At 40.6% G+C, this 72,089-nt stretch overlaps 3 protein-coding genes across 5 annotated transcripts; 2 read left to right on the forward strand and 1 right to left on the reverse strand.

Moving 5' to 3' along the window:
- Positions 1-2,421: 2,421 nt before the first annotated feature.
- Positions 2,422-43,803, reverse strand: poc1b (POC1 centriolar protein B). 3 transcript variants are annotated; one of them, XM_053505103.1, is made up of 12 exons: positions 43,598-43,797; positions 42,489-42,573; positions 42,226-42,397; positions 41,972-42,151; positions 40,292-40,399; positions 40,104-40,219; positions 39,551-39,684; positions 39,057-39,125; positions 38,781-38,945; positions 37,757-37,834; positions 3,781-4,005; positions 2,422-2,994 (listed from the first exon to the last, which is right to left on the reverse strand). In XM_053505103.1, exons 1-12 carry the CDS (start codon positions 43,649-43,651, stop codon positions 2,881-2,883), a joined length of 1,500 nt encoding a protein of 499 aa, XP_053361078.1. In that variant the 5' UTR covers positions 43,652-43,797; the 3' UTR covers positions 2,422-2,880. The 3 variants fall into 3 exon arrangements, with proteins under 3 accessions (XP_053361078.1, XP_053361079.1, XP_053361080.1); XM_053505104.1 differs by lacking the exon at positions 43,598-43,797 and adding an exon at positions 43,303-43,412; XM_053505105.1 differs by lacking the exons at positions 2,422-2,994; positions 3,781-4,005 and adding an exon at positions 7,241-7,745 and having other exon boundaries at positions 43,598-43,803.
- A 2,053-nt stretch (positions 43,804-45,856) lies between these two features.
- Positions 45,857-56,772, forward strand: LOC128531943 (centrosomal protein of 41 kDa-like). Its single transcript, XM_053506137.1, has 11 exons — positions 45,857-45,925; positions 49,001-49,064; positions 49,163-49,210; positions 50,961-51,022; positions 51,107-51,173; positions 51,622-51,760; positions 52,114-52,283; positions 53,958-54,025; positions 55,055-55,169; positions 55,268-55,483; positions 55,618-56,772. Exons 1-11 carry the CDS (start codon positions 45,893-45,895, stop codon positions 55,731-55,733), a joined length of 1,098 nt encoding a protein of 365 aa, XP_053362112.1. The 5' UTR covers positions 45,857-45,892; the 3' UTR covers positions 55,734-56,772.
- Positions 56,773-63,541: 6,769 nt separating this feature from the next.
- LOC128532204 (centrosomal protein of 41 kDa-like) lies at positions 63,542-67,231 on the forward strand. Its single transcript, XM_053506437.1, has 9 exons — positions 63,542-63,588; positions 64,111-64,172; positions 64,256-64,322; positions 64,821-64,959; positions 65,048-65,217; positions 66,373-66,440; positions 66,560-66,674; positions 66,789-67,007; positions 67,116-67,231. Exons 1-9 carry the CDS (start codon positions 63,561-63,563, stop codon positions 67,229-67,231), a joined length of 984 nt encoding a protein of 327 aa, XP_053362412.1. The 5' UTR covers positions 63,542-63,560.
- Positions 67,232-72,089: the final 4,858 nt, after the last annotated feature.

Genomic DNA, 72,089 nt, shown 5'->3' on the forward strand with positions numbered 1-72,089 from the left:
CTCAGATCAACGACGTTTCGGAAGAAGACGTTGAGTTAAGGAGTCTCCAGCGTCAGAACTTTAACAAAGATTTTCCATCACAATCGTTCCAGATTCTCCGGATCTTTTAACTTTTTTTTTTTTTTTATGTTGTAGCAGTGTGCTCGGGGATGCATTCGCAAATTGTGTAAAAGTTCATAGATGTGATATGTTAAAAATATGATACGTCGTTTGCTAATCCAAGGGAAGGACATTTTATTATAAACTTATGCTTCCATACGATAACAAAAACAAACAAACAAAGTAACAACAACAAAAACGATTTCTTGTTGCTAATGCTTAACTCTGCCTTACGTTTCAGAAGCCACAGAAAAAAAACTACAAAAGCGCTAAATGTAACAGGTTTAAATAACATCAAATAAAATGAACTGCATTATGTTACAAGATGTGAATACGTGTACTTTGTGCATTTTTTGATAAAAGATTTATTTAAAAAAAAAGTAGGTCACTTTACAATGTGTTGCTGTCTACTGTTTATTTTTTTAATAGTTTATTACATATTTCTCTTAATTGTTGCACTCCTCATTTCGTTGTACATTGTATAATCACAACAAATGCTTCTTGTTCTTCTAAGCAAAACAGAAATTCTATGCAAGTTCAGCGTGCACTGGATTTATTACCCACCGCCATTTCATGAACCCGCCGCTCACAGGGCTTCCAGTTGCTTGGAAGCAATGTTTGGTTTCTCCATCCCTGCACCACAAGGAGCAAAAAGGTCATGGGGCACACCTGCTCTGTGTGTGTGTGTGTGTGTGGAAGGAAGTGTTTAAGAAGCTGGTGGTGGGGAGGGTAATTAGAAAAACAAGAGTCACATGTTGAGTGTTTGTTCTTATGTTAAGCCTGCAGAGCAGAACTGCAAAAGATCTTTCATACAAAGAAAGAATGGGACCCATCGAAATGTTCAAGTCGACGGCTGTAAACAAGATTACAAACTTGCACCCCCTTAACTTAACTTTGTTGGTGAAGTTGTTCTTAAAAAATATTAAAGGAAAAATAAGAAAAGGAAAAAACAAGCCACTATTTAATATTTGGGTGTATGTTTTCAGGTCTGTGGGTGAGAGCTAAGAGCGAGAAAAGCGCAAAGTGCAAATAGGATGTGGTACGAAAACAAGCACGAGGTGCAGAATGTTTGTGCGCTTCTGCTCTCCACACTTCCGCTTGACCCCGACACCACAGGAAAGCCACACACGCGGCTGCAGGAGAGAGTAAACACAGCCGATAGGCTTCGACCAAAACAACAACTTGGGCTGTTTAGACCCGACTATGAGCGGGTAATTGCTTTGTAATCGGAACTCTATCCGGTTTTACAGAGAATAAAAGTTACACGAGTGAACCAAAATGAAAGTGTAAATAATAAGCTCACAACATGTCAAAACACCTAAAGGGCGTCTTGCAACCTGCACACTGCGGTTTCAGCGTTTATTTAGCACAATAAATGTGCCTTCCATCTGAACAAGGTCATGTTTTATAACATCGATCATTAATTATTCAGCTTTGGCTAGAAATATGACAATTCTAGCTGGTCGCTTTGTTTCATAGCAGCACCTGAACGAACAGCGCTTCCACTCATGTCTGCACTCAAACGCCGAAATACATCCATTTCATTTTTTATATCTCCTCATTTTCTTCTCACAATCATTTCCCCCAGCTCTCCTCTATCATACAACGACCAACCCCGAAACGTCCTCTGAGACACATCAGGGTATCAATTGCAGTGTTTTTAAACTGCTCCATCACATGTGTAATGCCATAAAAGGAACGCACTATCTGCCCTCTTCTGAAGATAGAGAGAGATAGAGAGAGATATAGAGAGAGAGAGGAAGAGAGAGTGAGGATGCCTCTCGCACTCACAATTTTCTTCACTTGGACTCCAGATTTGAACTCTGATTGATTGAAGCATCATTCTACGTATACTGAATCCAATACAAAGAGAATAAACGCATGCTGCTTTATTAATTTATTTCTAGAAACTCAACTTCTATATATATTTGTTTTTTTCATTTGAACATGCAATGTCCTCCATTTAGAACGGCAAACAAAGTAAAATAACCGACCTCATCTGCATTTCATACTTTCATGGTAAAACAACCATAGCTGTTTTTTTTATAAATGTTAAGAGAAACGGAACAAGCGTTTATAGCCGCTATGACGCGAGTAACGATTTGGGCAGATGTTGCACACTATCAAACGCTAACCACACATGATTCAAATAAAAACTTTGTTCTTGAAAGTTTGTAGATATGGGGTCTAACTTTCTATTTAGCTAAAAAGCATAGTTTTTTTTTTTTTTTTTTTACCTGAAGAAAGTGTTGTGTGTTGGTTAGGTCAAAGACCAGAGAGACTTGGCCTTGCATGTACATGCATAAGAAGGACACACTTGAACAAGATCACACTTATTTATTTTTAATTAAAATAATTAAAATATAAATGTACACAGAAGTTACATCCACACGATGAGGACAAACGAGGAAAAAAGTGAAAGAAAAAGAGAGAAACAAAGACGTCTGTCTTGCAGACGTGTCGTCGCAGTGGCTGTTGTGAAGAATGCCGCCCCGTGCTGCTGTCAAAACAAAGGCCGGGATGTTTTTCCTCGCTGCAGCTGTCTCATCCGCAGGGACTTAATGAATTTCTGGGAGAGACTGCTACAGGATCCTTTAAAACACCCCCACCGTCTCCCCCCCACCTTCCCCCCCACTGCCCCACTCCTTACTGCCCTCCGACCTCTATCTTGCTCTTCCTTCCGTTCCTTTTTGAAGCTGAGGAAAGTTCCCCAGGGTTAAGAGGGAGGAGTGAGTCTCCTATACTCCGACGACGGGACGCGTGTGTCAAACCGCCGGACCCTCAGCGCCTCTCGTCTCTTTGCTGCATCTGCTCCAGAATAACAGCTTGGTTGTCTAGACACTCTCTCAGCTTGTCCTCTGTCAGCGTGAGACGCTCTTCCAGTACAGCCACGGTCTGAAGCACAAGCGGTTGATGATAATTAGTGTCATACGGCAGTGACATCGAGTCAAGCCTTGGTCATTTGATACAGCTGCAGAATTTGAGCAGAAAATTCTAACATTGTGGTTCAACAAGCAATTCAAATAAACGCTCTTAAATTAGTTTTAATGCTAGCCTAGCGTTTATATCAGACAGGCATGTTATTCCTATTGTGTGTTCTTAAACAGTGAGTAAAGGTTAGTTGTGTTAAAGCTTTTAGCAGACGTTATATCAACAAGGTCTTGCATATTGAATATGTGATGTCTTGGTAATATTTCCAGACAGGCGACGGCATGTAGTTGTGCATCGTATTTTTTTAAAATTTCTCTACAAAAATAATAGATCGGCCTGTTGAGAGACAACTGGTTTATAAAAATGAAGTGATTATTAGACGATTTTGATAGCGGGTGATTGATCGGAGCACCCTTAATACTAATCTAAATCCATGTGTTCACACTTTTTATTGCGTTTTATTGTTACTTGTTGTTGTTATTGCGTATTGTATTGTTGTTGTTGTAAGATGATGATAATTTCCAAGATGACTGTTAGCAGTAATTACAAACAGCAGCTATAATAACGGAGAAGCATTAATGTTTATTTGTATTTGGTATCATGTGAAGCAAGAAATAAAAAAAATCATGAAACATCTAAAAATTGGTCACTACATTTCATTTTTGCCCTGTCTGATAGAGCTTTTACATATTCACTGTTGCATACTTTACTGAAAAGAACTTTTTCAGTAAACCGCTCTGCACTGCTCACCTGAGTCAGGATGTCCAGCTGTTGAACGATGTGCTCCAATGTGCTTCTTAACGCTGGAGAAGATTCAGAGTGCTCCTTCTGCAAGTCTGTGACCCTTGGCTGAAAAATCTCCTCTTCGCTGGCTTCCTCCTGGTGTTGCATGTGCGTAAAGGTGGATGGTAATCCTGCGCTGGTACTTGGACGCTCTCTGGGGCCAGTGATCCCACTTGCGTGACGACCTGCAGCCTAAACGACAGCAAAATAGAGAAATACAAGAAGGTAAGGAGATGGGGAACTGGGAAACCACTAAGCTGGTAATGATGTCAGAGTATCTGATCATTTTAACTGAAAAGGTTGATTTGACGGCTCATATTCCCCTCTCTGCCTCTCCCACAGGTTTCTTTGCCCTGTGAGACCTTCATGAAATCATAAATGCCCATGATTGGAGACGGCATGCTATCATCCAGAGATCAAGGGAATTTTACTCTCTTGACTCCCAAAGGGCTGCATCATTATTCAATCTCACAACCTTGAGACCACACAATGAATGCTTTTTCTGTTTGGACATATATTTCATAATATGTTTGTCCATCATTTGAGTGGACAGCTTAATTAACCTGAAACACGCAAACAAAGGACTTTTAGCACTAGCTTCCAGTGTCCCAGCACCTGTTGTCGTGGGAGGTTTTGAGGAAACGCTGCTGGTTTTTTAAGTGCGTGGGGCCTCTGACCCTGTGGGCCAAGCAGCACCAAGACACGGCTCATCAACAATATGGAGGACTCAAACGGACAGGAAAGAGGGGGATGTCCACACATTCCTGCTTTAATGCAGGAAGAAAATCGATTGCAGCTCCTTGCTTCCGGAGTCTCGTCCCGACTTCAAAGGCCAGCGGTGGAAAGACAGAAGGAGGGCCTGGGAGAGGAAGAGAGCTGTTTGAAAAGAGGAGGCGAACAAAGCAGCCAGTGTGTAGCCCAGTCAGCTCGAGGGTCCCTCCTGCAGCCGCAGGCCACATCTGGAAAACATCTGTTCTCCTCGTTTGTGAGCTCCTTGCTTTCCAGGCCTATCTGCCTCTTGTTTTTTTTTTTTTTTGGTTGTTGTTGATTCTTCCGCTCTACCTCATCAACTCAGGAAACTCAAGTGCAATGAGGCAGCTAACGTGGATTGCCTGGCTGCCGATCAAATGTCCATCAAGCAGGAACTCCTGACTAGGTCACTTATGATTGAGGAGTGAAAACTAGGACATGGGAACTTTCCGAATAGCCACGACCTGGAACAGTGGGTGACGACTGAAAAACTCCACTGCTCTGAGGCTCCAAGGAGATGCTTACCTTCAATAAGGAGGATAAAGTGTAACATGTGCTTACTGTGAAACGTGTGCAAATCTACCATCACTTCTTCTCAAGCCTCTGCTCATGCATACAAAGATGAAAACGCTTAAAGATGTTCAAGCTGTACTCTGCATAAATAAGCTCAAAAACTGCAAAGATCGTCGAATATCACTCTGTCTAGATGTGTTTCTCTTCTAGAAAGTTTGCAGAAATCTTTTTATCTTCTAAGGATGGCATTTGATGCCATTCTTTTGGTTATCATCATCACGGCTGAAACATACCTTACATACAGTGATTTGGCAAATTTGTACAAATCCACTCTAGCCTTTCAGTTTTACCTAGAGTCATTCAAGCAGTTCCATAACCAGTAGAGTGTAGTTATATAACAACAATAAAAAAAATAAAAAAAACCCTAAGCGCCATATCTAGTCAAGTGATGATACAATCCTGACAGAGTGTTAGGAGGGAGTGAAGTGGGCACAGGTGGGTCATTCCCTCTTGAATATAATAATTCAGCTCCGAGAACAGACCCATGGCCGTTATGTTGGCCGAGCTATAATTTATGTCAACAGGCTCGCGGGCTGCTAAACAGGTACTTGGTCTGCGCTGAGCCAATAGAAATATTTATGAGCTCCTTGAGCCCTACAGAAAAGCCCAGACAAGCCTTTGAAATATCACACAGCTCCTCCTGCTGTTACCCAGAAATGGAACGTTATGGGAGATCAGAGCGATCACATCTCCTAGCCCTGTTAATAAAACGAACACTCAGTCACATGGCTCTTCACCGCAGTATCCTCTTGTTGACATTACTGTGAAAAATGTGGCTGATTTAAAGCCTGCAAGTGAAACCAAAACCTCATGTTCACACTTTTCCACTAACAGACATGTATTTCACAATTCCAACTGATTCTTCAATGGCAAACTATAGATTTTTGATGCTCTTTTATTAAAAACAGAGCCTTTTTTGGCCAGGCAGTATATTAATACACTCGTTCTAATATAATAATAGCTCACTGAGACAAGGACTTGTCCAGCAAACATACTACAGTAAGTCCCCTATGTATCAACATTCTTGTTATGAACATTTAAAGATACCAACATGGGTTTACGCATGTTCAAACTCGCAAGTTGGATCACATGTCTGGCGTACATTGTCACATGTGTACAGCGTTTTTCCTCTGTACCTGGTTGTGTTGTAGTGTACTATATAGAGTACAGTAATGTGTCCAGAAGCAAGCGTAAAAGAAAGTAGTGGCGATGAAGCTGGAACTGCTAAGAAGCGCCAGGCAATAACGAGGGGGACAAAAGTGAAAATAATTGAGAGACTAGAGCTAGCTAAAGAAAAATGGCAGACATCACTTATTCTTTTAACATGAACTCGTTCAACCATCTGCACGATTCTAAAGAATCAGGACAAGATCATGGAACATGTTAGTTTTTCTACTGTGGAATGCCAGTTGTGTTAGTATCCTAGTATCTAGACAAAGTTTGTTGGACTTATAGACAGACTGGACTTGCGAGCGAGCTCTCGGGACGAAACTTTTTGCATTTAGGGGACGTACTGTAAAAAAAAATATATATTTTTTTTCCCTTAATTAAAAAAAAATCTATTAATTTGGCAATAATTTAAGGGAAAAGAGTCTCCACTGTCAGCCTCAGACTAAACTGTAACTTAAAAAAGGTTTTATTACAAGAGGTCTTGAAATGTCCTTTTCTTCAACTAGGCAACATGACAAGCTGCATTACTTTGTTGCATTAACTTTAAGAGAGGGGGAAAGAGAAGGTAGGCTTTTATTAACTAAGCACCAAAACAACTCTGAGCCAGTGAATAAACGACAGCCAATCACATGGCTGGGATAAGTATCAATTTACTAAGAAAACCTGTGTGGGAATGTACTCAAACGAAATAGATGTGCTGACAAAGTTGCTGATTTGCTGTGCATACAATATCTGATTAGACTTAGACTACAGCCAGCCATGTTTTTTTTTGTCTAGTTCCAAAATTAATAGGTAACTCTAATCTACTGGGATACATAACTCCCTTTTTAGTATTTCAAGATTTTGGATGCCACTTTTTTTTTTTTAGCTTTAAAAAATTGCAAAAAAAAATAAAAAAAGACTTTTTGATTATAAATCAATGTAACGTTTAATCATCATAAACTGAAAGGTCAATAGTTTGCTATTAAACAGCTGTGGAGGCAGAACAGGGAAACAGAGGAAGAGAGAAATACAGGAACCGATTCCCCCTTCAGTTCCATTCACTCCGAGACATTAAGCGATTAGGAGCGTATCGCCTCCCGTCTTGTGATGGAGACGAGAACATTTCCCTTGTCACAGGATGCCCTGTAATGGCATTAAAGTAAGCACTCCCAGTACAAGGAAGCCTTATTGAAATCAAAGGCAGCATTAGCTTTTGACCTGCTGCCCACTCCCTCATCCGCCGCCAAGTTCATTTCAGCCTTCAGCCACTCGCTCGCCGACTCTTTATCAGCTTCGGTGCAGATCAAAGTCCGATTTCCTCTGTGCGGAGTACCTGCTCGAGGGAGCCTAATGGAGTTTAAGCTCCTGTCTGGCTCCACTCACTCATTAGGTTTCATATTGGTGCGCATGAAGCATAAACCTCCTTCCTGTACTTCTCAAAATGGAGCGGGACGCATCTGAAGCCAAAAAAAAAGAAAAGAAAAAAAAAACTATTTTAGAAGGGTCAAATTATTGGCCTGCATCAAGCAAAGAAAACAACTAGGGAGATTTGAAATTGGCTTAAGAATTGCCCAATACATTTTTTAAATCTATAAGGATAGAGCTGAACTGTTAACATCGCTGAAGAAATGTGGGAATAGGGAAACAGAAGATAGGGGATGACTTAAACACTTGAAGTCGTATGGTAAAAAATGAACAGTAAAAATCAGAGCTATGTTTAATAGTGAGAGGAAAAGCATTTCCATATGCACACAATATGATGAGAACTTACAGGATTGTAACTAAACACACGCGTGTGTTCATGAGAAAACCATTAGTTAATGAGACTAAAAAGCTTAATTTTGCCACGAAGTATAAAGGCTGTACTTCGGAGCGATAGAAAAGGTCATGTGGTCTGATGAGTCCAGATGATGGGCATGTCAGGGTAAGAAGGGAAGCACATGAAGTGATGCACCCATCATACCTAGTGTACCTAGGCCTCTAGGGACAGTGTTATGATCTGGTGTTGCTTCAGTTGCTCAGGTCTAGACTCAGCAATGTTATGCGGCATTAAAATGAAGTCAGCTGACCACCTGAATGTACTGAATGACCAGGTTATCACATCCATGGAATTTTTCTTCCCGGATGGCACACGCCATATTCCAGGAGTGTGAAAGAGCGGTCCTGGAAGCATGAGGAATCATTTTCACACATGACTTGGACACATGTTGAGCGCTGTAGTCAAAGGTAAAGGCGATTGAACGAAATATTAGCGTGCTATTCCATCATGACTGCCTTCAAAAGATATGTGAACTGTCTCTGCCTTTGCTGAGTGAAGCAAGCGGAGATGACCGCAGATGCTGGCGGGTACAGCGGAAATGTGAAACCAGCACTTGTCAAGTTGAATGTAGGCCATTTCCTGCCAGGGGAAGTGAGACAGAGCCAGCTGAAGCTTCCTGAGACTGAAAAAAAGAGGCCCATGCCTCCTGGAATTATTTCAAGACCATGGAATTATAAAGTTCCCCTTGGTTTTTTTTCCCCCTAAATCAACACTGTTACATACATGCTGCAGAATTTGTATAAAACATGCTTTGTAAATGGACTTGAAACTCTCAGTTCTGATTGGTCAGGAATATTCACATTCTCTAACAGCAAGTCGGAGAGTAAAACAGCACCAAATCACAGCTTCATATTAATAAAAGCTTGTTCGAACTTATGTAGGTTAAATATGATAATAACTACCTTTTTCTTTTTGCTTCCTCTATCTTTGAACCAGATCCAGAGCAAACAAGGAACAAACAGACGTCTGCACATGCTGTAAAAAACTGCACTGCTTTATAATTAGCTTTATGGCTTACATATGATGTCATTCTACGACTGGGATTACTGTACTGCATGAAAATGTTACATAAATAAAAGTTGTTTTCTCGAGTTCATGCTCCAGTCTCTCTCCCTCTGGCCTGTATGTCAAGCTGCATTATTATCAGTTTCCTGCACCTAGTAAGAGACCAAGTCACAGGATATAACTCTCTTATGCAATCGAGCAAACTGCTTATCTGGGATCAGTCAGGAAACGCATGATAACAGACAGGAAACAGAAAGAGCAAAACAGGGCAGATAATGCACCAATATTAGCCTGGTGATTAGTGCTGAATGCCTTTCTGAATAAATGGGGGAGATTCCTCTAAGGAAATGGGTGAAGTGGGGGAAAAAAAAAAAGAACAGGCAAAGGCTTCATCTTGACAAAATTCCTATGTGAAGTGCAGTCTGTCACCAAGATCCCACTGAGAAGATGAGTCATCGGGCGAGAACGAGCAAGCCGGAGTGTGTGCACGCACGCACGCACACACACACACACACACACATCGCCCCAGATATTCAGTAAGCTGTTTGGGCTGGCTGTGATTATCTCAATCACAAGAAGATAAAGTACTGTACAGAATCAAAGCATCGCTAATGTTCTTCTCACGAACACGCGCTGTGGTTATCCTGATGATTTTATTTCCTCTTTTAACATTTCGCATCGTCTTGCAACCAGATGGACTTGCAAAACCGTGTGCATAAAATCCTGCCTGAATGACTCATAATCGTCGGTTAAGTCGTGATGAGAAGATGCAGCGCTGAATAACCCGCAGCCTAACATGCTTATTGTGTTTGCTGTTGAGACCTGGCTATTGTTTGGGTTCTGTAAGGAAACCCGTTTTGTTAGACAAAGCAAAACAAACCGACATTTCTGGCATTCGTCCGAGAAATTCGGCTCCTTATATAAAGACATTAGCGCAGATGAGTCACATCACGGTGGAGGTTAAGCCTCTCAACTTGCGCCGTATAAACTGGGATAACATGCTAGCCGGAGCACGCAGAGATGTTCATAACTTCGAAGGAAGAAGATACGTGGGAATGACTCATTACTGTGGAGCTGTGAAAAGAGAAGTAAAGTGAGAACGCTTCACACAGAGTGAATCCATAAAACAAACGTCTTCATTTTCGTGTATAAAAACCTTAAGCTCGTCTTTTGTATGATATGAAAGAATGAGAGGTATATGCGATTATGCGTAGACTACACGTGTGTGTTTTACGGACCAGTGGACCAGGTGAGCCCACACGGCAGATACAAATTAGCACTCGCTGTGAAGCTTGAGAACAGGAAGCCATTAGCGTGGCATTACGCGGCGGACGCGGGCCAGGAAATTAAATCCGCCTGTCTTCGAGAAACTAATGTCACTGTTCTGCCTGTGGGTAATGGATCGTTACTGGCTTCCGTTAAGAGCCTGAGAGGTGGACTGAGTATGGGGTTAGACAGACATGGAGAGACTGGAGGAAAGATAGATAAAAGGAGAGAGTCTGTGAGAGAGAAAGAGAGAGAGAGAGAGAGAGAGAGAGTCAGAGATAGAGACACAGCCAGGAGTCGATTCAGAAAACATGAACTGCTCATGTATAATGTTCTAGAGTAAAAAGCACACAGTGTTCCTGCTGAATTGGTTCACTGGTTGAAAATAAAAAAAAAGAGTGAACGTGAAAACTAAAAAAGCATGCTCTGTGGTTTGGAATATTTACAATTATATAAAAAGTCAGTGTTCTATTTTTTTATGTAAAGTGGACTACTTCTTTTAGTGCTGTATTTTAGCTAAAGGTTGAAATTTTCTTTTTCCAACTAGGAAAAACAAAAGGACACAGCCCCTCAATACTTCAATAAGAAACTTAGGATGTTTTTTCCTTTTTTAAGTTTCGATACCTTAACTGGACCCAGTATTCCTGTACCTTTTCTGATATCTCAAGAGTTTTTGCAAACGACATATCCCACACCGTGTAGCCTGAGCCAGATGAAATCTCTAGGCGTGGAAGGTAATCTGATGTCAGTTTACTGTTTAACCCGGTGATCTAATAATTAACGCCAGGGTCAACAGCATGCCGTGACTCAGGCGGCTCTGTTATCTGCTGCAGATAATACAGCCCACGGACACCTCATTCAGCTGTGTTTGAACAGTCCTGTACATCCGGTGTGCTCTTTACGCCACATACGCTCATATCCACCTCCCTTATGCTTTCAGGCAAGCAATAAAAAGTGTGACATAACAAAATGACTTATAACCATTACTGATAAATTATGTCTATATCAAGCATAAGCTTATATGAGGGGATGGTAATGCTCTTATGAAGGTACAACTCGAAAAGTAAAAAGTACTGCACTTTCATTAGGACAGAGAACAGTAAAAGAGCATTGTGTTTAGAGGTGGGAGGTAACTGAGTACAGGTACTGTGTTACTGTACTTAAGTACATATTTCATGTATCAGTATTTTACTTGAACGGTTTATTAGAGGATATGTTTTACTTTTATTCTGCTCAAACTTTTTTTCTCAAGTACACATGAAAATGGAGGTCTTCCATTCAAAAGCACAGGATTTGTGTACTTTGGCCACTTCTGAGTGGGCAATAGATACTTATATGAATTTATAGCATAGAGTTTTAGTAAGTATAAATAGTCATATCATTTGCAGTACTTATTAGTAATACTACATAGTATTAGCAGTAGTACTAGTGGATTAGCATTAGTAGTAGTTAAAGTCAAAGTCAGACTCAACTTTGTCAATTCTGCTACATGTACACTGAATACATATAGAGAATTAAAATTACATAAAAAAAAAACACTTAAATAACAAACTTAAACTACAACAGTGTTAAGACAACTGAGTAACTGTATTGCAAAAAAGGACAGTTAAAATCTCAGAAAACCGATATGGTGCAAAACGGAACAGTGCAATAAGAGTAGTGCAAATGTGCTTATTTTAGTTGTTTAAAGTGACAATTTAAAAACAGTATAAAACAGTGTACAAAACAATATTTTAAAAAAGTTGTTGTAAGTAGCAACAGTAAAATTGGCTTTACTAGAACTAATACTATTAGCGTAAGCAGTGGCAGTATTATTAATAGGAGGAAGAGAAGGAGTAATGCTATTTATGGTAGGGATAGTATTATTAGAAGTGACCGTTGTAGTAGTGGTCGTATTAGCATTAGTAGTCATGGTAGTAGTTGTAGCAATATTAGTAGTAGTGGTAGCATCTAGAATTTTTAATCAACATTAGCGATAAGTACATTTATGGTATTGATAGTATTAACATTAGTAGTGACAGCAGAAGTAGTAGCAGCAATAGGAGTGGTCGGGTAGTTCAATTCAATTTTATTTGTATAGCGCTTTTAACAATTGCCATTGTCGCAAAGCAGCTTTACATAATTAAAAGAATTATTTAAGTTAGTACTGTCATTTGTAGTAGTAGTAGTAGCAGCAGCAGCAATAGAGGTAGGTAGTAATAGCATGAGCAGTGGCATTAGTAAAAAGTAGTGGTAGGGGTAGAATTAGCATAAAGAGTTACAGTCGGAGCAGCAGTAGTATTGGTAGTTGTAGGCAAAGTATCTATTATTATTAGTAGTAGTAGTAGTAGTAGTAGCGTAGTAATAAGATTTGCAGTCAGTAGTAGTAATAATAATAATAATAATGGTATTAGTATTAGTATTATTATTAGGAGTGATACAGGTAGTATTAGCATTAGTAGTGACAGTACCATTATTAGTAGGTGTAGTATTATGAAGAGAAATAATAGTAATTGCAGTAAGATCAGTGGTAGCGGTAGCATTAGTAGCAGTAGTAGTAGCATTAGTAGTGGTAGGGGTAGGATTAGCATTACCAGTGGTAGGGTTAAGCATTACTAGTGGTAAAGTTAGCATTTGTAGTAGTAGTAGGGGTAGGTTTAGCATTAGTAGTAGTAGCACAGAAACTGTTTTTTTTTTAGGTCACACAGCTCAAGAATGAGCTGTAACTATGCTAACTTTGAGATTTATTTAAACCCAGGCTTTTTAGAGAAGTGCAGCTACAGGTGTATGGATGAACAAAACAAATCTGGTGCAATACAGCATCACTGTGAAATAGCTGCAATGTACAGCGCTAATGCTGCGTCTATTTCTATTTCTATCTGAACTGTGATAGAAAGAGAGAAGGAGAGAGAGAGAGAGAAAAGGTATATTCAGGGTAGTCACTACAGAATTCCGGTTCATGTGCGTATTGTTTTAGTTTGGACCATTGGTTGAACGCATCACTGCTCCACTGCCATCACTTTTTTATCTCGCTTTTTTCTGCCATATCCCTTCACCTGTTTGCGCTCATCTATCTCATGACAATTCTCTGTCCTTTCTGTTTCCTCCCTTTTTCTTAGTTTTGTTTTGTGTAACACATCCGGTTCTTTAGCTTTGCGTCTCAGCGTCTCATGTGCAAGTCTTTGTGTTTGAACTTTCTGTTCCTCCTTCTTCAGCACATCTCTTCCACTTATTGTGAGTTCCAGTCAGCCCTTGTGTTTCCATTCTCCACCCGTCTCTCGTCTTCTTCCTCTCCTCACTTCAGCCGCTTCCGTTTGACTTTTTTTTTTTTTTTTCACTTGCTGTCTCTCTGTGACCTAGTCTGAAGCTCATGGAGAAGAAAGTTGAAGTGATGAATGCACGCCATGTGCAAATTTCAGATTTGCTTCAAAAAGGGGCAAAAAGAGCAGGCATCTGCAGGTTTAAAAAAAATACACTTAGATCCTAAGAACTATTTAGTAGAAAGAAAAGTAAATTTTATCAACTTCTTGATGTTGCTTGTTCTTCTGAGTTGCTTGTTCTCTCTCTCTCTCTCTCTCTCTCTGTGTACGGCTAGTGTTAATTTTTTATGTAACTGATCTAATTTGCCTTTTTTCCCCTCCCAAATCAATTCCTTGGTCTATTCAACATGACGCATGGAACAGAAGGTTTACGCACCAAAAGCCGTTATTTCCTCAAACGTTTGAACGTCGCTCACAATTAAAGCCCGAACTGAGAATTGAACCGATACCCAACAGGACGCTCAGTGTCCATGCAAATGTGAGAACGTGCGTCAGCATGTAACCGAAAACAAAATACTGAAACGGTTCCTCACGCACATGCATTTACATATGCTTCCATAAACAGTTTTACGTCTACCGCATGTAGGCTTATTGAATGCGTGGGCGTTCGGCGTGCTGATAAGCCTGCAGCGCTACAGCAGAGTAGGTGAAGGTTCGTGTCTTTGATTGACAGCCGTAGCCGTGGGTGGCTCGGGGCCCAGCTGAGCCCATGCCCTTCAGAAAGACCAGCTGGAGAGAGTCTTGCACAGCGAGTGAGTCTCAGAGGCAGCGGGGGCTCTTTCAAGCCTGCCATTAGCCCCAGAGCCACACGCAGGACCTCCTCAAAACAATACAAGGGCCATAAAACTAAAGGTTTCTTGCATTCAAGTTTAAGGACTCTGTCTGGATTTTCTCTCCTTGATAAATATTTTATCTTTTTATTATTAGGTTAATCGTGATGGGTCAGAGCTTGTTACAGTTTGTTCGTTATCTTCTAAACTTGGTTGGTATTTTTGAGGCCTTTGGGCAGCAGTAGAGTGAGAAATCATCGTCTACTGTTGAGCTTATGTTAGCTCGGGTGTTCTTTGGGTACTGCGTACATAAACACTCAAATCACACCAGTGATCAGTCAAGCTGAAAGTTGAAGCAGCTTTTTGATTTAATGTAAAAAAAATAAAAAAAATCCAAGACAAGCCAACCGGATCACTTCCTCCAAACTCACCAACTCAGGACTGTAAAAAAAAGTGCTTGTTTACAGTACCCCTTTAAACAAGGTTGATTCAAAAGAAAACTGAACTTCTTGCACCGTCTTGTGTAAGTCAGTGATGTGGTGCAGCTCTTCCTCTTCTTCTGCTCTTCTCACCACAGCACACAATATTCACTTCCTGTTCTCACACACCAAAAAACTTTGCAGAGTAAGCATGTGGTTTAAATCTCCACACACTACACCACGTCTAAGACATGTTGTACATCTGATAGCGGTATTAATATAGTGGGTACGATGATAAATCCTCGATGGCATGGCTGTCAGATCTGAGCAGCAGATAGTCCTGGAATAGACAGCGTGTGAACAGACACGGCCGTCTTCAAAAAGCCAAGCTCGTAAGGCAGGGGGCATATCGAGTCATTGGTACTTCCTATGACCTGGAATAGTGCCACATGAAGAAGGGAGGGTAACTGAAGTTCCTAAACCGGGGCTAACATGTACTAGAGATGCTGTTTGACATTTTTCGCCACGGCGTTGAAGCTACTACGATTTTCTGCATTTATGACTGGAACAGCGTACGAATGTATTAAGAAACCATTTATGGTGTCTGAGGCAAACTTTTTGCATTTAAGCAAGAACGTCTGGTTTACATCCTTTTATGTGTTTTGTTCTCACAGGAACTAGATTTCCACACACTCCATAATCCGACGCAAGGCATTTCTGAAGTGATGTAACAATTGCTGACTTCAGTTTCCCAGTCTGGTCAAGCTGAATAGGCTACATGCGAGAAAGGAGCCTCGGATTTGGGTTGTTCTTTAGGTACTTTTTTCCACCACCCGAGTCCAGCATAAAACCAGTGAGATCCTAAGCCCCTCAGGAACCCCTTAAACCCCTGGGATCTTCACAAGCCTTTGCATTCCACTAGCCTTGCCGTATTGATGGTATTATCCTGCTCTGTTTTATTCCACCGATATTAAAACGAACAAACCATGAATTTACCAAAAAAAAAAAAATCCTAAAAGGGTGGAACCAAAAAGTTCCATCTACCATTCAAGACATCTATCTAGTATTCAACTCCATATGTTTTTTTATTTTAGAAGCGGTTAAAGGTAAATGCCTTTAAAAAAGCTGAATTGCTTGCAAACGATGAACGTCAATTCCTTTTCTATGTACCTGGACTAAATGAGCAGGCAAATTTTAAACCAAGATTTCTTCAAGTCTGAGCAAGTTAGAAACAACAAGATAAAACGACAGACCGTTTTATGGCGGTCCTACAATCTATGTGGTCTTTAGTTGCCTGCTCGAATTTATCTGCAGGTCTGATGAACATAAACTGAAAGTTACGACGAAAAATAAAACATGGAAGAGCAGCAAGATCGCTGAGTGGATGTACTTAGTAGGGATTGGAGTCACCAGGGATCACCAGGTACAGTATTATGAGTATTAGGTATGTATTAGTTCTAGATGGTGCTAATTCGATATGTATAATAAATTTTACTATCCCAAACGCAAACATTATACAATTAAAAAATGTTTTAAAAAATAATTACTTTGTGGTCGGTATGTGGTGGTACATCAATTGCTACACAAAAAAAAATGATTTGTAACTGCATCGATTTTTTTCTCTCTAGTAACTAGTACAGTTACAGTAGTGCATTAATTTATTTTGTTAACAAGTGAGGTTTAGTGGGCAGACATGGGCATGCTGGATAACACCTTTGCCTGTGGATCAGTAGATTCTGGAATTGACTCCTGGCTAACTCTCTCTTGGAAGCCCAGTGGCTTAGTGGTGAACACTGTCCTCTCCTACTTTGCTGGAATTCTACTGGGTTCTCTGGTGTCTTCCCACAGTCCAAAGACATGCATTGTATGTGCAATTTCTAATTGGTACTATGTGTGTTTGTGCGATGTAAGGCATCTCATTCATGGTTAACATTCAGATTAAGGTTCAATTATTTGTCACATAATGCCACCGGAGTTAACGGCTCAACAGTGGCACCTTGGTGGTGCTGGGGCTTGAACCCCGAAACTTCATATTAGCAATTCTGAGCCTTAACCATTTGAGCTAACCATATCCCTGGTCCCTTGTGCCCCGAGTTCCCTGAAAAAGGCTCCAGTCCCCCTGTGACCCTACAAAGGATAAGATGTAGACAACAGTGGCTGTATAGGTAGATTTAGAAGCTATAAGTATTATAGCTACTTCAGTCTCTCATCAAAAATTAAATAAAGTGTGAACGCTGGCCTGAATTTAAGGTAAAGGAACATGGTTAAGATGTAAGCTAAAGTTTTTAATTAATCTCCAGAAATGGTGGGTCTATTATTTTACTCAATAGCATCATTTTGGCCCCACAGTTGACCACAAATTGAAAAATGAAATACATTTAATGTAAGCTGTATATTTATAATACATCAGCTCTCTGAATAGATGTGCGTTAACCAGGACAAGCGAGTAAGGATGTCATCGGAGAGAAGGAGAATCCCATTTTACCAGTGCCAAAGGAAATTCTTGATCATGTGCTAAGTAGGAAACCAAACACCCCAGACAGCGGCAGCTTGACTTTCCCACAACTGGCTTGGACAGACAACACTTCCTGTGCCAGACAGGAACGAAACCGGCACCAGGGTTTCATAGCACCTCCGGCGTATCATATAAACACAGCGCGAAACACGCTCCTAAATTTAGCTCTTCGAGAGAGGTGCTTCCACTAACAGCCTCATAAATAAGCTGATACGCCAGCTCAGTGAGTGAAGGTGGCCGCAGAGGGGAGGCATGACAGGAAGAGAGAACGGTGTGACATCCATTGAATGCACTGGAACTCGAGCCCTGAACCTGATGAGTTATTCCACCATGGCTCAGAAAAGGAGGTCAAGAGTGGGTGAGGAGATCAACGAGGCAAGGCTTCAGACAAAGAGCGGCAGATGTTTTCCAGTGTGCACTTTACAAGATGTACGGGGGGAGTTTAAACATTTGAAAGTATTTGTTGGAAAAGGAAGGAACAAAGTGGTTTGTTCTTCACCATAAAACTTCAGTTTTATGGTGGAGGTAAAGTTAAACTACTTTTTGTGGGTAAAGTCAAACTACTGGAGAAAGTTAAACCATGTCAAGCCCCAAATCTCTAAATTGAATATAACGGCGACCTGATGTCCAGGACATTGATAAGCACGATACATTTACTTGGTCATACATTTTATATACATAAATCAGGCATCTTATTTTGGCATCCATATAACGTATTTTTTTAACAAACTTTTATTTAAAAAGTGGACATTGAGGTGGGGCGGAGCGATACAACACGTATATCCTAATGTATAATTGACACAGGAATTTCAACTTAAAATTTAATGTTAAACCTCTTGATGTCAGTTCACAAAATAAACACTATAGACATGATACGTAATTACAAAACTTCATTTATCTTTCGAGAAAATTATATATAAATGTTTTCACAATGTACCATGATCAGATAACTCTTGCATCCTGAGCTCTAAAGTCCAAACATACCCTACCAGTCAAAAGTTTGGACACAACTTCTAACCCCATGATCTTTCCAAATTTTAATTTTTTATTTCAGAGCAGTCATGCACCCTGAGCTCCCAAGTCCAAACATATCTGCAATTGTCTTCAGTGGGAACTTCTATGGAGGTCACTGAAGCTTTCCTGTGTTGCTGAGAGAAGTGTTACAAGCCAGTGGGAGGGTAGAACACAAACTTTAATGATGATCACCTAAAGGATTGAAACAATGGGTCTCCTTAAGAAAGACAGAAGACTAGAACAAGGCGAACAATGAGGAGCCTCCCGTGTCCAGAACGATCCGCCTTATACTGTAAAAGACGTTTCGAATTCAAAGAATCATTCTTTTCTGCTCTTCACATCCAACTCACAGGTGGCTCTGAGAGTAGGGGGGACGTCCAGAACAACCCAGGAGGTGATGACCCTGTCGTAACCCTCGCCCTGGTTAAACCACACCGTGTTTCCTCTACAACACCTGTTAAGTCGTAAACCGACTTCGCTCTTAGGGTCAGGGAGAGGTCCTGCTGCAGGGCTTTTATTTTGTGTACTGACAATCTTGCTGTAAATGACTGTATAGTTCCAAACATTCGAAAAATAATGCTGCAGAACAGATCAATGGACCTCAATCTGGATAGTTATGTGAAGCATAAGCGGGTAAAGAACACATAACCTTGTCAAATCAGGGTCGCATTTATAACATCAAGGCATTTGAATCAAACCGGGACTGGTGATGAAATTTCTGGTGAACGAAGGTGTTAAAGCGATTGACATTTACAGAAGACTTCCAGGATAGTACGGTGCAGGCTCCCGTGTGTCCGTGAATGCCCGGCCAAGGTGACTCGGAGCCCACTGCAGTCGTTCCCGTGAACTTTTGGTGAGTGAAACAACTGATCCTTGAAATCTACAGATAACTTGCAGAAGAAAGAGACGCATCTTCCTGCAGGAACTGTACACACATTCATTTATCAACCCCACTTACACGTTACAGGAACTTGGCTGTAAGTTATTGCCACTCTGCCCACTGTCCACCGCTCACCAGTCGGTGCCCGAATGCCAGCGGGGCACTGCCCACCAGACCTGCACAACTTTCCTTCCCTATCCTTCCATCCTCGCCCCTTTACCCCTTTTTTTCCTCATTTACCTAAACAAATTACCCTTCTTCCGCATGTTTGGGCCGCTGAAGGAGTTCCCTGGAAGGCCAGCGTTTTAGGCCTAATTCAGACAGATCACTAAAGCAGTCTGATCACGGCTTGGGCGTACTCAGAAAGCTTTCTCCCTTGATGGTATGCAAGCACTAGTAAAACACTGGGATAAGTGCATTAAGGTAGCAGGGAATTTTTACTCTCAGAACTGTGTTCTGTTATTCTGCAAAAGTCCCACTTTGACCTGAACACTCCTAGTATTTAATGACCAAACACTGTTGTCACCATATAGTAATCTACACTCTGGGCTTACAAGCTAGTAATTTTAGTTTTAGTTAAATAGCACGAGTGTCGATCTGGCTGTGTGGGTGAAGAAATGTAATGTTCTCTCCTGGATCTTCCCCCACATCCAGTTTCTAATGCCATCTGTATGAGCAGTGTGGTACAACTCAACCCTCTATTATGCATTTTAAACACAAGTGGAGCACAAACCAACCTTACCCTGCACTTAAAACGTCACGCAGTCAGACAAACCCCTGCCATCTGACCCCACATTACCACTCGCAACAGGAACTCTCGTACTTCTGCTTCATTAACGCGTTAGCTTGCTACTGCGCCGTTCTTACATGCCCGTAACTTCGCACAAGAAATCAGAAAGCCTACCCTTTCTTTTTTCCAAGGAAAAAAAAAAAAACAATAAGCAGCAAAAGATTACTAGGAAATGGTGTGCATAAAGATTCTGGGTAATCTGTGAAAAGTTAGGGATGTTACTCAAGAGCTGGATGAGTGTTTCCTGAATGATTATCATCACATGAGATGGTCTATAAATAACAGAGAGAATGAGCAAGTGAGCGAGAGAGCGAGAGAGAGAGAGAGAGAGAGAGAGAGTGGGAGAACAAATGGAGGGGTAGAGCAGAAGAGCAAGTCAACGTTTCCTTTTCAGTGACAAGGCTTTGAAGTACAAAACCTATTAAGATGAAAGAGCTTTCAAAAAAATAGAACAAAAACAGGAGCGAGATCAATAATTACATTTTTTTTTCCTTTTCTCCTTTTTTTTTGTTAACTGCAATGTCTTACTCAGTACATTAGGCAGCACGTGTTCGTTGACACAAATATCAATTATGGATCAGAATGAAGGAACGAATGGTTCCTAATATGTCTTGACAGAAATTCTGTATATATGTTGCAAAATATGGAGTCAGAGTGACTGCTGTGCTTATGACCGATAGCATTTAAGATTACACCATCACACCATCGCTAAACCTATACAAAACCGCTTGTATGATCTTAAGAAAAAAGTAAAATTCATTCAGAGACATCATCCGCCCTTGACCAAGCGTGTCCGGTTTAACCTAAACTGTATCCTGGGGGTCTGTCTAAGGTTATGGTGGACATCTTTAATAGGAAGTGCTGAAATGACATTGCTTCCCTTTTACTGATACAGACGGTGCAGCCTTCAACAAAGTCGCCTGAAAGTTCCCAAAATGTGCATAAGCTCCGCCTACTTATGAAAAAAAAAATGATGGCGACAAAAACAAATCATGAGAACAATAACGCCCCAGGAAATCATGTTTACTGTTAACAACCTTCTTAGTTAGCACAAGATAAACCTCAAAAGTTGGGACCATACACAAATGCAAAACTAGTAAACAAGTATGCGTTTGAAATGTTATTTTTCCCCAAACATCATCATAAGCTTGAAGAGTGCGTTGTTGTGCGGCTTCAAAGCCACGCGCGCTCACGTGTGGTGATGAACGGCTCATTCATGCTGCATTCAATCGGACGATTTCCTCTTAACTGTTCCGGAACATCACGCCTCTGTTGCCTTCGTATCTCGAGTCGCTCAGCGATTCTGTAACCTTGAACATCTAACAAAAGCCAGAAGCCAGAAAAACAGCCCATAGAGAGAGCTATAGAAAGCAGAATGATAAAGCCGGAAAAGAGGGGGAAGACCGCTCGGTTACAGAAAAACTCGAATATGTTCAGTACGTTTATACTGAAATACTTCCATTCTGTTTAGTTGGTTGGTGCATCATTTTTGACGGGTCAGGGTCAATGTATTGCGTGATCAGGTTTTGCTGTTCTCTGCTACAAACAAAAGAGCTTTCCATCATCACTCAGTAGCTTATTATATAAATCAGAAATAGTGAAGATGTTGATGCAAATGATGGACTGATGCAAAATACCAGAATGCAATGTAGCTCGCTGGCGCAGACAAGATGAGACGAGGCTTGTCTACAAGATGACGCATGAAATGAAAGCATGAAACAAAACAAAACCAAAGCTTTGGATCTGATCTCTTCTGAAGGACTAAAGCACCGCTGCATCACTCCCTTTAGTCAGCAATGACATAACGCTTGAGTTATCGCCAGGCACATGAAGAGCATTGTGAGAAATCTCGGAAACTGCTGAGCAAAGCAGACCGACATGGTGGTGAAAGATGACTCAGATCACCTTACACAGGAGGAGGATAAGGAAGATGTTGGGAACAAACACTGGGCATCTCAAGGGTTGGATAGTGTGTATAGTAGTGAGGTTAAACACAAAGATAACCAGTTAGCCAAGATCTCCAATAAATCAACATCAACTGTGTTTTAATTAACACTAGGAGAACTCCAGGAACTGTAGCATGCTTTAAAATATGCCTCGTTGTTCAGACCAATTACCCTCAGAACTGGGCTGAGGTGCGATTCTGACCCTGTGTTCCTGTGAACTCTCTCACACACACACGCATGATTCTTCACAAGGAAAAGAAAAATTTCACCGGCGTGAAAGAAAACAAGCTTGAAACCCATCCGTCGGCGGTTCTGTTCAGCGCTTGGGATGTAGCACGAGTGTGTTAATGAGACACTTTCTGCTTCCTGGCTTAGACACAGAGTACTGGACGAGGACGACTGACCCGGGTTCACTACTCAGGCTCCAGACGTTTCTCTCGGCTCGGTGCTAATGATGTACGGCCTTCCGTCCTGACAGGAGAGGAGCTTTAGATGAGACGGACGAACAGCACGTACTGTACTCGCGCTACTGACACTGACGCATTCGCACTGTAGCTGCAAGACACTAGCTGTACTGGCTGTTTTATTAAAAAAAAAATTTATACATACTACTTATACGGCAGAGTCGCCACATAAGCAACAAAACAAGACTGTGTAATCATTGATTTCCTGGAAGTTGACATTTATTATGCACTTTTAAAAGGACAAGTCTGAGGTAAAGCTGGAAGGTTTTAGAACAGAGTTTTTGCTTTTTGGATTCTTGCTGACAAAAAATGATTAGAGGGGAAGAGAGACTGGTGAGTACTGGTACATAGCTGATATAACATAAGGTAAAAACAGGAACAATCATCACAATGTAACTATGAATGAACAATAAAAAAAATAATAAAAAAAACTCCTGTATGTCAACTTTGGTGATTATTCCGTAGTACCCTAGTATTATAATAAAATATATATTTTTTTATTCTTCTCAAAAATTATACACCGATAATTAAACACCTTGTGCGATATCTCAGTGCCGATTCGATTTATATTGCAATTCTTTAAGTATCACGTTTTTATAAATATCCCCATTCGCTATCACGTTTTTTTTATTTCGTTAAAATTTTAAAACCTTTAAAATAATTTATTTTAAATTATAAGTTTTATACTCTACTTTTATTTGGCAGCTTCGCTACCAAGTTAAACATTAGTAATTAAATGTAGCCCGTTCCTTATAACACTAGTTTTCTCACTTAAAAAAAAAACAATTGTAGCATTTAAACACTACAAACTTCAAATGTAAGAGTTTAACACTTAACTTCAAATTAAATAAAACATAAAACTACAGTCTTACTAATCAGCATGCATCTCTGTCAGTTATTATTTCTAAAGAAACTCAGCAACCAATTCTCTTCAGCCACACGGGAGGCCAACGTATACAACACTTTAGAGTGTACCACCTGTAGGATTATAAAGAAAAGGTGACGTTTTACCACCTCAAATGCCCCGAATCAGTTACGAACAGTTGTGGGCAGACGGGCGAACACAGCTTCTAATGCGGGTGATTTTCGAGGCCAATTCGCACTCACTGTGATTTTAGACTGGTGTAGGTGTGTACTGGTGTAAAGAGATAAAAAATTATTTTCCGTTGTGCCACTCGTACGATTCTGCGCTCGCCACAGAATCAGTTATGTCCGAGGCTAATCGGTCATTGCTGATCAAGATGTAAACCAGCCATTTCGGCTGATGGACTGCATCTCTATTATAAATGTAAAAAAAATATATATAATTATTATTTAAAAATAATAATATTAATAATAATAATATAAAGGGTGTCACAAAAAAAATTACATAATTTTGCAGTCTAACAACATCGCCAACTCTCACTCAAATTTTAACAAGATACGTAAAAACTAATTAAGTTTAATGTTTATTTAATTCTGTTTTACTATGCAACAGAAACTTGAAGATGAGTTCAAAAAACGACTTGTTTTCAGTAATGTGGACATTTCATAGAATGGCAAAGTCAAAAAGCATAATGCTCACATTTGGGGGGGGAGATTCCCCAGGCTACAGTTGATCATTTAATGTACTGAAAGTTCTAAAAGTAAAGGTGTTGGAGCTGGACTATCGACTTGTCGTCTGTCTTGTCACAGGCGGTGCGCAGAGTGAACATTTTTGAAATCAGAAATAAAATCTATCTCTGTTTAAAGTTTTAATAAATATTTTATTTATGAAACCTAATTAATTTTGTTTGCCGAGAATATGTAGTAACTTACATATTCATATTTAAGTGATGTCAATTTTTTTGGGACACCCATATATTGTGGTACGCACCCACGGCTAAGCAGTGCTGTTACCTGTCGGCCCGCGACAACAAAGAATAACCATTTCCACCATGTTGCATTCAAACTAATATAAAGGGGTTTAAATATAACCTAAATTTCATATAAAATAAATATTTAATAATGATGATGCGCATATGTTTAATCTTAGCCATCCACGTTCTTCTTTAGAAATTTGCTTACCTTTGAACATGGACAACAATAAAACGAGCTCGATTCCCAGGAGAAGCTTGTGAAAGCCCCAAACAATGGTGAATTCACAAACAGAAGGAAACAAGAGGGTCAGTGTAGAGGGTTTAACTTAAGCTAAACTCCATAGCTGCACAAATACAAGATAATCTGCTTTTGAACTTGAGATAATACCGGACCGAATGCGAAGTAGCTGTGGGAACTGAACCTGGAGTGCGCGAGCGGCTAACCACTAATTGCTCGACAGTCAGACAATAAGAATGCTAATGCTAATGCCTAACCCCACTCGAGGCCTGCGTTCCCAGCAACCCTCAACCGGATTCCCACCCACTGTAACTAGCAACGATCTGCGCCCATACAACTGAATCACAATAGCAACGACTGGAAATCCGGACGTTCCCAATCCTGGAACGTTCGCTTACTCTTAAGCCTTTCATTCACTCGAAATATGAAAGAAAATACAACTTCGGAGTTAAACATCAACTTGGCGCAGCACCATGAACTTTTTTGATCACTCAAGGGCTTCCAGTGATGGTGGTAGTGAAGGTGATTTCCCCCCCGTAGTGGGCCAGGAATGGGCGCGTGCAGCACGGATGGCCGCACATAGGAGGCAAGGCATGGCCAGATGAGGCAGACAGGCCCGTGAGGAATGTTGAGCCTGATGTTTAAGTGCTCTTTAACCAAGCTTCGTTTCCCCCTCCTCCGCGTGACCTTCAACTTAAAGTCTTAACCTCGTCTTCAAGGTAAAGTTAATACACGTCCCGGAGGCGGGGAAGAATGCCAGGGTGAAGCCTGCAAGGCCTGGACGAGTCGGCATGGAGGCGCCGCACGGACATCGCCATGGTTGTTGGGAGAAGAAAGGGGAGGAGGAGGAGGAGGAGGAGGAATGGGAAAGGGTTGGGACTGCTGAGGGATGTGGAAGCTATGGAGGTTCAAAGGGTCATGGGCATTCCTGACATACTTCTCCATGAGCCCATGAGCCCAAAACCAAAGAGTAGGACACGCTAGTGGGATTTAGAACATGATGTCAAAGGGAAAAATAGTAACATGAGGTGCGCACGAAGAACAGGGATGGTACAGGGATTTTCAAACGCCCAGGAAATCGTTTGAGTTAAAGTACCGGAGAAACCAGAATAGAAGCCTGATTTATTCGGAAAATGTGAATCTCATGGATTTTGAATGGTGAAGATGGATGTTGGAAAAAGAACGAGTGTGTGTGGGGGGGGCGGAGGGGGTGTTTGGCATGTGGTTGAGATAGGAATAGAAATGAATGACTTCCTAACAGGTGGGCTCGGGATGCAGCTTACCTCCCGACTCCAGTCGGTATTAGGTTTCTGAGGCACCTCCGGAACCAGTGACCCTCTTTGCCCCACATCCCCGCCTTACAGGAAGCAGATTTGTTTTACGACCCTTTTCCTTGTAAAGCCTCCCGTACTTTCCTCACCGGAGGGCAAAAACAAAACCTGATGCATTCCTGTCTCTTGCTTTTAGTCTAAATCTAGAACTACATACCGGCTGTGTTCCTTAAAACCTTTCGCTGGTACTGCATCTCTACATGAAGAAAAAAAATGTCAGAAATGTGTCGAACATCAATGTTTAAATGGAGTTAAAAAAGGAAAGGAAGAAATGTCTTTGCTGGAATGTGAACATTTTGCGAGCTGTGTGGGAAGAGCTTAAGAGCCGGCTTCTAAAGCGCATTCGTGCTAAGCTAAAATTAGATCCCACAGGTGAGAGGATTAAAGAGAGGGGGAAAAAAAAAAGGAAAAGCAGGCACCAAATCACAAAGTGGTACATTGCGGCTGAGCGGCGAGGTCGTACAGGGATGACCCGGTGTTATTCAAAGCGCCGCTGGCATTCTGAAGAGACACGTTACCTGTGTCAGAGAGCAGGCACGCACACACACACACACACACACACACACACACACCAAGCTGCTTCACTGTACTCAAACACACACAGACAAAGAGCTAAATGCATCATCCATTTCAAGCTTTAATTTGCTTTATTATGTTCATTCTTTAACAGCGGTAACGTGAAATATAAACATTATGTCATGTTGTATAGAGATCAGTGCGGAAGTTTACACCCCACAGCATTCATTTTTTTGATTCATTACATTGCTATATCCTATATACAGGGTCGAGGGGGACCTGGAGCCTATCCTATGAGACCTGGACAAGGTACCAATCTACCACAGGACACACACACACACACACAATGGGCACACCGGTTAAACTCACCAGCATCTAACCTAATATGCAAGTCTATGGACTGTGGGAGGAAACCTGCAGGAAACCCTTCAAGCACGAGGAGAACATGCAAACTCCACAGACGTACACGGACCCGGGGGGGGGTTACTCGAACCCTCGACCCTGGAGAGTTCTGTGGTAAGGGTGCTAACCACTTCACCACCTTGCAGCAACAACCCCATAGCATTTGAATACACTACAAACATTTTCGTGAAAAAAAATATTTTATACAAACTACAAAATCATAATCGCAAGAAGGTACGAGTAATACGTTCTGCAACATGATTGTGGAAAACCAAGAAAAACAGCAGGGCCACGACCATCTCACCTGATGTGACGCAAAACTACAGTGCAATGTCTGCACAATAGAAAGATGGGCTTCGTGAGGAAGAAAACTCTTTGGGAGGACGCTCTTAAAGGAAAATGAATCAACATCAGCATTTTTATTATTGATTATCACAACACTTTCTTTTTTTCCACAGCCACCATTTAAACATATTCCATGTGTGAAGTTTTGCCTTCTTTCTGACCTCTATGTTAATATTCTGCTCACATGTTGGACTTTCTGGATATCTTTAGATCCCTGACCTTTTTTTTTTTTTTTTATCATGTTTGATGGTTAATGCTTTTACCCGTCACCTGTCGTTTTTGACCTAGCATTTATTATTATTTTTTCACGGTGACGTGTTTTTATGTTTTGATATATAATTAAACGCACTCTTACTGTGTATAGTGAACTTAACAGCGAGATGGTATGGGGAGTTTATAAATTTTGAAAGTAAAGAAGGTGTTTTGTTCTATTGGCTGATCACTTTGCTAACTTTAAGAGTTTAGTTCTTGAGAGAAACTAAACCGGCTACCAAGAGAAGCAGATATTTTCGCTTGCAATTTTCATAACATTTGACTATAAATAAGCTTAATAATCTTTTATGTGGTTTGTCGTAATAATATTTAAGAAATTACAGATAGGTTTGGCTAGATTCAAAAATATTTCACTTACCAAAATTTGTTACTTTTCACAGTGAACTTAATTGTAGTTACATTGCAAAAAATTACATCTTAGTAAGTAAAATATTCTTGAAATGTATCAATTTCTCAAAAATAAGTTTCTAACAATGTTACTAAAATTGTAAATAAATATGTTTTGTTCTATTGGCTTTTCTTATTTTAATATAAAAATTTAAAAAAATAGTAAATTCCTAAAACTACTAAAATTATGTCAATAGAACAAGAATTTCTTTTCTTAGAACTTTAGTACAATTTTATTAGAAATAATCTTAATAATCTTATATTTGGTTTGTTGTAATTGTTTGTTAGGAAAGTGTAGATAAATGTAGCTATATTAAAGATATTTTACTTGCTAGGATATAATTGTTTGCAGTGTTTTTTTTATTTTATCTGTATTAGAGTGAGCACAGTTTAAAAGTGGTTTAAAAAGCTCCAAAGGCTCCCAAGAGGAGCTGGACAAAGTTGTAGAAGCTAAGCCTGGGCCTAACTTCTATAAATATATTTTTCCTTTGTAAGATTTGTACTCGATCGTACAAATGTAGCGGCTTTTTCTCGGAAACGTTTTCCTGTACCGAAATCTAACTTTAAATTTGTTCTCGTTGTCACCTCACGCTCTTCTAATGATCACGAATCCACTTTGCGCCTTTTGTTCTCCTCCACACGCTCTCGTCCTTTCTTCTCTGTACTCAATTATCGCTCCTTTTGAATATTAAAGATGTCACTCAGAAGGTTAGTCTTTCTTAGCCTTGCCATTAATGAACGCCTTGTGACAGTGTCTCGGTGAACCATTTGTTAGTTATTAATAGATTATTGTTTTAAAATAAAAGGTCCAGCTGTGTGTTTTTAAGCATCTTCAGGGCTGAAACGAGGCTGACTATCATTTTAACTTTATCTTTTTTTATTTGTATAAAAGAATAAAGAAAACGCAGATGTTGAAAAGCAGGAGGTCGAATCGGGAACTCGTTTTTCGCCTCCGCGTTGTCCTTGTTACCTGCAATACGACCATGAAGCTATTTTTAGAGTCTGTGTCAATGGTCTGTCAGTGTATTTTCAGCCGTTTAAATGGAGAAGGCTCTCTCTCTCTCTCTCTCTCTCTCGCACTGAGATTCTATAACCTTTAAAAGAACTAAAGCTCGGCACGACACATTAGTTACACAAAACACACACATTTCAGGTTTCGGGTCTATTTCTGTCTTTTGCTTTGAGTAGCATGCAACTGTAAAGCTGAAAGCTAGCCCTTAGTGTGTTATTGTGTAATAACCAAAAGACACACCGAGTAAAAGCAAGAGCTGTGAAAATGCTCAGCTTCGTCAGTCGTGTAAACCACTCTGTGTTGTTAGAGCTGTTAGAGAACATTCATCCATAATGACGCAGAGTTGAAGCCGATTTGTGTTTCTGCATCAAATCTACGCAAGTGTGAGCATTTGTACTGGTTTGTGCGCTAGTGAGTTTGTGTCACGCTGCAATTACATCACCCAACCACTAGTTGGCAGTGAGGTTTCTATGCCACAATCCTTAACCTTTTCGCCACGCTCTAGCGAGTTTTTTTTGGTGTACTACAAACATTGCAAGCCAAATGATGTTCAGTCCAGTAACGATTCAGTTCCTCTAATAAAGTAACTGGCTTCTTTGATGCGTTTGCTTGAATTTCAAAAACATAAGCATAGAGGAAGGAGTCGTAGATCCAATGGAGGAGTACTTTGCAAGTACTATGTGAACAACTCCTCACCATAGACCATTTAAACTGAAAGTTTACCTATTTCTTCCAGAATAAAATCAAAGAAAAGGGACTTTGTGGTGTTGGACTAAAGCTCATAACTAGCAAAAAGACTTCAGGAAGTCAAGAAAGCCTCCTTGACCCTGAGTTAAATGGTTTATGGTTAAACAGCTCAAGAGACAAAATGGCGTCCGGGATTCCCCTTGTTATTTAAAAGGCGCAGAGACAACACTGTTACATTTGTGTGAGATTTATTTCCTTAGGTGCGGTTAAAGTTTTTGACCACATGATAGCAGTGTGGGGTAAGATGACAGAGATTAAGTCAAGTGGATTGGTACGCTTTACACGTGTGTCAAAGGCATGCAAGACTCACTTTGCTGGACTTAAGAACAATTCAGACTTACGAACATGCTCCCGGAACAGAACTCGTCCGTAAATCGGGGACTTCTTGTAATAGGATTTTCTTCAGATCTAGCAACACACGTACATGTTAGTTGGCTGAACCTTCAACTCTGAAGGTACATAAAACCTAAATATAATAGGGGTGATGATGGTTCTACAGCGAGGCCTCCAAGGGCTGCGCTTTACATTTACATTTACATTTAGGCATTTGGCAGACGCTCTTATCCAGAGCGACTTACATTTTTTTTTTATCTCATTATACATCTGAGCAGTTGAGGGTTAAGGGCCTTGCTCAAGGGCCCAACAGTGGCAACTTGGTGGTTGTGGGGTTTGAACCTGGGACCTTCCGAACCGTAGTCCAATGCCTTAACCACTAAGCTACCCCTGGCTTTGACCTCAGCCTTCTAACAAAAAGCTGAGATATGCAAAGAAAAAGAATTTCACTGTCAGTAATTTATATGTGACGAATAAAGCCTGAAAACCTAAATATATATCATGGCGTCAAGGTTCCGCTTACTTCAAGTCACTCATGTTACCGCAGCTGGTTAGCGAGTTGCTAGTTTGTGATCAGCCAACAAAAGCCAAGCTTATATGGAGAAATTAATCTCTGTCCAAAGTGACATAATTCCAAGCTCCTACTTTACACTTTACACATTTGGAACCTGGATGTGTGAAAGCCTGCAAGTGCTGCAGTAATGTCCTGGGATGCGAGTGTGAAAAAAGGACTAAAGAGAAAGAAAGAAAGAAAAAAAACGTTGGTGAAGAGCCATTGGCATAAAGAACAAACTGATTCTTGTGTTGTGTCCAAAAGGTCCTATGGAGAATCTCTGTTCATTTTCAACACTTTCAATGTTAAATAAATAAAGCTAAATTTTAACACAGATACACAAATCAGATTTTAACTGGCTCAGCATTGAATCTTCACAAGTTCAGTGTGTAAGAAGCTCACACTGTCTCCCGTAAATAAAGCACTAATTCTATACTTTTTTAATAACATTATATTTGTGCTTTTTAATTTTGGCTCGACCAATCAAGACTCAACAATCTTCATGCACGCTCAAGCATGTTCAGGAATCCGAAATCTGAACGAATTCTTTATGAATGTCTAAAAGTAGAGTTAATATTAATAAAACCCTTCCTTCCTCCCTTCCAACCAAGCACGATGACCATATGATCAGCTGAAGATGATTCCGTGTTACAGAACGGTGACACATTGTTGCAGCAGTTCCCCTTTATGGTAAAAATAGCATTTTGAGGCACTGCTGTCTGAAAGCAGACTCGCTCAGGGGCTTGGTGACACCAGAGGCTGAAATGTTCTCGCGGTGCGTGTAGGAGGTGTAACCGACCGTGCTCGGTGCGCCGTGTTCTGGGAACTAGAATTAGAATTCAGGGGGAAGGGGATTAGCATTAACTATCATTAACCATTACTGTGCAGTCTCTTTTTTTGCACGATTATGTCTCTCAGTCAGAGGGAGTTTACCTAAGTCAGGCTGTGAAGTGCCATGCAGCTCAGAATGTTCTGCGAAGGTTCTAGATTGGTTGGGGTGAACGGCTACATCGCGGTGCAAAATAATATGACGCATTGCATTATACGCACCACGCAGGAAACGTCTCGATCTACGTGAACCGCGAAGTTAAAATGTACGAAAACCAAGCTGGTCATGTGACCATGTTTTCTCATGGTAAACCTGTGTGATCTGCTCTTTAGCAGTCTGATAACTTCGGGCTGCAACATGTGCTTAGAGGTTGTATGATTAACCGATAAGCTTTTCAGCAGCTTAGAGTCCTGAAGGTTAAGACTAGTGCTGTCAATCGATTGTGATCTAATTAATCAGCGTCGTAGTTACAATTAATCACAACTTTAAAATACTCAGATTTACTTGTTTGAATGTGCAAAGTTGGAATAACCAAATGCATGATGAACCGATTAGATGAAACAGATTATGCAGTTTTATAATATCTTAAACATTAACATTTTACAAGTTTTTCATTAAAATCTTTCGACTGCTGCATGCAGTGGCTGCGTACTACGGGGCATGGCAACCCACCGATGGCAGGGCTCGAACCCGGATCCAAACATCAACAGTCTAGAGCCTTAGCCGCCTGAGCCACTGCTCTCACATCTTACATTTAATTAATCCTTGTTAGCTTTTTATAATGAAACTTGCCGTTCAGACTATGGGAATCTCTTAGACTCAAATTTGGTCATATGATAAATTTGCACAAAAAATATAGTAATGCATTAAGACATGCATTAAAGCGTTAATGATGACTGCGTTAGTTAAGCCGAACAAACAAAACTAGCAAATTATTTGCTTTGCTTGTAATTTAAAACTTAAAAAATTTACTCTTTTTAGTCACTGACCTTATATTCAATTTGTTTAAAAATATCCTGCAAATCTAATCAAATCAACATGATTGAAGTGCGTCGTCAAACCATAATCAAAACCTTATTATCAGTGTCCGTATTGAAGCATTTGTTTTGAAACAGATTATGCAGTTTTTTAATATTATTGACCTGTATCGATGATTCAAATCTAAAACACAATGTTTTTCACATTTTAAATTTGATTTCTAAATAAATTAACTGCATTGTGATACATATTTTGGACCCTATCCATGTTTTTTAACTACTGTGAAGTATCGTGATATTTTTCATACACTTCTCCTCCTGCTCGTGTCTCTCAGCATTCAACTCGGAATGCGGATGGCGTTTCCCAGATCGTACTTCACCAAACATACTGAACCCTCAAGACAAGATGTTCTGAGCTTGGAGGTTTGGACACTAACACCTGGGAAGGACCAGGATAAACATTTGGATCTAGAAGAAGGTTAGGGTTCAGGTGCATTTTCCATTTTAAGTCACCGACTGCAGAAAGTGTGTGTGTGTGTGTGGGGTACCGAGTTTTGTATGTTTCATAAACACTTACGGATGAAGATATATTCTCTCAATAAAAACAAGCTCCTTAATTCAGTCTGCATTTACAGGAAACGGCACAAAAAACCAGGCCCTCCAGCTCAGGTCATCAGAGCGCTGGTCCAGCTTCCACCCACGGCCAGAACAAAAGCTCTCAGCACCAGGCAGGCTGAGAGAACACGGCGGAAACAGAGCTGTGAACCAGCGTTACATAACTGTAACACATTCATAACACTTAAAACACCTACAGCTTCCTAGAAATCACACAGGAACACACACATACTTCACAACGCGCAGCACAAACCAAAACACCACACAGAGACATCATCAGTCTCTTTCTCTCACTGTTAAACAGATCTTTGCTCCAGATTTCAATGATCGTCTCAGGATTATAAGCCCAATACAGCACTGTGCAAAAGTTTTAGCCCCCCCATGTGTAATTATTCAGTATTCATGATCCTGATTCAAATTGGTCGGATTCGTTTCCTAAAACAGCGTGATAAAAGTAGAGCTTATGTTAATGCTCTAATACGGTATCATTTCCATAGTAACAGCACAGACGAGGATTTGTATGTTGTGTTCGTAGTTCGAACAAATATATTTGTATAACATGACAAATACCTCAAAATAAACGCATAAAAATGAAAAAATATAGATTATATATTTATAGAATTTTTTTTTACATATATGAGCCGATACAATCACGGTACCTCGGTGCCAATTCGAGTTGTACTGCAATTCTCTAAGTAAACTGAAACCTTGGATAACGAGCATAATTCTTTCTGTAAGCGGCTTGTATTCCAAAACACTCGTAAACCAAATAGAATTTTCCCATAAGAAATAATGAAAACTTAAAGCATTCGTTCACAGCCAAAAAAAATAAATACATAAAAATAATTAACACAAAATATTAAGAAGAAATAAAACAAATTAACCTGCACTTTAGTAAGGAGCCCCCCCCCCTTCTCGTCTTATACAGTTACCCTTCCTCAACCACGCGCAAAACAGAAATACTGTTTTATCAGAAAAATAAACAAGAAATCTCTCTAAGGACACTCGATTAAGCGACACACTAACGGAATCACTGCTGTAAAGTAATAATAAATCAAATTAACCTGCACTTTACCTTTGAAAAGAATCGCGACAGAGCAGTGTTTCTGTGTTGAGCAAAGAGAAAGTGTGTGTGTGTGAGAAGGCGAAAGTAGGAGAGGTCTGTGTGTGTGTGTTGTCACAGTGTTATAGTAAACAGTACACGCGTACATGTATGTTGATTATACCAGTAAGAGACGCGCACTAAGACCCAGCAGCTGGGACGATTACCTACAATTCCGCAGCGCAAGAGAAAAAAACGTTGGCTCAGTTGTGATCACGTGACGCTCGGCGTCAAAACAAGATGCGTGATACATGATACTCGGTACTCGTAAACCAAGACTTGTTCGTTTTCCAAGTCAAAATTTATTCAAAATCTTTGCTCGTCACAATCCGAGGTTTTACTGTATATATATATTTTAAATGTCTGTTTTGGAGTCAAAAAAAAAAAAGAAAATCACAATACATCATTGAATAAATTTTCCCCTTATCTCTAATACTTAGTCACGTGACTAGGGCTATGTGTAATATTTGAAGAAAAATAAAAACGTGTCTGGGGAAAAAAGAGATGCAAATAAGAGATGTAAAGTGTGACTGAAGAATTTTTAATTAAAAGGTAGAGTTCACACAGGAGAGCAGTTTGAAAGATGAAACACCACTTTGCATAAATTTTTATAAATTAATCTTTGGCTGTACTTCCAGTTTCGTGCAAATCCCACAAGAGGTGTACGCATTGAAACAAGACCTCTACAGTCCCAAAAAGCATGTTACGTCTCCAATTTCATGTAATCACCAAAAACCTAGAGGATCAATACATTTCTGTAAGATAAGCTGAAACCAACTGAAACATTTTGCGCTTTCAACATTTTTGGAAGGGGTCTCCGCTGTTCCATTCAACGAGCGTGTTGAGAAAATGAATGAGTAAAGTGGCTCGAACTAAGAGAGAAAATCAACTGAAGTTGTTTCACTGATGTTCTGTTTTTCATTCGGTAGGAGAAAAGAAAAAACAGCCAGGATTGACTACAGATAAAGGAGAAAAAAATTTAGCTAAAGTTCCTGAAAACACATAAATGGATGTATGGATGGATGTAAGCGCTGCACAATTAATCAAATACATTTTTCTTTAAAAAAAAATCTAAAATTGCAGTATGGACCTTTGAAATTATTAATTGCAAACGTCTGCAAATTATCGCACATAATATAGGCATAGTCTGGTATTTATGTAGATTTTCTTCATTTATGATTAAAAAAAATACTTTGAAGGTGATAGACATGGGCAAACTTCCTCTAAACGTGATCATTTGAGCCGTTATTGACTGTTATGCCCGATAAATACAATCTGAATACAAAATGGTAAATTTACTTGTTAAATACTGGTTTAAAATTACAATTACAACATGTTAAAATAATTGCAATGTGGTTTAGTTTATTTATTTTTTTTAGATATAGTTTGCATACGAGCATAAACTGCTGGTTCAGAAATTAGTGGAAAAAAGTCATCTAATTTAAATATACTAAATTTAAATTAATTTAAATACTAAAGCTTGAATTTTGGTTTTTAAAAAAATCTCAGTGGTTAAGGCGATGGACTACGGTTTGGAAGGTATCAGGTTCAAACCCCACCATCATTAAGTTGCCCCTGTTGGGCCCTTGATCGAGACCCTTCACCCTCAACTGCTCAGATGTACAGTATAATGAGATAAAAATGTAGGTCGCTCTGGATAAGAGCGTCCTCCAGACGCTGTAAACGTCTTCACGCAGTCACTGCTTAAATTTACAGTGTAATAAGTCAGGTTACAAAAATACAGAACGTAAGGTCCAGCTCCATGTTTGTGGTTCTTTCTTTTCCTTCTTTAAATATGCGCGGCGTCTGGCCTTCCTTAGACGTGTAAGGCTGGCTTGGGGTCAGAGATGGGTGTGGTGGGAGGTGTAGGGGTTTATAAAGTGTGCATTGAAACATTACGTGTTTACTTCATCATATCCCTTTTTAAAATCAATAAAAAAAATATTATTAAAACAACAACAACAAAAAAAAAACCACACAACAAATACAGAAGTGAAAAACGACTCTCTCTCATGTCTAGTTCATTTTTTTTGTGATGATTAGACCTGAATGAAACCCCGAGAGGAGCGAACGCCGTACAGCGAGACGCTCGCGGCGCTCAGGTTGCTTCCTCGCTCCCCTGTACTGTACACACGTGTTCGGTTTCTCTCGCGCTTCCTCTGCAAATCAATAACTTCCTGCTGGTGTCTGGGTCTCGCGTCTCTCCTGTCCCTGTAAGGTTATCTCACTCCGTCACCCCACGAGGGTCAGCTCTATCTTTAGCAGCTTCCGTCTGTCCGTCCGTCCGTCTGTCAATCACGTCTGGACACCGGAGCTCCGAGCTGATATCACGGCCACCCAATCCCCTTGCCGCCTACGCCACAGGAAGAGCCCGAGCGCTCGCGTCCTCGAGTCAGGGCACGCAACCTTTGGGCAACATGATACCCCGCAACTCACACACACACACACACACACACACGTTTCTCAGGAGGATCGGCTTCAGCTCCAGGTTGAAGTGCGAGTCCCTGAGACGGAGCAGCAGTAACGCCCAGAATAAATACATTAGCTAATCTATACTCAGGATATCTCAACTCATTTGGATTAAACCAGAACACACAGGCTTTTATCAATGAGTATCTGTGTGTGTGTGTGTGTGTGTGTTAAGCTCTCATTCAGAAATACTGTGGCCTACCTATTAATGCTGCCTGTGCCCCGGGGAGAGAGACAGGAAGGAGGCCAAAGAGTGTGTCAGTGCACACACACACACACCCACACACAAACACACACACTCAAAGGGGAACTGAAAGGACAGTCCTGAGGAAGTTATGGCAGGAAGAGTCATATAAAAAGGGAGTCGCGGTCAGACTTCATGCTGCCGCCTGCTTCCGCCTCACACACACACACACACACACACACTCCACTGCTGCTCAGTGAGGAAATTCTGACCAAGAAAAAATAAATAAATAAAATAACAGAGAGAAAGAGAGGAAAAACAGAAAGACAGCCAGAGACAGGGGAAAAAAAGAGAAGACAAGACACAATCAGAGAGACAGACAGAAAAAAAAAAAAGGTTTCTTTCAGAGCTAAGTAGAGACAGGAAAAAGAGAGACAGAAAGAGACAAAGACACAATGAGACACAGAAAGACAAAAATAAAGCATGAGAGGGGAGACAGAAAGAAAAAAAACAGGCAGAAACAGAAAAAGGCAAAAAGACAGAGACATGGACAAAACGAGGGACAGACAAATGGGGAGACAGAGAGGCAGAAAAACAGACAAAGAAATCAAAACAGGAGAAAAAAAGAAAGATAGAAAGAGTGAGACAGATAAACTGAAAGAAAGAAACAAAGACACAAAGACAATATAGAGAGAGGGGGGACAGAAAAAGACAAGTAGAAATGGGGAAAGCGAGACAGACAGATAGAGAGTTAGAGAGGCAGAAAGCTGGATAGATGAACAAAAAAGATGGACAGACAGAAAGTGTGTGAGAGACAGAGTCAGTAAGCGAATGTTTGGAAAGGGCTCTAGATGAAGTGCGCCCTCTGTAGGTGGCCTCTTTCTGAAACTACAGACACACATAATTAGGTTTATGAACTGTACAACTGTACAGTATATAAACCTAGATGTGACCTTAAATGACCACCAGATGGCAGCACTGAGAAGTCAGGATCTGCACAGGAGAGTTTATAAGGCGTTTGTCTCCCCCTGGTGGACGCGCTTATAGGCGAGTTCATAAGAAAGTCGCATGGAGCGGAGACAGGTTTGGTTCGATCGGACGGATTGGACAGAAGGGGACGTAAAACTCACCCGAGTGTAGAACGGATCCTCTCCCACCTCCAGCACCTGAGGATGAGCCGTGTGGACGTCGGTGACCCCGGGGTTGATCTGACACGACACAGGGACAAACACTCGTTACACACTCGGAGAGTCGGAGACAGGGAGAAAGAGACGCGAAAAAAGTTTAGGAAATGATGTCTCGTGTCTAAGTTAAAAGTATAATAATGATAATATTAATGATAATTTTCACAGGCTGAAGTTTAGAGAGAAAAAAAAACTTCTCTCAAGAAAGACAAAGAAAAAGAAAGACATGGGGGAAGAAAGAAAGACAAAAGAAGGGCAAGAGAGACATGGAGTGAAAGGTGGGGGGGGAGACAGAGGGGATGATGAGACAGGGTGGGGAGGGAAAAAAATAAGAAAGAGAGAGAGGACAAAGTAAGAGAAAAACTGGGAAAGTGATAGAAAGATGGAAAAGGCATAAAGGGAAGCAGAGCGAGAGAGTTAGAACGAGCATGTGAGAGATGAAAAGTGAGAGAAAGAACGACAGAAAGAGAAAAAGAAAAATAGAGGCAAAGAGAAAGACAAAGGATGAGAGAGAAGAATAAGCGACAAAGAGAGAGGCGGACACCAAAAAGGGCAAGACAGAAAGAGAGACTAAAGAAAACAAAAATTCAAAAAACAGCCAGAAAGAAAGAAAGATTGAGTAAAAAAAAAATAATAATAATAAAAAAAAATTACAAAAACAATTGACAAAGAAATACGGAAAAAATATAAAAATATGGAGAATGATCTGATGGTGGAGAAGCGAGAAAGAGAGCAAGAAAGAGGGACAGGAAGTGGACAAGAAGAAAGGAGTGTTAAATCACCAGATCCACTCAAAAGCCCTTTAAACACACACGATCTGAATAAACCAGTTTTCTACTCTAGATTAAATAATAATAATAAAACATTTTTGTGATCTGTGATTTTAGCCCTGAGTTTTATTTAAACCTCTGCTCGTTATCTCGTGTCTACTCTGTACACTGAGAGGTGCAGACTCGGCGGGGGGCCCGACCTCCACGGCGAGGGGCCCGACCTCCGCGGCGGCGCGGTGCAGGTGTGGCGAGCGGGGGAAGATATCGGTCAGGTGAGGGGGAGGGTCCGGTGTCACGCGCTTCCTGTGTCGGCTCATCGTCTCCCTGTAGTCCAGAGTGTCGAAGTTCGTCTTCCACATCAGCACCTGGAGATCAGAGGAGTCAGAGACACAGCAGTCAGCGTGGGGGAGAGGAAACACACACACACACACACACACACACACACACACACTCCTATCATCACTCTCGCTCCGTACCTGAGAGTCACAGCCACCCGACGCAAAGAGGTCTCCTTCACGAGAGAACGTCACCGCCAAGACCGGGCCCTGAGAGACAGAGAGAGACAAAGTGTTAGAACACCAATAACAGAGAGAAAGATGGACAGAAAAGGCAGAGAAAGAGTTAGAAAGAACATGAGGGAGATAAGTAAAAGCAAGACAAACAATAGCAGAAAGTTGCAGAGAGAGAGAGAGAGAGAGAGAAAGCAGGAGGATAAAAGGAGACAGAGAAAGGAAGAGAGAGAAAGAAATAGATACAGAAAAACAGAGACAGAGAGAGAGAGAGAGAGAGAGAGAGAGAGAGAGAGACCAGATGACTGAAGGCAGGTCGAAACAGAAAGAGAGAAATAAAAAAAAAGAAAGAAAGAAACTATACATCTGTACAAACAGAATAATATTAGCAGCGGTTAAGATGTGCATAAGATTAATTGTGCAGTGTGTGTGTGTGTATGTTTACACGTGTGGTTCTCCACCTTGTGGCCATGGAGTGTGTAAATAAGTCGTCCTTCCAGCAGGTCGACGATCTTGACGGTGCTGTCGCTGGAGCCGCTGATCAGGTAATTCCCCGAAGGGTGGAAGGAGAAGCTGTTGACTGCAGCACTGTGGACTGAGACACACACACACACATACACACACACACACACACAAGAAATCTGTCAGGAACTCTGTCAGGAACTCAAAGCATCAGGACCCTCCTCAGATCCTGCTCCACAGCAGACAGCTCCTTATGCTTCACACGAGCAGATCATCAGCAGGAGAGCGGATACGGATCTGCAGAGCTCCTCTAAACGTCCGGAGCTTCTTCTGGTCACGGCAGAAGTGACATCATGCGCTCTTCTCACCGCTCGACCAATCAGAATGCAGGTTAGGGAATGAGAGAGAGAGATAGAATAGTACTGGTGGAATGTGGGGACCAGCACTTTGTGCTCCGTGCTGGATTTTTTGGTTAAATGTTGAGGGAAAAAAAGTCTGGATTTATTTTTAGAAAACTTGACACGTTAAAAAGGTTGTAGCTAAAATCATTACCTTGGTAGTGCTGGATGAGTTTGTTGGTCCGGATGTCCCAGATCTTCAGCGTGTTGTCCGCTCCCGAGGAGGCGATGCACGTCCCGCTGCTGTCGAAGTCCACAAACGTTGCTGGTCTAGAAGATGAAAAGATCAGGGGTTAATCTCACTGAGAGAGAGAGAGAGAGAGAGAGAGAGAGGTATCTCACCCGCCGTAATCAGAGAAAGTGTTGACGCACAGACGAGTGGACGTGTCCCAGAGACGAACCGTCCTGTCGTCACCGCACGACGCCACCAACCTCCCGTCTGGGGAAAACCTGAACACAAACGTCTTCAAACTTTTTATACGTCATAACTGTCACATGGTCCAGAATTCATCACTGATTAAAAAAAAACGAAGAAGCCACTTGGAACATGAAGTGAAATGTTTTAAAAAAGAACTTAAACAGCCATGAGGAACCACCTGAACTCCCTCACCTGGACGACTGAGAAGCTTCAGCCACATTGTAAACTTTTATTGTAAATTTACCTCAGAAAAAGTCTCATAAAGAAAAAAAAAAAAATCCTTTTCAGGTCTGTTAAATAAAGTCTGTACCTAACGTCTATCCGAGACACCACAACAAGCTTTTAAACAGTCAACATTTCATAGTAAAAAAAAATTGTAATGATAAAAAAGTGACGCTTTTCTCACAAAATATTTTTTACAATAATTTTGTTTCTTTAATTAAAATTGTACGACATGAACTTTGATTCTCATTAAATAATACTTACATTTTAAAATGAAACAGATTGTCTGTGAGTTGGGGTAAAAACTGGGAAAATTTTACAATCTTACCGGATTCACCCAGTTTAAACCTTTTTCATGAAACAAGCGGGAAATCAATCATCTTCCCCAAAACACACTAGCTTAACAATAAAAAAAAAATGAAGCTAAAATTGTAAATAAATAAAAGTCCTAGTTAAGTGTCAGATTCATGTTTTTTATTATTATAATTTTTCTAGATAAAAACCCTAACCCTAGTGTTACAAAACTTTGTGCTACTTTATGTACATCGATGCTTATAAGTGGTGTAGAGGTGATTTATATCACACATATTTTACTTAATTATAAAATATATATTACTATATATACTCGGATATATATTACTTGATTTTTCTCTCTTTTTAAACTGTAAAACCATACTGTAAAGCGTTTATCCAAAACACACAATAATCTCCTTTGAACCGTTGATATTGAGATGTATATCTGCTACTTCTGCTCTGTGAAGCTTCATAACGGCTCTAATCTGAGGTGCTGGTTGTTAATTGGTGATTTCTGAGGCTGGTGACTCTAAATGAACTTCTCCTCTGCAGCAGAGCTCAGTTTTGGTCTTGTTTTCCTGGGAAGGTCTTCATAAGAGACAGTTTTCATCATGGAGTTTGATGGGTTTTACAAACGCACTCGACACAATACTGTTCTTGTGAGAACTGCTTCAAAACAGCTGACCTTCATGTCTAAAAATAACAAGTGACTGACTTAATTACATAATTTCATAGGTGTTATTTCATAGTTTTGAAAAAGAAAAAAGAAAAAAAAAAAGTATTGCTCTAGAATATAGAAAATAAATCCAAAGTTTTGACTGCTACTGTATGTCCTTAAACTGACTGTCCAAGATGACGGACCCTTCACATGAACAAGGCACTTCTGGACGTTTCAGTGCTTCTTTTACCGATAAAAGATTAATAAAATAAAAGAAATGAGGCGGGGTTTACGGTGTGTCACTTAATATCAGAGCATATAAAAAACTTATGCAACCATCAATCATCCTGGGTTGATATTGTCTTTTAAAGCTCCTTCACAGTTCTCGTTGTACTCTAGGTGTATCTAATAATCTGGACTGACCGCATACCTGGCACAGCGCACCCAGTTGGTGTGTTGGTTGAGAGAGTAGATGAATTTCTGCCGATGCACACTCCAGACTTTGACAGACTTGTCGTCCGAGGCAGTGACCAGTCTCTGACCGTCAGCCGAGAAGCTCACGCTGCGCACGCTGGCCGTGTGTGCTTTAAACACCGTCGACTCTCCTTTGCTGAGAAATGACGACACGGATCAGGTTTTGGACACGCCTGGGATTGGGATAGACACCTGGCATGCGGCACTTACATACTGGGTGTCCATAATCTCACGGTCCGGTCCCTCGACGCAGAAGCCAGCAGCTCTCCAGACGGGGAGAAGTGTACCGCGGTGACGACGTCCTGATGGCCGATAAACCTAAACGCTCTGGATTTGGGGTTGAGGTTCCATATCATGACAGTCTTGTCATTCGATCCAGTAGCTGTCGTGACAATAAAATTAAAAAAGGAAATTAAAGGAATGGTTATGATGAATCAATATGAGTTACAAATGTTTCTCTCTACCATACATACCCAGCTGCTTGTTGTTGGGACTGAAATCTGCACACGTAACAGCATCTTTATGGCCTTTAAAATGCCTTAAAAGTGTCGGGTCCTCCTAAACAAGAATATATCTGTGAGCCGAAACCACATGTCTACTGAAAACCTGTTTTACGCCATGCAGAAGTGTAATTCTAATAACTAAATTAACTTCTGTCAAGCAGCTTGTGGATCACTGAACTAGTCGGAAATAGCACTATACTCCATACTAGCACTATACTGCTGTTTAACATCGCAAACTCCTCAAAACACAGTGTTAAACTGCCATTAGAATGAGAAACATGTCTCGTTTAAATGAGTCGGTTCATTAAATCAACTCATCAAGGAGTCGAATCTTTTTTGTTCTTTATAATACTTTAGTTTAAACGTTGGCCACAGGTTTCCATGGATACATTTGATGTTGCCATGAAAACAGTATACTATAAATGTTTCATAATTTTTATATCTACAGAAATGAGGCAGAATATGCTCCATGTGAATGAATCGACTCCCACCATTCGGTTCAGTTCAAAGAGTCGACTTACATAGTTCACTCACAAACGACACAGAGTTGAAAACAGTTAAAGAACTTGAGCTAAATCCCCTCAAAGCTTAAAAGTTTAAAGCTTAGTTATTCAGCACTCTTTTCTAATGCTTTAAGTGAGACTAACATACCTTTTACGATAAAAAAAAATAAAGCTAAATATTTTAGTTATGAAAATAACTGCCTATTTTGGACTGAATCGTTTGTAACGGTTAAAGAAACCACGCAAAAACGATCAGCAAAGAAGGATAAATGCATGCTTACCAAAACAGACGCCATTTGTATCTTTAGCGATTTAAAAACATACTTTCAAACTCATATAACAATTTTAAAAAAACATATGTGTGTCATTTGAAATATCTACTTCCGGTTTGTCAAACAAGGCGCCGGTTTTTACGATGGTACAAGACAGAACTACACGAACGCAGAAAAATAGATTCATAAACGTAATAATTTCAAAAAGTATATAGAATTTTTTTTGCCATGTTACTTAACTAACTCACCTTTAATACGAATGAAATATTCTGTATATTTAGAAATTATGACATAGATTACTCACAAGACCCGGACAATTCATCACTGGGTTTCCGTTATGCGTTACTGCACCAGGCATGATCAATCAATCCAGATAGGTAGATAAATAAATAGCCCCCTTCAAAAGCAGAGTAAGACAACTGGCTAGATTTTTTTTTTTTTTACTTTCACAATGCTTATTTAAAAAACAAAATCTGTTTAATTCCTCTTTGTTCTAGTTCGCGTTTATAATGCGTATATTGATCATTATTATTCATTTGCAAACGAGGCAGCCGGCTGATCCGTAAAGTTAGATTAACTGCTGGGTTGCCAGGTATTTATCTAATAATCCACAAAGACAAAGAAACTCTCAAATTATCCCCAACTATCTGAGTTCCCTGAAGAGTTTGTAGAAGTAGTTAAATATAAGGATAAGGATAAAAATAAGATAATTAGTTTTAATGTCATTATTATTTCATGTTTATTATTCCACATACATGTCTGTCTGTCCTTCTGTACAGAAGAACTCTGTTTAACTTATTAATACTGTACTAAGAAATCACATTCTGTAATTTGAGTATCTTACGCCCTGTTTACGCTAAGTTGTCCTTCTTTCATCGTCAGACAAATACACTCCCTGTTCGGTAATCGGAGAGTGAATCACTGATGAGAAATTTAAAAAGTAGACTAAATAAAGATCCTCCACCATAATAAAATTCACTTATACCACTTCAGCGCTGTTATTTCAGCAGTGAAAATATGAACTAATCCCAGTAAAAATATTTAGTTTAATTATAAGTAGCTTATTAGTATCTTATTTTAAAGTAGATTATTACATCTGGCACATAACTGTACATAACATCACTTTTACTCAACATTTTAATTTCACTTATGGTGCAGGTTAAATTTCAGGCAGAGATATAAATGATGAAAAAAGTTAATTAAATTCTGCCTTTAAGTACGCTGTCAAAACTGGTTTATTATCTGGCACAAACTGTTCATAACTTCAGTCTACTTTCCTTTGATGTATAAACACGCACACCTTGATGAGAAAAAGCACTAGATTATTGGTATATTAATTATTGTCAAAAGCGTAAGGGGCTGGATAAAACTGTCACTCAGTCTGGATTCGAACCGCGGTCCAGCATTTAGTGTTGCCTGCTCTATATCCTCTAAATTATTAAAATGTAATAAAGACAATGTAACAAATGAATGCATGAGCCATAAAATCTATTCAAATATATAAACAAACATGATGTGATGACAGATACCAAACATGGATTTAAACCTTTGTTCCATAATAGCATTTGTACTGAATTTGAGTATTTGCTTATGCGAATTTAATAGCAAATTCAGTTGTTATTAAAAAAAACATTAACTTCTTTCTTCTTTGTCTTTCGGCTGTTCCCTTTCAGGGGTCGCCACAGCGAATCATTTGCCTCCATCTAACCCTATCCTCTGCATCCTCTTCTCTCACACCAACTAACTTCATGTCCTCTCTCACTGCATCCATAAATCTCCTCTTTGGTCTTCCTCTAGACCTCCTGCCTGGCAGTTCCAACCTCAGCATCCTTCTACCGATATATTCACCATCTCTCCTCTGAACATGTCCAAACCACCTCAATCTGGCCTCTCTGACTTTATCTCCAAAACATCTAACGTGGGTTGTCCCTCTGATAAACTCATTCTTAATCCTATCCATCCTTGTCACTCCCAAAGAGAACCTCAACATCTTCAGCTCTGCTACCTCCAACTCTGCCTACTGTCTTTTCTTCAGTGCCACTGTCTCTAAGCCGTAGAGCAACGCTGGTCTCACCACTGTCCTGTACACCTTTCCTTTCATTCTCGCTGATACTCTTTTATCGCACAACACACCTGACACTTTTCTCCACCCATTCCAACCTGCCTGTACCCGCCTCTTCACCTCCTTTTCGCACTCTCCATTGCTCTGGACCGTTGACCCCAAGTACTTACAAAAAAAAGAAACATTAACACTTTTATCAATTTTCCAGTGTGCGAAACAGAGGGCACAAAAAAACAGTCCTTAAATGATATTGTAAAGACCTGGCAACCCAACGTGGCAGTAATCTCCGTGGGAGGATCGTGTTGCACGCTCTTTTAGTGGCGCCGTCGTTTCTAGGCAACCGTCGCTTAGCAACTGCAGCAAACGTTAGCTGCAGCGGAGGTTAAATTACGGCGTCGTACCAACGGCGTCGCTGATTGGTCATCCCCGAGAGCACGGACCAATGACAAGCGGCGTTGTTTCAGCCAGACGCTGTGGTCCTGTTTGAGTTTGTAAGCTAGCTCGGGCCGGCTAAGATACGCCGCGTCCGCTGTAAAGATGTCGGCGAAGCGGAGTATGGGCGACGCAGAGGTTGGATTTGTTATTAATATTGTTGTTGTTGGTCTTTTTTCCGCGTCGTGTCGAAGACATACAATTCCGAGCTAATCAGGCAGGTGTTGTTTGAGACCTGGATCAGACATGGCATCACTTTCCTGAAGCAGGTTTACAGGGATTAGAAGAAATATTTAATATACATTAGGCATCACCCATAATGCACCGCGCATGCTGTACATGACTCTAATAATACTACAGAGAAGCTGTCAGGATCCGGCCTTGTGTCAAACCGCACCCTGTTCACTAGGTAGTGCACTATGATGGGGGTCTGATCACGTGCAGGGAGGATGTGAAATCTCACCCTGTTCCTCCTGCAGCCTGACTCTCATTGAGTCTGAACAGCGATGAAACACTAAACAATGCTTTATTAAAACATCAAGGCATGCCTAAAGAAGTATTTCGGTTCAGACTTCGTTTCAGATTATCACCATACACGTGTCTTTGCACCTCCAGGGTCCGGGTTCGATTCCCGCCTTGGGGTCTGTGTGTGTGCATGGGGTTTGCATGTTCTCCTACTGGGTTTCCTCTGGGTACTCCGGTTTCCTCCCACAGCCCAAAGACATGGAGAGTATGGGGTTAATTGGTGTTCCCAAATTGACCGTAGTGTGTGTGTGTGTGTGTGTGTGTGTGTGTGTGTGAGAGACCTGGGATGGATCTGTACAGTAGGGAATCACCTGTCACCTTCTGATATTATTATCACGATACCTCGGTGCTAATTCGATTAAAATTCCAATTCTCTAAGTATCACGATTTTATAAATATCCTGATTCAATATTAAATTTGCCCACAATTTTATTACAGTTTTAAACCTTTTACAAAATTTAATGAGTAATTAAATGTAGCTCGCTCCTTATGACATAATTTTTCCAACTTAAAAACCGAGTGCAGCATTTAAACACTACACAATAACTTCAAATACAAAAGTTTAACATTTTACTTCAAAATAATTTAAGCAAAAAGCTACATTGTTACTGAGCAGCGCGTCTCCCTGTCATCCATCATAGTTTTTATTTCTAAACAAACTTAGCAAATAATTCACTCCTTCCACACGGGATGAAAATGTATAAATAGTTCAGAGTGCACCACCTGTTCATCTCTGTTATCAACGTAAACGTATATATTTTTAATAAATTTTGGAGTCAGTGTGGTGATCCGTGAATCATCACACAAAAGAATCACAATTTCTAACTGAAACGATTTTTTTTGCCCCAGCTTGTGCCTGAAGTTTCCTGGGATGGGCTCTAGGCTTCATGCGGCCCTGTACAGGATAAACAGTATAAAAGATGAATTCATTAATATGATTATCTTTTTTCCCTTTAAAGAGTTGGAGTATTTAGTAATATGTCATGTGTTTTAAATTTGACCTGTTAGACATTCAGATGGGTCTCCAGTGTGTGTGGGTGTGAGAGTGTGTGTACAAACAAATGAAAAACGTGACCAAAAAAAAAAAATCCCTGCTTTTTGTCCTGTTTTACCCTAATGTGACCTCATATAAGAAGAGCCCCTGTCCCAGTTCACTGGTCACGCCTGCTGTTCTCTGGATGGGCGTGGCTCAGGGGTAGCTTATTTACATAGACACTGAAATGCTTCATTTGGAATAGAAGTAAAATAAATGGAGTTTATTTTATTTTATATTTTTAGACTCTCTTATCATTTTAAAACTTTATACAAAATACAAAACTAGAAACACAAAATAATTTGCGCCTTCCACACAGGATGCTGTTCTGCCTGGCAATGGGTGAATACCTTAAGAGGGCACCACCTGCAGGATTATAGGGGAACTGCAACTTTTTTTTAAAACCTTAAATACAGGCAAAAATTCAGTCACCTTTAGCATTGATTACGGAAATGATTTCTCACTCTGTTTACACTCTCACATACTCATGATGACTGCTGGTAACTGAGACTGAAGGTGAGAAACTCAAGGATGCGGTCGAAGCATGACGTCGGCCCTTCCTCTGCGACATACCCCGTGGACTAGAGTTTCCGGCACGGTCGGACTCTAGAAATGCAAAAGCGACCAAATGGCCCTCTTAAACGAGCAGTGGAGCTGACTCTAGAATGTGAAGCAATTTTTTTTTGGGTCTCGTTTCCCCAGTCAAGCAAGGAGCATAAACATAATGAGAGGTGCTGGCTGCAGGACCACCATCACAATGTGATAACCTGGTGATTCAGTACATTCAGGTCGTCAGCTGACCTCATTTTATTGCCCCATAACGTCTAGACCTGAGTAACTGATCAACCCCAAATCATAACACTGTCTCCAGAGGCTTGTACAGTGGACACTATGCATGATGGCAGCATCGCTTTATGCGCTTCCCTTCTGACCCTCACACGCCCATCGCTCATTAGGTCACATGACCTTTTTCCATCCCTCTAAAGTCCAATCTTTATCCTCCCCAACATACTGAAACATGGCTCTGATTTCTACTGTTGTTTTTTACTTTTTCAACCACATTTCTTCCACAAAGTTGACGGTTCAGCACTATCCTTTTCTCCATCTCTAATATTATCCGAGGACTATTTTAGCTGGAGCATTAACATACACACACACACTTTGGGGGAGCTCTGAGCTGTGTGTTAAATTGGTAAAGAAATATAGGACCTTTAACAAGAACTAAAACTTCCACATTGTAGAAGCACCTGCACATCTTAGACCCAAAAGCCATCCTTTGCTTATTATTCAGTAATTCCTTTGAAGTTCACCTCTAATCTAAAACCTCATTAAACACCTGGGTGTTTTATCAGACATGACTGCAGATGAATCCCTGCTGTCCGCTATCCCCCGAATGAGGACTGGATCCCTGTTGAGTCTCATCATCTGATCATTTTGATTCATTCAGATCTTCTCACATTTCATACACATTTCTATCATTTTCTGTTGAGTCTGTAAAGATGGATTACGTCAATGACCATTGTTAAATGTGCTATACAAATAAAATCTAATTAATATTGAATCGAACATTTAGGAGCCACAGAGGTTTGTGTAGAGTCGTTTTACTCACCTGAGTTCTTAATGTTCGTTCTTTCTACTGTTTATGTTTATTTCAGTACCTGAAGAAGAGAATCCCCTCGAACCCCAAATACCAACATGTTAAAACAAGACTCGATACAGGTAACGTCTGTTTGTTTCTGAACCCTCTGAAAGGGATTTGATCAAACGTGGTGTGTGTTAAAGATGTTTTGAGGAAATCCATTATGTGTGTTTTGCAGGTTTAAGCCTGACGAAGTACATGGAGCGCCTGGAGGAGATCAGGAAAAGTAAGTCTCGGTTTAAGTCACAGACATAAAATAAAACAGTGATTATTTTCAGTGTCTAACCCCTGCTGATCACTCTGAAGTACAGTGGAACCTTTGATTGTGAGTAACTCGGTCTGTAAGCGTTTTGCAAGATGAGCAAAATAAATTAAAAAACTTGATAAACGATTGAGGTCTTGATATACGAGTACTATAGTACGTATACGCTTTGTCTCCCGAGTGTCACATAATCACAACTTAGCCAATGGTTCTTCTCTCTCGCGCACATGCTGTGGGATTATGGGTAATCATCTCCTATACTCGGTCTCGTCAACATTCACACGCATACTTGTATACTCGTATAGTCAACATTCACACGCGTGTACTGTTTATAATAACATTATGACTGTGTGTGTTTGCGGCTAAAGCATTTTCTTTTATTTTGTGTTAAGTGTAGTGACTGTTCTTTGATAACTGTACTGCAACAACGGCCTCCGTGGAGGAAAAAAAGCTGCAGCAGTGCAGGAGATTGATCTGTTTAACGACAATGCAACGTCACAGTCCCACGAAATAGAAAAGTGATCAGATTGTCCCTGAGGAGCAAGCCAAGAGTGTCGACAACAGGACATAACAGGAGATGTCTAAGTTAACAATTCTTGTTCTGTTCTAGCATAAACCGCGTGCATTAGTAGTGCATCGTAGTGCATTAGGAGGTCAGAAGGCAGAGCTACAGCGACAACGGGCACATCACAGTGAACCACACGGCATTTAGACAAAATTACAGACCCAAGAAAAGTTGCAGAAGTCAGTACAGAGACGGTTTATTTCTTAGATTTAGTTTATTTAAAGGATTTTTTAGGTGTTATACAACTATAAATAAGAACTGGTTCACTCGAGCATCACTCGATGATCTGTTTGTTGTCGAATTTGTTTAAAATTTGCAGCAAAACTGCGAACTTAATGAAACAAAACTGCAGTGATGTCATCTGTGCAAAAGCTAAATGTACATGGACGGGTCAATTAATTGTTAGCAGCATTTGTAGCACTGTAGCTGCACTGCATAACTAAAGAACGTAAGACTTTCTTTACATTTGTAGTTTTTTTTGTCTGTATTCCAGTTATCAGGTTGTTCACTGAGTGTACAGTATGTAGGCAAGAGCTTTTCTCTCTCTCTCTCTCTCTCTCTCTCTCTCTCTCTCTCTCTCTCTCTCCACCTTTTAAGCCATGCTAATGAGAGAAACTCTGCCCCGGTGATATTTCCCGTCCAGATAACCGAGTCTTCCTGACAGAATGGACGCTTTGTCTGAAACATTAGGGTTTTTCTTTGTCTTTTATTTCCTCTCAGATTTCTCCCACATAAGCGACTCCCCAGTTTAACCCAGTAAAGGAGCAGAAGCGACCAATTGTCCTGTAGATTACAGTAATCCCTCTGTCTGGGGTTTTAGCGAGTGTATCCGGGCGTGACGGTGTCACTCGTGTGTGTGTGTGTGTGTGTGTGTGTGTTCAGCTCAGGAGACGATGAGGTCGAACTTGTCAGTATTAAAGGGCGGCGGATTCACGGCGGAGATTTAGTGAGGTGGAGTGAAGCGGGTGCGGGATGGAGAGAGGGTTTAATCTGTGCGACGTGCTCAGTGATGAGGATGAGGGGAAAAACGGAGATGGTCAGGATCCGGGTGCGAACTGAAGATAAAATCAAAATAGATATTTAATAATAATAACAATAATAATAATAATAATAATTCAGCTCTTTAATGTTGAATGTGTTGTGTTTCAGATTACAGATATAAAAAAGACGAGGTCTTTAAGAGACTCAAAGTCTCGACGTTCGCTCAGATGGTGAGTTTTATTTAATATGCAGTATTGTGTGTGATTAATTTTTTTCGGTCACGTCAGCGATTGAGGATTGTTCTCTCTCCTCAGGTGCTCCAGGTGGCCTCGGTGTCGGACCTGAACGAGAGCATGATGGACGACGTGCCTACCCTCCAAGGTAGTCTGTTATTTCCTAATGGTTATTACGCATTGGTCTTATTGGTCAGGAGGGAGCGCAGCTTCAGATCACAGGACTATACTGTATTCATGCAAACATGCAAAAGTAATTGAGGGAATGAAGTTTTCTGTAAAGAAATGTTTACTGAACATGTATGGAAGGAGTCTCCAGTTTCAGTGTTTTGCAAATAAGTGTCTTGGTATCTTCAGGAGTTTTTTGTTTCCTCTCCAGTCAGGACTGTGTGTGTTGCACTGTTTGTCTTTTAGAAACATGAGTATGATGTCACTCAAATGTCTACACTAACGTTTACAAGTTTGTTGTGATTCTGTGCTTTAATTACTGCAAATATAAATGTATGACCTCATCATGCAATTAAACTTTCCTTTTTATCTACAAGACTTTTTCATCTCCTCTTTTTGATCTTTTTTCGTGTGTCGATGTGTTTAAGATGTTTCCGAGTCAGCAGGAGGAGATCGTCTGCCAGACCACACCGACGGTTCGACCCGCTCCAGCCCTCGACCTCTCACGCTGGCTGACGGCAACGAGCCGAGCGACGCAGCGTTTTCCCCCAGATCCACACTTCAAAGGTAACGCAAAAGTATTTATCATGATGTATACACAGCAACACAAGAACACACACAGCGTATCATAATTTTATTGTTTTTACAGAAGTGTAATGGTTTCATTCATTGTTTTTGTCATAAGAATAGAAAAAAGACACTTAAACAGCATGCACACACACACACACACACACACACACACACACACACACAGAGTGTAACGTTATCCCCAGCCTCCTTTGTACATCCATACGAAGCCCCCTGAGATACAGCACTGTTCCCAGGACCCCTCAGTTCTGCTCCACCTGACCCCAGTGTAATTAGACCCCCAAGCCACCCCTTGCCCCCCCGTCCCTGAGTGTGTGTGTTTGTGCCCTCAGTGTGATCAGTGGTGTAGGAGAGCTGGATCTGGATAAGGAGGTGGTGAGGAGCGTGACCCCGCCCCCTCCGAGCGTCCCGTGTGCTGCCCAGCGCCCGTACCCGGACTGCCCCTACCTGCTGCTCGACGTCCGAGACCGAGAGCTGTACGAGCAGTGCCACATCATCAGCGGTGAGCACACGCACAACCGCTCTCTCTCTCTCTCTCTCTCTCTCGTTAAATATTTATTGATTGTCGTCTTTTGTTCTTCTGCTCTTTCCGTGTTCACTTTTTCATCCTTTTTTTGTGTCTTTCTGTCTCTATCTTTGTTTGGCTTTTTTTTCTCTTACCCTTGCTATTCCTTTGTTTTTTCTTTGTTTTGTTCTTTTTAGTTTTTATTTGTATTCTATCTTTTTCTTATTTATTTCTTTCCTACTGTTTCTTTATCTCTTTATTTTGCTCTTTTTTTATTCTTCTTTCCTTTCTTTCTGTCTCTCATTCTTTCTCAGTCTTTCATTTTCCCTAATCTTTTCTAATCACTCTCAATCTTTTGTTCTTCCTTGCTTTCTGTGTAGTCTTTCTTTGTTCTTTCTTTCTTCTTTCATTCTTTTCTTTATCTCATCTATCTGTTATCTGTTTTGCTTTATTTACGTCTGCGGCTTCGTTTTTGATAAGGCTGTGCAACGTCACTACATTTATTTCAATCCAGAGTCGCATTAATTTTCTCTCCGTGATCTTGATATTGATGATGTGAGAGATCTGACCGCTGCCTAAAGTTATCTCCAGCACATCACAAAGACTCTCAGTGAGGTTAAGGTCTGGACTCTGTGCTGGACGATCCGTGTGTGAAAATGACGTCTGATGCTCCCTGAAACACTTTTTCACTATTTGAGCCTGATGAGTCCTGGAATAAGGCAGAGCCATCATGGAAGAATTAAACCCCTATAGATGTTATAATCTGATGTAATTCAGTACATTCAGGTGATCAGCTGACTTCATTTTATTGCCCCATAACGTTACTGAGTCTAAACCTGAGTAACTGATCAACCCCGGATCATAACACTGTCTCCAGAGGCTTGTACAGTGATATTCCCTGGGGGCCAGGGGGTAGCTCAGTGGTTAAGGTATTGGACTACGGTTCGGAAGATCCCAGGTTCAAACCCCACATCCACCAAGTTGCCACTGTTGGGCCCTTGAGCGCGGCCCTTAACCCTCAACTGCTCAGATGTGTAATGATATAAAAAAGAAAAAGAAAAATGGATAAGAGCTCTGGATAAGAGCGTCTGCCGAATGTAAATGTAAGTGGTTTTCTTAAAGCTACACAGCTGATTAGTCCCAGTCCGTTGAGTTCTCTTGGCACTGTGAGTGTGTGAGTGTGGAAATGCTCCTACTTTCACTATTAAACCTGTCCATGTTGTTTAGGATGACGGGTCAGTGCGATCCTTCCAGGTTCTAATCACGAGTTTTTCAGTTCTTAATACAATTTTAGTAGTTTTACTGTATCCTTAGTGGTTTTCTTTGCTTGAAGCAGGAAAATAATGTAACGCTTCTGTAAGAGAGTAACATCTTTGCCACGTCCACAGGATCTGTCTTGACTGTGTAAGGAATGAGAAGCTCCGGCATCAGTAAGGGTTAAATAACGTGTTGCAGCTTAACTGTATTAATAACTTCAGTAATTATCCAATGGAAGAATCCTTAATATTATCCTTTTAATTCAGGTGGTGACTTTTTTTTCGGACAGTCAGTCTATATTGTGGACAAACATGACCACCCCCAGTCGGCGTCCTTGTTTTTGAAATTCTGATTTCCTACAAACACGCTGATCTCTCTCTCTCTCTCTCTCTCTCTCTCTCTCCACATTCACAGCACACAGTTATCCCATCGCGACGCTCTCCAGGACGATGAATCCTTACACCAAGGAAGTCCTCGATTATGTATCCTTCACCCTCAGCCTGGTCTCAGGTCCAGCACTAGTTTATATTCTCAAAGTCATTTAAAAAACAGTTAAAAGGTTAAAGCTAATAATAATCTGCTGAGCTTTAATGTAATCAGTGATATTATTATTATTATTATTATTATTATTTGAGGTTGAAGCCCACGTCCATGTCTGTGTGTCTCTCTGTACAGCAGAACTCTCTGTCTAACTTATTAATACAAAGAAATCCCATTCTGTAAGGTTGAGTATCTTACGCCTTGTTTACACTAAGTTGTCCTTCTTTGGTGCTCAGACAAATACACTCCCTGTTCGGTAATCGGAGAGTGAATCACAGATGAGAAATGGAAAAAAGTAGATAAAATTCACTTTTTCAGCGCTGTTATTTTAGCCAAAGTGAAAATATGAAACTAATCCCAGTAAAAATATTCACTTTATTTTTTCTATTTAATATCTATTGGTGCAGGTGTTTGTTTACATTGAGACAGTAGCGCATTAGTAGATTATTTTAAAGTAAATTATTAAATCCCGCACATAACTGTTCATAACATCGACATTTTTAAATTTTTTACTCAACATTTTGATTTCACTTACGGTGCAGGTTAAATAGAGGCTGCATATCTGATACTGTAGTACCAAGGCTGATATCTAAGTACTAAGTACAAAAGTTTTACTAAATTCTGTCCAGCGGTCAATTTAAGACACGCCCACAGTTTGACGCTTACGCAGTGTCGAAACTTGTGGTTTATAAACCGGCACAAAACTGCTTATAGTTTCACTTCTACTTAACACTTTTATTTAATTTATGGCGCAGGTTAAACCTGAGACAAATACCTCAGGACTGCAAAAGTTTAATTAAATTCTGTCCAGTTTTGTGTGATGCTGTGACAAAATCCGTCTGGACAGACAGACAGACAGACAGACAGACAATGACGGGTTTATTATTGAAAGAGCGAGTTCTGACCCAATGTACAGACAAAACCTGAGATGAGCATTTTTATATTTTAAACTTCTTGAACCGCTCGATCAGAGAAACGTTCAGGGGAAGATCATCATCCTGTATGACGAGGACGAGAGGATAGCGAGCCAGGCGGCCACGACCATGTGCGAGAGGGGCTTCGAGAACCTCTTCATGCTCTCCGGAGGTGAGTCCTTGTACAGTGTGTGTGTGTGTTGAATTTTTATTTTATATATCTGAAGCAAAGATAAAGAACATGTATTTTATCTCCTCCTCATCTCAAAGGCTTGAAGGTGATCGCGCAGAAGTTCCCAGAAGGAATGACCACCGGCTCTTTTCCCACCGCTTGTCTCACGTCTCCGACGGGACCCTCGGGTCGAAAGCTCGCCGCGCTCTATCGGACGCCGGAGCCAGCGGAAAACAAATGGCGTTTCGCCTTCGAGGACCTCAACAAGATCCAGCACTACCTGGACGAGGTCCTGATTCCCAGCGACACCAGCAGTGAGTCGTCCAGTTCAGAGTTGTACCAAAACAAAAAATAAAAATCCAAAAGCACTTGCTGATTAATATTTACATTTAGCTAATTAACACTGTGTGTCTGTGCGTGTGTGTGTGTGTGTCCTGTCTCGCTCTAGGTCGTCTGAGCAGCAGGATGTCCACCAGCAGCGCTAACTCCAAAGTCTCCAGCGCCCGGAGCAGCCGACTCGGCTCGGGGAGCACCCGGTCACAGAGCAGTCGGCCCTGGAAATAATAGCATCATCATCATCGTTCTTATCCTCGATATCATCATGCACCATCATGTACACAGCGCTGGCCTTAACGTAGCCTAGCAGTAGACACACAGTGTCAGTCATCACACAGTGAAAGCTTTAAATCAGACCTTCACAGCTCGTGAGACATAACAAACACCACGTGAAGAAAACTATGTTTTAAACTCGTTATGAATTTTTAGGGTGGTCTGAATGCACAAATCTGACTAGATCAGAGTCGCTTTCATATGTGGTCCTAGATGGGATTTAAAGTATCTCACAAAAGTAAGTACACCTTTTATATTGCAGCAACTACTTTATTATATGTTCTCAAGGGACAATACTATAGAAATAAACACTGGATCTACTTTAGAGACGTCAGTGTGCAGCTTGTACAGCAGTACAGATTTACTGTCCTACCGTCCTTTGAGAAGATATACTGAACCGTTTGCTAAAATTAGAGGGGTGTACTAACTTTTGTGAGTGGGCGAATTTTCGATACGCGCTCACGTGACTTGAATGAGAATCGGAACGCCTGTCAGTTTTTGCCTGTGTGTGTGTGTGTAGAGCTCTCGCTGACCTCATCACGTGTCGTCATGAACACGCACCGTCACGACGCGCAAATCCGAATTAATAATTGTAATAATGTGAACGTAACTTTTATTCAAACGAGTGAAATTAAATCAGTCTTCAGTGTTTTTCCATCCATCCTCTCGCCACTGCATGGTGTATGAGTGTGTGTGAGTGTGTGAGACCACCACAGACCCATACGTCCACACGTTTTGCCGTACTGTCGTTTTAGTGAGTCGAGTCTTTTGATTCGAGAGTCGACTCTTTTGGCTTACTGCTGGTTTTTCTTTTTAAAAAATGGACAAAGAAGTGTTTACGAGAGAATTCTTAACTCAATCATGACTCGATGAAAAGAGAAAGCAACCATGTTTGGATTGCAAGACACGCCCTGCTCCACACAGTTGTCGAACTCTTCTTAAATGTTCTTAAAAGTGTATATTATAACTGATATGTTGCTCTAATAAATGTTATAAGTTGAAACAAATAACTTTTGAGGTTTTATCTAACTTTCCAACACGGAGGATTTAGTCTGAGAGCTGGTTGAAAATGTATTTCAGGTCTTCTAAAAGCGTTACACAGAGTTACACTACAGAACGGCCCATATTCCGAGATGACGAAATGGTAATGTAAGCCCCTTGGATAAAATGATTGGAAATATTGAATATTTTTTTAAAACACAAATCGGATGCAATTTAAATATGCATAGCTTGTGAATAAGGTAATAAAAGTAGGGTAATAAAGAGTTGCATTGTGTCTTTGTAGATTTATAGAAAGTGTACGACAGGGTGCCAAGAGAGGAGCTGTGGTGTTGTATGAGGAAGTCTGGAGTGGCAGAGAAGTATGTTAGAGTGGTGCAGGACATGTATGAGAGCTGTAAGACTGTGGTGAGATGTGCTGTAGGTGTGACAGAAGAGTTCAAGGTGGAGGTGGGTCTGCATCAAGGATCGGCTCTAAGCCCCTTTTTGTTTGCTGTAGTCATGGACAGGATGACAGATGAGGTTAGACAGGAGTCTCCATGGACTATGATGTTTACAGATGACATTGTGCTTTGTAGCGAGAGCAGGGAACAGGTGGAGGAAAATTTGGAGGGGTGGAGGTATGCTCTGGAAAGCAGAGGAATGAAGGTTAGCCGCAGTAAGACGGAATACGTGTGTGAATGAGAGGAATCCAAGAGGAACGGTGAGGATACAGGGAGCAGAGGTTAGATGGAGGCAGATGATTCGCTGTGGCGACCCCTGAAATGGATTACCCGAAAGACAAAGAAGATAGCTTGTGAATAAATTATTTGATTACACCTGGGACAAGATGTACGGAGAAATTATTACTGTGCAGTTTGTTAATTTATTTTTCTTTACAGATTACTAGTCTATATAATAATAAAGATTTATTAATTAAATAGATTTTGAATAATATAATAACTAATATAAATCTGCCTTTGAGCTCCATATTTTTTTCATGCTCCAGGGAGGCGCAATGACTGATGGGAAATTTTGCATGTTCGATAGAAATGTAGATCGATAGCGCATTTAGTAAGGGTCCTCTATAAAGTTCTTCTTCTTCTTCTTCTTTGTCTTTCGGCTGTTTCCTTTCAGGGGTCGCCACAGCGAATCATCTGCCTCCATCTAACCCTATCCTCCTCATCCTCTTCTTTCACACTAACTAACTTCATGTCCTCTCTCACTGCATCCATAAATCTCCTCTTTGGTCTTCCTCTAGACCTCCTGCCTGGCAGTTCAAACCTCAGCATCCTTCTACTAATATATTCACAATCTCTCCTCTGAACATGTCCAAACCACCTCAATCTGGCCTCTCTGACTTTATCTCCAAAACATCTAACATGAGTTGTCCCTCTGATGAACTCATTCTTGATCCTATCCATCCTTGTCACTCCCAAAGAGAACCTCAACATCTTCAGGTCTGCTACCTCCAACTCTGCTTCCTGTCTTTTCTTCAGTGCCACTGTCTCTAAGCTGTAGAGCATCGCTGGTCTCACCACTGTCCTGTACACCTTTCCTTTCATTCTCGCTGGTCCGCTCTAAAGTTATTATAAACCATTTTGAAAGACTTACATAAAGTGTACATAACATAAACATGTATTATAATATATAGGGGTATTGAGTTTCTCTATACTTATCAAGTATTTGACAGGCAGATACTCAACAGAACTAAAAGGGTTTTTTATAATAGTATTAGTATTGCACTAGAGGTTTAGCTGCGTCTCTGGCAGTTCCTGATGCCTGTATGCTACCATTATCTGCGAATGAGTAAACAATCAACTCGCTGCTGCTCCAATGTTTCGGCACCCCCTACTTCTGCCTGTCATATGAGCTGTCGCTGTAGACGCTCTGCAGTCTGATCTGGAGTTTCAGTAGTTCGGCCTGAGCTCGGCCTGACATACCTGTTGCTGCCATAGACGACGTTCCCAGCTGTTACATTCGGCCTGTGACACGCTCATAGTATGACATACGAGTGGATGATGACGCTGCCTACTGTTACATTAGGGGAGGAATGCCTGTGACACGCCCCTGTGACAGAGCTACCTGTGCAAAAGCCAACCACTGGCCAAATAAATAAACAAAATTTCTTCAATTTACTCCAGAAAACGTCTGTTGATGAAATACTGTTCAACTCACCAATACAATTTAAATAAAAAAATAAATAAATAAAATAAGAAACTGATTAAGCTAAAGTGGCCTCTTATTATTTTTTTTCCAGAGCTGTATATCTTGTCTCTTGTTGTTTATTTTTCCCAGTTTACAAGAATATGGGGAGAATATTCTTTTATTCATCTTCTATCCACTTTCCTCTTAATATTTTATATATAAACTGTATATGTCCATCCATCTGAAAACCTTTGTAGTCCAAGTAGGGACGGTGGAGACCAGTGGTGACCATTGTATTTATTCCTAATTTTACAACCATTGTAGGACCTCCGGTCAACATTTACACGCGAATATACACAATTTTATACTCCTTTGGCCTTATTACTATTATTACTATACAGCATATACTGTCGAGAGGATTGACTGCAGAGAGGATTTATTACAAATATAATCAAATATAAATATATTTACAAATATTTATATATATTAAACAAATATAAATATATTTACAGTATATATATATATATATATATATATATATATATATATATTTACTGTATACATACATACATATATATATATATATATATATATGAAATTTATATATAGAGAGAGAAATAGAAATGATTAATATATATTAATCATTTCTATTTCTAATATTTTTTTAAACTATGCCTGCTTAATCATTTGTTATATAAAGTGCCGGCTGTTTTACAGATTAGTGTTGAGCAAGTAAAGCCTTATTTTCAAGTCCAGGCTTCAAAAAATATATATTTTCATGAACCTTCATTGCACTTCATTGCACATTGCACTCACATGGAGATTTGTGAAGCAAACAGATCCTAACATCACAATTAATTAATTAAATATTTAAAATCATATATATAAATCTTGAATGGATGTAATATACTGTATGCTTGCAGCTGCATGTCCACATTAATTGTGATGTTAGGATCTGTTTGCTACACAAATCTCCATGTGAGTGCAATAAAGTGCAATGAAGTTTCATGAAAATATAGTTTTTTTGAAGTCTGGACTTGAAAATAAGGCTTTACTGTACATAATATATATATATATATATATATATATATATATATATATATATAATGTACAGTAAAGTGTAATAAAAAAATAAGAGCAATAGCACCTTAAAAAAGGAGTGAGAACGAAAGAAGTATTGCCACCACTGACAGTAGTTCAGGTTATAAACTCTCTCTCTCTCTCTCACACACACTCTCTCTCTCTCTCTCTCTCTGTCGCTCGCTTTAAGGCTCTATTCATAAATAAGAAGAGTCGCGCGCGACTGTAGACGCACAGGATGCTGATTGGGCAGGTAACGGATGGCGTCACCTGTGACGTCACTATCAGGGTTCCGACGCGCGGCTTGACTCGGCACCGCCGCCTTCTGCTCCGCGCGGGAAGCTCCAGAGATTTCGGGGTGAGACGTAATAATTCTAGTAAAGATGTCGAAGTGGAGTGTCGGCGACGCCAAGGTCGGGATTATTATTAATTCATTCATTATTTAATTAATTCAAATGATTATTATTGTTTTATTCGCCTTGTGCTGAAGTAATAAACTAATTGGGCTGTTGTTAATTGGAGAGGCTGTAACATGTGACCTCACACAGTGTCTTTTATTAATGCTTTATATTTCTCATGTAAGTCTGTGTTATCCTCAGACTTATCCTCTGGATAATAATCCTATATAATAATCCTATATAATAATCCTCTGGATCAGACATGCAGCACTTTCCTTACTCTGGTTTACAGGAATTAGAATAAATACTTCATATAATTACAGCATGAAAGAAAGTACAACCTTGTTTAATAACTGACATCTTATGGCTACACCTTGTGGTTACAACACATTATTATTATTATTATTATTATTATTATTATTATAAACTATTTTATTTAGGTAATACCTTTTATAAAATTGATTACAATTATTTATTATTTATTAAAATAATTCAGTTTTTTTTCCAAAATTAAAAAAATGACCCATTAAAAATCACTGATGTTCAAATTAATTAAATGCTTCAAATAATTATCTAAAAATAATTTAATATCATCATCATAACCAATTAAGTAATTATAATCCAGTAAATCTAGCACAAGTAACATATTCTGTTATATGTCTTCTATTTATATGTTATGTGTCCTTTAATGAATCCTGATTATGTATCTGAAATATTTTGTGTTATACCAGTTTATAATCTGTTAACATAAATTTTAGTTAAACTTTTTTAATCTTTATTAAGCAGGGGGAATGAGAACTAATTTTGGATCCCGGAGGCTTAGGGATTAAAATAATGACCCTCTTGCTTTATAGAAGCATTAGCAGATTAGCATACAGGAGAAAAAAAGTCATTGATATGCAGCACAACACCTTTAATGCACTGTGCATTCTGTTCCGGTCCCTAATAATAGTAGAGAGAAATTGTCAGGGATCCAGTCCTGTTCACTAGATATGATATGATGGTGAGATTTCCCTTTTATGTCTGATCATCCAAAATCTCACTCTCGTCCTCAGTCTGATCCTCAGTTCACTTTCCTGAACTTTTCTTCAATAGGGGTCGAGGGAAAGAACTGAGATAAATACATCTGAACAGTGATAAAACAGTAAATTATGCTTTATTAAAACACATTAAAACATGCTTAAAAAGTATTCAGCTCATATTTGACCCCAGATTATAGTTAAAATTTCGGCTGAATGTTTAAACAAATATTTTTAGTACTTTATTAATCCCAATTTCAATATATTTTTCATATATACCAGTTAGGCAGCTGGGGTCATAGCGCAGGGTCAGTTAGGATACAGCGCCCCCTGAAGTAGACAGGGTTAAGGGCCTTGCTCAAGGGCTCAACGGTGGCAACTTGATGATGCTGGACTTTTTTACGATCAGAAACCCAGTAACCTACAGCCCTAACCTGTTTGAGCCACCACTGCTCCATTTGTATTTTGTATAACATGTATAAATGTATAAATATGTGCAAAAAGGCATACTTAGTCACATACTTAGGGCTGGTTATAATATTAAAGATAGAATCATGATGGCAATACTCGGATTGTGAGTAATGCGGTTCGCAAGCGTTCTGCGAGACGAGCAAAGATTTTTAATCAATTTTGACTTGAAAAGTGAGCAAATCTTGGTTTACGAGTACCGAGTATCATGTACAGAATGCGCTTCATGTTTTGATGTCGAGCGTCACATGATCAGAACTAAGCCAATGGTTTTTCTCTCTTTCTTGCGCTTCGGAATTGTGGGTAATCAACTCCCATGCTCGGTCTTAGTGCACGTCTCTTACTGGTATAATCAACATCCGTGCACGAGTGGACTGTTTACTATAACACTGTGGCCACGTGTGTGTACAGAGCGTGTGTACTGTTTATTATAACACACGTGTGTGCGCGTTGTAAAGGAAATAGAAAGTCTTATTAGAGAGATTAAAGATCTATTTACTGATCCATTATGTGTGTGTGTGCGTCATTGGACACCATGCCCTTTCACACACCCCTTCTTTTCTCGCTTTCACACACACACACACACACACACACACACACACACACACAAACACACACACACACACACACACACACACACACACACACACACACACACACACACACACACACACTATTGTTTTATTGTTACTTCATATTTAATATGAATTATTTTTATATATTTGTTGTTTTGGGCTGTGGAATAAATGATTTGAGTTTGAATTATTTTTTATGGGAAAAATTACTTTGGTTTATGATAATTTTGATATACGTATATACTTCCGGAACGAAATATGCTCTAAGTCAAGGTTCCACTGTAATTAATTCCAGGTTGGTGAAAAGATTTGTTTCCTCTTAATGAACTGCAAGGATTTTATTTCTATCCATTTTTTTACTCCATTAAGATTATGAATTGTACAGTATATTAACATTTCTTTATTACTAAAAGGTTGGATTATACAGTATACATACGTCTTGTGTTTTAAAGATGCCCTATTAATGCCCGCCCCAAAAAAGGTCCACATTGTGTGTTTGTTTGTGCACTAAAAAAAAAATATATATATCCTGCTTTTTGTGCTTTTACATTTTTATTTTGGCTGGGGTTTTAAACATGCTAATGAGATTTCCCTCCTCAAATGTGACCTCATATAAGAAAAGCCTCTCCCTCTGCATGTTGGTCAGGTCTGGTGATGTTCTCCGGAAGGGTTCAGTGGTAGCTCATTTACTGTACATAGATACTAAAATGGCGCATTCGGGCGAGGAGTAAAATAAAATACACACACACTTTGGAGGAGTTTTGAGTGATGTGTTAACTTCTTAAAGAAATAGTAAAATATGGGACCTTTAACAAGAACAAAAAATGTAGAAAGGACCCGCACATCCTTGATCTGAAGAGGCGTTTCACTTGCATGTGTTTTAATTGAATTCTTTATGTCCGTTCTTTCTGCTTTTTATTTCAGGGCCCAAAGAAGAGAATCTCCTCAAACCCCAAATACCAACATGTTAAATCAAAAGTTGATACAGGTAAGGTCTGTTGTTTTTTTTGCTTGGTTGAACCCGCTGAAAGGGATTTGATCAAACATAGTGTGTGTTAAAGACATTCTGAGGATAACCATGATGTGTGTTTTATAGGTTTAAGCCTGACAAAGTACATGGAACGCCTGGAGGAGATCAGGAGAAGTAAGTCTCCGTGGAAGACATAAAAATGAAAGATAATGATGATAATAATCACTCCAAACTACACCTTTTCTGTATGAAGCGAACTCTGGAATGGAACAGGGACTACTTGTAATATAGTTCAGCTGCAGCAAGTTATTTAACCATATCTGATGCAGTGAGGAGCTTCTCATTTCTCATGCAACTACCATGCATTGTGGGCGTGGCCGAGATGTTACTCTGTTTCAGAAGCATCAAATTATTGTCCTGCATCAAGCAAAGAAAACAACTAAGGAGATTTAAAATGACTAAAATTAAGCTAAGAACAATGTGAAAGAACTGAATTTACATTGAAAGCGGGTGCGGTATGGAGAGAGGGTTTAATCTGTGCGACGTGCTCGTGATGAGGATGAGGGGGAACATGGAGATGGTTAGGAATGATTATGGGAACTTAAGTAAAATCCAAAAAGTTATTTATTATTATTATTAATAATAATAATAATAATAATAATTCAGTTCATTAATGTTGAATGTATTGTGTTTCAGATTACAGATATAAAAAGGACGAGGTCTTTAAGAGACTCAAAGTCTCGACGTTCGCTCAGATGGTGAGTTTTATCTAATTAAGCAGTATTTTGTGTGATTATTTTCTCGGTTATGTCACCGACTGAGGATTGTTCTCTCTCCTCAGGTGCTCCAAGTGGCCTCGGTGTCGGACCTGAACGAGAGCATCACAGACAACGTTTCTAGACCTAAAGGTTATCTAATAATATTTAATGTTTATTACGCAGTGTTGCTGAATTCTGGATTCTGATCGGTCAGGAGGGGAGCGCAGGTTTGGATCACAGGACTATACTGTATTAATGCATTGGTTAGCGTTTCCATAGTAACAGCTCATTCAAAAAGGGAAGTGCATGGTGGACATTAAACAGGGACGTTACAAATAGTGTGTAACTGTTGAGTTAAAAAAGAGATGTTTATGGAACATGAATGGAATGAGTCTCCGGTTTCAGGGTTTATTTTTTTTGGGGGGGGTCATGAAACTGTAATAGAATCTTCAGAAACACTGGAACACAAAATTTGGAGATGGTTACATCTCAGTGTTGATTAATTTCCTATGACATCACAACACAGAGTGTTTTATTTCTTCCACACCGGTCATTCAGAAACCCGTATTATGCAAACAAGTCAGGACTGTGTGTTTCGTTCAAACATCATGGGTTTCATCAGTTCGATATTGTTATGTATACGTGTAGATGTTTCCAAGTCAGCATCAGGAGATCGTTTGCCAGAGCACACAGACGGTTCGGCCCACTCCAGCCCTCAACTTGTCACGCTGGCTGACGGCAAAGAGTCGAGCGACATGGCATTTTCCCCCAGATCCACACTTCAGAGGTAGCTCAAAAGTAATTATCGTGATAGGTTTGTAATGATATCCCTTTATTCCAGCCCTTACGTTACGAGTGTGTGTTTGTGCCCTCAGTGTGATCAGTGGTGTAGGAGAGCTGGATCTGGATAAGGAGGTGGTAAGGAGCATGACCCCGCCCCCTCCGAGCGTCCCGTGTGCTGCCCAGCGCCCGTACCCGGACTGCCCCTACCTGCTGCTCGACGTCCGAGACCGAGAGCTGTACGAGCAGTGCCACATCATCAGCGGTGAGCACACGCAGAACCGCTCTTCTATTTTCATTCTGTGTATTCTTTCTTTTGTATTCTTTTTGTATTTTTTAACCCTTCTTTTTCTTTCCTTTTTTTTCATTTCTTTTCTTCTCTTTGTACTCTGTTGTTCATTTATTCTTTCTTCCTTTTTTTTTTCTTTTTCCTAGCCTCCTTATTTCTAGTATCAAGACTTAGTGGGCAGACAACTGCAGTGTAAATGGAACACGAGAGGATATTAAAATTGTTGAGATTCGCGCGCCACAGATCCGGTCGCTCCCTCAGACGCTTTAATACCTGGCAGTAGAATTGGCTATTGGCGGTCCGGATCCTGAGATGAATTCTCAATGCAAAACGCCACCAATGTTGTTAAAAAGATGATGAGAATGCGCTTGGCCGAACTGCACACCTGTCTCGCATTTTTAGCCCATGGAGATGATGGCTTCTTCCACTGTGAAGACTGTTACTTCGTCTCAGGGTTGTACCCGTACACCCAAATTTCGTCACCGGTAATGATCCTCATGAAGGACGAGTCACCCATGGCACGCTGGGGGAGTTCTTTAACATGATGTTCCTTCTGCTCCTGGGTCAGCAACCTGGGAACAAACTTGGCAGCAACGCAGCACATCACACGTGAGGATTGCCTGGACTGTTCTGTACAACACAACGACAATGCCAGCAATGTTGTGGGTTGTAAACTGTATTGCCCTATCATGTCAAACGTCTCAGATTTGCCCAGTTTTGCACAGAATTTCACGTTCACTCTTTTCTTTATAACTCCATGATGAAATGGCAGACGTGGTAACGCATGTGGTCAGAATGGCAACAGTAGCACAGCTACTGATGTACACACGACAGTGTCTTTTGGCACACTGACTTATGAAGGTCGGTGCTCGCTGTGACCGTGCAGCCTTGTGCAGCCATCAGTTGGCGAGTTTCACAACAAGTCTCGAAACTTTTTGATACCACCTCGTAAAACACTCCAACAAGTGGTACTGGGGTTAACAGGAATAACACCGTATCACACCATCTTTTATTCCTCAATAACGCTAACTTGTGTGAACAAGCAGTCAGTGACACGGCGGTTGTTAAAATAAATAAAATTCACATTTTGTATAAACACTCTGATTTCTCTCTGTCTTTCTCTCTGTACAGCACACAGTTATCCTTACACAATGCTCTTAAGGACGATGAATCCTTACACCAAGGAAGTGCTTTCATATGTATCCTTCACCCTCAGCCTGGTCTTAAGTCCAGTGCTGGTTTATAGTCTTATAAGTTCAGAGTCACAAAGTTAATGAGCATTTTTATATATTTTAAACTTCTTGAACTGCTTGATCAGAGAAACGTTCAGGGGAAGATCATCATCTTGTACGATGAGGACGAGAGAATAGCGAGCCAGGCGGCCACGACCATGTGCAGGAGGGGCTTTGAGAATCTTTTTATGCTTTCCGGAGGTGAGTCCTTGTGTATATATATGTGTATGAGTGTATATGTGGATACATGTATATCTCCTTAAATCTGAAGCACAAAGCAAACACCTTGTATTTTATCTCCTCCCCATCTCAAAGGCTTGAAAGTAATCGCGCAGAAGTTCCCAGAAGGAATGACCACCGGCTCTTTTCCCACCACCTGTCTCATGTCCCTGACAGGACACTTGCGCCGGAAGCTCGCCGCACTCCATCGGACGCCGCAGCCCGCAGAAAACAAATGGCGTTTTACATCCGAGGACCTCAACAAGGTTCAGCACTACCTGGAAGAGGTCCTGATTCCCTCTAGTGAGACCAGCAGTGAGTCGTCCAGTTTTAACTGAGAATTTAAAGAAAAGAAAAAAACAAAAGGAATTAATATTGAGAAATAGCCTATTAACTATGTGTGTGTCCTCTGTCTCACTCCAGGTCGTCTGAGCAGCAGGATGTCCACCAGCAGCTCTAACACGAAAGTCTCCAGTGCCCTGAATAGTCGACATAACTCGGGGAGCGCCCAGTCACACAGCAGGCGGCCCTGGAGATGACCTATCATCATCATCATCATCATCATCAATGTCCTTTTAAACATCATCATCATCATCATCATCATCCTTACAACAGGAAACCTATCATGTAACACCCCCTTGATGTACTTGGCCTTGACGTAGCTTGCAGTAGCTGTAGACCTGATTGCAGTCATCACGCAGTGAAAGCTTTCAATCAGACCTTCATGGCTTATGAGATTTACTCAAATAAAGAGCTTTTAACATCGTTATATTTTGATATACAGTGGGTACAGAAAACAACCCCCCTGTTAAAAAAAAAAATCACATTTTGTTGCTTTTCAGCCCGAAATGAAGACACACATTTTTTGTTACATCCAGCTAAATTTACTCAGTGCAACATTTAACATCCAAGTGAAAGATACCACACCAACATGTCAGGTAGTTATTTTCACCCAGGCTTCTTTGCAGATCTGCTCAGGTTTAGTTAAATTTGATGGCTTGTAGACTGCAGGCTTCATCTCTTTCCACAGATTTTCAGTTGGGTTTAGGTCTAGGCTCTGATGAGGCCATGCAAGGACAGTAATTTTTTTCTCCTTCAACCACTGTGGGGTCAGTTTTGCTGTGTGTGCTTTGGGTTATTGTCATGTTGGAAGGTAAACCTTCTGTCCATTGACGACTTTCTGGCAGAGGGCAGCAGATTTTTCATTTCGCCCCATCCATTTTTCCTTACAAGTAAACCAGAGAGGCCCTATTGCACAGAAACACCCCAATAAAGGGATATTAGCACCTTCATGCTTTACTGTAGGAATAGTTTTATTTAAAAGTTCAGCTGGGTATCCGCCAGACATATCATTTTTATATTGTGGCTAAAAAAATTAATTTTAGTCTCATCTGATCACCAGCATTTTTCAGGCCTTTCTTGAGGAGAAGATTTTTTTTTTTCTTGCAACCCTCCCATACAAGCCACATTATTGTTGTCACATGATCACTATTTGACATAGATCCCCGCAACTGCTTCAGAGTTGCTGTGGGCCTCTTGGTAGATGTCATAGTTAAAGGTCCCACACATCCCATTTTTCCTTAAATGTTAATATGATCTTTAGGGTCCTAATGAAAAGTTTGTAATATACTTTAATAAAAAATTCTCAATGGTTGTATAAAAAAACACTACTTTTACCTGGTAAAAACTAGCTCTGTTCTCAGCAACCTATTTCAGTACAAGTTTCTTTAAATGCTTATGATCTCTGCTGAGCCCACACCCCCAGTTCTGTGGGGCGTGTAGTCCAGTGCGGGCAATGCTTTGTGGGTAATGCAGTCCAAACTGGAAAACGCTGGATTATGGAGCCTGTTTTCTTAAGTAGTTTTTGGTTTGATTTAAGTACGGAACCTACGCGGAAGTTTGTAATATCGCCTGACAACGCAAAAATTTAAAGAATGGACATGCATCGACTCGATTTGTCTTTCTCATCACTGCACGGGCATGAATTAACGGGCCGTTACGCTGCCGTTATGCAACAATAACAAAAGCGGAGAAGCTTACTGAGAGAGATACGGACGCGATGTGTTTACTGATGTGTTTACATGACTTCTTAATCTTCGACAGACATCGTTATAAACCATCTAACGTAACAAAGGTAAGCATAATATAGTTTTCCGACAACGTACACCGTTTGCAACTAGAAAATCACCTTAATGCATTGTTTATTATAAACGGGCGATTAGGGATTATATAGAGACGGATGTACATAGAGAAGAAGCCATAACCATGTTCTATGAGAGTATAAGTTAACTTACAATCCGCATTCATCGTGATTATTAGAAAAGGCGATCTGCAAAGAGTCATAGTAAAATAAATCACACTCACCGAGCCTGGTGAAGAAGAAGCAGGAACACGAAGCGTTAGTACAGATCCATTTTTTAGGAGCAGCTTCCTAGTAAAACCTGCTTTATATTGACCCGCGTTTATAAAGCAGTCTGGTGAAAAATTATTAGCACAAACATGAACGCATTTAGGTAAATCGGCGGGGACGTTAGCTTTAAAAACTAAATTCAGCCACTGCGTCCTCAGCGGCTCCGATGTCGGTAGTGAATGACGACTCCTGTGTTCGCTATTACACCCAACAACTGTACACCACACTCGCTTGGGCGACATTTTGCTCCAGCGGCGAAAAACAATGGCTGACAGCTTCTTCTCACTCGGGACGGGTCTTTCCTAAAACACCAGTGTCAATCAACTAGTGTAGGAGCAGCCTCTTTTGGTGTGGCGTCACAGTGCCAGGCATTTGCGATTGGCTTGATTTCAGAAGGGGCATGTTATTGTAATAAATGAAAAGAAAACCTGGGCGGCTCTTTATCATTACAGAGTGGTTGTGTACTTCTTCTTCTTTGTCTTTCGGCTGTTCCCTTTCAGGGGTCGCCACAGCGAATCATCTGCCTCCATCTAACCCTATCCTCTGCATCCTCTTCTTTCACACCAACTAACTTCATGTCCTCTCTCACTGCATCCATAAATCTCCTCTTTGGTCTTCCTCTAGACCTCCTGCCTGGCAGTTCCAACCTCAGCATCCTTCTACCGATATATTCACCATCTCTCCTCTGAACATGCCCAAACCACCTCAATCTGGCCTCTCTGACTTTATCTCCAAAACATCTAATGTGGGTTGTCCCTCTGATAAACTCATTCTTAATCCTATCCATCCTTGTCACTCCCAAAGAGAACCTCAACATCTTCAGCTCTGCTACCTCCAACTCTGCCTCCTGTCTTTTCTTTAGCGCCACTGTCTCTAAGCCGTAGAGCATCGCTGGTCTCACCACTGTCCTGTACACCTTTCCTTTCATTCTCGCTGATACTCTTTTATCGCACAAAACACTTGACACTTTTCTCCACCCATTCCAACCTGCCTGTACCCGCCTCTTCACCTCCTTTCCACACTCTCCGTTGCTCTGGACCGTTGACCCCAAGTACTTAAAATCCTGCACCTTCTTTACCTCTGCTCCCTGTAGCCTCACCGATCCTCCTGGGTCCCTCTCATTCACACACATGTATTCCGTCTTGCTGCGGCTAACCTTCATTCCTCTGCTTTCCAGAGCATACCTCCACCTCTCCAAATTTTCCTCCACCTGTTCCCTGCTCTCGCTACAGAGCACAATGTCATCTGCAAACATCATAGTCCATGGGGACTCCTGTCTTACCTCATCTGTCATCCTGTCCATCACCAGAGCAAACAAAAAGGGGCTTAGAGCCGATCCTTGATGCAGACCCACCTCCACCTTAAACTCTTCTGTCACACCTACAGCACATCTTACCACTGTCTTACAGCTCTCATACATGTCCTGCACCACTCTAACATACTTCTCTGCCACTCCAGACTTCCTCATACAATACCACAGCTCCTCTCTTGGCACCCTGTTATACGCTTTCTCTAAATCTAAAAAGACACAATGCAACTCCCTGTTACCTTCTCTGTACTTCTCCGCCAGCATCCTCAAAGCAAATACTGCATCTGATGTACTCTTTCTAGGCATAAAACCATATTGCTGCTCACAAATGCTCACCTCTACCCTTAACCTAGCTTCCACTACTCTTTCCCACAGCTTCATTGTCTGGCTCATTAGCTTTATACCTCTATAGTTGCCACAGCTTTGCACATCTCCCTTGTTCTTAAAAATTGGCACCAATACACTTCTCCTCCATTCCTCTGGAATCCTCTCACTCTCCAAGATCTTGTTAAACAAACGTGTCAAAAACTCTACTGCCACCTCTCCTAAGCACTTCCATACCTCCACAGGTATGTCATCAGGACCAACAGCCTTTCCACTCTTCATCCTTTTCAACGCCCTTCTCACCTCACTTCTACCAATATTTGCTACTTCCTGTTCCACAACAGTCACCTCTTCTACTCTTTGTTCTCTTTCGTTTTCCTCATTCATCAACTCCTTAAAGTACTCCTTCCATCTTCCCATCACCCTTCTGGCATCTGTCAGTACATTTCCATCTCTATCTTTAATCACTCTAACCTGCTGCACATCCTTCCCATCTCTATCTCTTTGCCTTGCCAACCTGTACAGATCCCCCTCTCCCTCCTTACTGTCTAGCCTAGCATACAAGTCCTCATATGCTCTTTGTTTGGCCTTTGCCACCTCTACCTTCACCTTACTCTGCATCTCCCTGTACTCCTGTCTACTCTCTTCAGTCCTCTCAGTGTCCCACTTCTTCTTAGCTAGCCTCTTTCCCTGTATACACTCCTGGACTTCCTCATTCCACCACCAAGTCTCCTTGTCCACTTTCCCCTTACCTGATGATACACCAAGTACCCTCCTACCTGTCTCCCTGATCACATTGGCTGTAGTTGTCCAGTCAACTGGAAGCACCTCCTGACCACTCATAGCCTGTCTTAACTCCTCCCTAAAGACTTCACAACATTCTTCCTTTCTCAGCTTCCACCACTTTGTCCTCTGCTCTGCCTTTGTCCTCTTCGCTTTCCTCACCACCAGGGTTATTTTACACACCACCATTCTGTGTTGTCTGGCTACACTCTCCCCTACCAACACTTTGCAGTCACTGATCTCTTTCAGGTTACAACGTCGACACAAGATGTAGTCGACCTGAGTGCTTCTGCCTCCACTCTTATATGTCACCCTATGTTCCTGCCTCTTCTGGAAGAAAGTATTTACTACTGCCATTTCCATCCTCTTTGCAAAGTCCACCACCATCTGTCCTTCTACATTCCTGTCCTGAAGACCAAACCTGCCCATCACATTTTCATCACCTCTGTTCCCTTCCCCAACATGTCCATTGAAGTCTGCACCAATCACCACTCTTTCACCTCTGGGGATGCTCTGCATCACTTCATCTAACTCACTCCAGAATTTCTCCTTCTCTTTTAACTCACATCCT

Source organism: Clarias gariepinus, chromosome 10, assembly GCF_024256425.1.
Source record: "Clarias gariepinus isolate MV-2021 ecotype Netherlands chromosome 10, CGAR_prim_01v2, whole genome shotgun sequence".
Taxonomy (NCBI): domain Eukaryota; kingdom Metazoa; phylum Chordata; class Actinopteri; order Siluriformes; family Clariidae; genus Clarias; species Clarias gariepinus.

Bases quoted from the DNA above. Each gene is read 5' to 3' on its own strand.
- poc1b (XM_053505103.1), bottom strand. From the start codon at position 43,651: ATGCCTGGTGCAGTAACGCATAACGGAAACCCAGTGATGAATTGTCCG. The intron at 39,685-40,103 runs GTAATGATTTTA...TGTGTGTCTCAG, and splicing joins ACTCATCCAGCACTACCAAG to TCCACAGTGCTGCAGTCAAC. The intron at 2,995-3,780 runs GTGAGCAGTGCA...CTTGTGCTTCAG, and splicing joins AGCTGGACATCCTGACTCAG to ACCGTGGCTGTACTGGAAGA.
- LOC128531943 (XM_053506137.1), top strand. From the start codon at position 45,893: ATGTCGGCGAAGCGGAGTATGGGCGACGCAGAG. The intron at 49,211-50,960 runs GTAAGTCTCGGT...GTTGTGTTTCAG, and splicing joins CCTGGAGGAGATCAGGAAAA to ATTACAGATATAAAAAAGAC. The intron at 55,170-55,267 runs GTGAGTCCTTGT...CTCATCTCAAAG, and splicing joins CCTCTTCATGCTCTCCGGAG to GCTTGAAGGTGATCGCGCAG.
- LOC128532204 (XM_053506437.1), top strand. From the start codon at position 63,561: ATGGAACGCCTGGAGGAGATCAGGAGAA. The intron at 65,218-66,372 runs GTGAGCACACGC...CTCTCTGTACAG, and splicing joins GCAGTGCCACATCATCAGCG to CACACAGTTATCCTTACACA. The intron at 67,008-67,115 runs GTGAGTCGTCCA...GTCTCACTCCAG, and splicing joins TCCCTCTAGTGAGACCAGCA to GTCGTCTGAGCAGCAGGATG.